At 37.3% G+C, this 67,711-nt stretch overlaps 2 pseudogenes; both read left to right on the top strand.

The window, feature by feature from the left end:
* Positions 1-8,678: 8,678 nt before the first annotated feature.
* LOC141495130 (ubiquitin-associated protein 1-like) lies at positions 8,679-34,386 on the top strand (annotated as a pseudogene).
* Positions 34,387-54,802: 20,416 nt separating this feature from the next.
* Positions 54,803-55,605, top strand: LOC141495129 (peroxiredoxin-6 pseudogene; annotated as a pseudogene).
* Positions 55,606-67,711: the final 12,106 nt, after the last annotated feature.

The following is a 67,711-nucleotide window of genomic DNA, read 5'->3' as shown; positions in this document are numbered from 1 at the left end:
ATTGCTTGCCAAGGTGTTGTTTATGCAGCCCCAGGCATTGCTTTAGCAGAGGTTAATTTCCTTCTTTATGTCCAGGCTCTGCCTTTGCAGTGGTTTGTTCATAACCCAGTCCTATCTGTTGCCTCAGTGATCCCAGGGCTCAGACTTTATCAGTGATGGGAACTTTCTCTGATGACCTGCTATTTAGCTGAGGCAGGACTTGACCTTCTATATAACTTCCAGGACCTGGGCTCCTATTTATCTTCTAGGACCTGGGCTGCATTGTGGCTAGAAGACTCTATTTCTCCTTCTCCCCGCCCCCACCACAAAAGACAAATCGTCACCGAAGATCTTCCACTATGTCAATATATATTAGTGAACTTTTTTGACTCTTTTTTTTTGGTGGAATCTGTAGCTTTAATGTCTGTATAAAAGTTTCATTTAATATTTATACGTTAAAAGCTCTGGGAATATGCTAACTTCACACTGTCATCTTGACTCTTCCCTGGAAGTCCATAAGGCAGTTCTTTCAGACTATAAGGACAAGGATAAAGGTAGGAATTGAACCCCTAATTTCTGAAACTCCCAGAAAAAGAAACATTGTCTACCAAAGAAACTTGGGACCTTCTGTTTAAATTATATACCCTTAAAGAATTGCTTAAAATACTGAATTGAAGGAAAGAATTTATGGAAAGAATAGTTGACAAAAAACATGGCAGAGGAAGTTTCCTTATCTTTATTGTGATGAAACCATAGGTCAGATGAGCAGTATATCAATCTGCACTAGTAGAGGGTGTTATCTCCTCAGAGGTCCCTGTACCTGAACTCATGTTCAGTCCAAGTAAAAGGTGTCACAAATACACATACAGAGGGTAAAGGTATGTCTAGAGGTGTATATGTCTATACTTCTTTAGAGAAACTTGAATTGTGATTTAATCAGCAAGAAGAAATATGCAGAGAGGAAATTCCCTCTACCATATATATGTTTATATGTCTACATGTTTATCATATGTATGAGCATGAAATTGTAGTATTAGAAGCATAGTTCAAGTTCATATCAGGAACTGTTCCACACAAGATATATCTGTGAAGATATATACATTATATATTATATAATATAAATTATAATTATATATATGTAATGTTTCTATGTTGACACAAATCTATACATATACATTTTGGGGTGTGTGGATTAGATAAAAAGAAGCTTTAAAATTATCTATGACTTTCATTCACATCAATGCCCACCTGAATCCCTTTATCGGAAGTTTCTCTGCCTTGCCTATTTAGACACCTGAATAACAAATACCCAAAGATCAGGTGAAGTTTAATAGCTAGTTTGGGGGAAGTTAATTTCCATATCTCCATGGTTCTGACCTTTAAAAGCTAAAGATGGGTTTGGGTGAAGGAGATGTAGACAAGAGGTCATGGAGTGCTCAATGAAGAGAAATTTAAATGTATCATTTTAATGATAAAATCATAAGTCAAATTAATATCTGAACCTATTCTGTTAATACATGTATATGCATATTCATAATCATATACATGCACACACATATATATGTGTGTGTGTGTGTATATATATATACATATATGTATATATATATATATATATATATATATACATAAATGTGCATGTAAATTTGCCCTTTCTTTTTCTTTGCTTTCTAAATATATTGCATACACGAAATGATAGATCAGGTTCAACTCAGGGCCTGCTTTACAATATTTTTTAAAATAAAATAATAATTACAAAGTGCTTAGTACAATACTTGATATAATAAGTAATATATAAATGTTAGTATTATTATAATTATTATTTAAATACACACAAATGCACATATTTATTTGCTGGAAATATGTATACAAAATATGTTATAAAGCAGATGCTGATCTGCCTGATATATGATTTCATCTGAAAAAGAGAGAAAGAGAGGCAGTCAGGCAGTTAGAGATCCAGGGAGGAAGAGAGAAGGAAGAGAGAGAAGGGGAGGGGAGGTAAATTGAAAACTGGATCAATTCTATTGATTATTTTATTTTATTTAGGGCAATGGGACTAAGTGACTTGCCCAAGGTCACACAGCTAGGCAATTAATTATTAAATGTCTGAGACTGGATTTGAATTCAGGTCCTCCTGTCTCCAGGGCCACTGAGATGGGCCAGTTCCTTTGATTTCTTGCCAGTAACTCAGGTAGAAGACTTTTAGAGTGAAGGGATTGGATAAAAGGAAATTTCTAAATCATCTATGACTTTCATTCTTATTAGTGACCAACCCAATCCTTTCATCATAGGTACCTCAAACTTGCCTATTTTGTCTCCGGAATAATAGACACTCAAGGATCAAATAAAGTTCAATAGCTAGTCTTCAGAAAGTCAATTTCCATGTTTCCATGGCTCTGAACCTGTGAAGCCAAAGAGGGATTTGGGTGGCCAATTTAGATGTTATACTTCAAAGAATTGAAGTTAAAGTAGAAATGGACAGGAGGTCATGAAATGCTTATTGTAGAGAAAGTCTTAATTAGGCAATGTGAATTAAAATTGCCTTACTTAAAAAAAAAGTAGTGTATTGACTAAAAATGGAACAAACCCTCATTAAAGACTTGAGCCTACTTCTGGATTCCTAAAAAAGTGAAATACAAAGAAAAAAAATCTTTGAATAAGAAATGATTGGTTTTCCCCCTAAAGCTAAAAAAAAGAAAATGGAGAAATGGTCTTTGATCATTTTAATGTCTTTTTCTCATAAAAGAGTTTCCTATTCTAACTCATCTAATAATAACATGAAAGTAGGAGATAGGGAAAACTTCAAGAAATGAAAAGGAATCATCCCTAACTCAGTAGTCCTCAATTTACCTAAAATCTTCCATCTCTACTGTAGCCACTAAGAAATTTGATTATAATTTTCTAAAAGAATTTCAACTTCCTAACTAAGGTAAATTTGATTCATTATTTCCCTGTCAACATCAAAAGAAGGAAAATCAACTATTGTTATCAATTTAGCTATGTTCTGAATATAATCTAGAAATTGCAGCATTTTCAGCAATCCTATATATCTCAGTTCTTTGCCAAACTATCTCCCCTACACAGGCTACACTATACTCCCTGCCCTCCCTCCTTTTCTTAGTAAAGCAGTTTAACCTCTTACACTGAAATTCCTTGCCTCCCTATTCCTCCTGAATATAATGCCATGCCAAACACCAACCTTAAGTTATTTCTACCATCTACTTCCTTAACTCCTAATTATATGATGCTGAGAAAAACTGGAAATTGTGTTAATTAGAATGATTGTAAAGTTTTGAGGCATAATCTAAATCATAATCTAAATCACTAAAGCAAGGAAATATTTTTAGACCTCTCTATTGCATTTCCTATTTTCCAGCCTTCCATAGCATTCCCACCCTTACTCTTTCAAGGATTCCTCTTTCCCCACCAAAACAACTAGGCTGCTAAGACCTTCCTGTTCTCCACCCTTTCTTATCTCACATCACTCATGCATTTTCTCCCATTATCTTCACTTTCACCCCTAAGGAAGAAGAGTATCTCTTTGCCCCTTGACATGCTTTCTCCAACCCATCTTCTCCAACAGATTTCTTCAACTTTCATATCAATTCTCTTACTAATCTTCAGTCTTTCTATTGATTTTCTGTTGCTTATAAACATGCTCATTTCTCTTCCAAACTTAAAAAAATCCTAACTTGAGCCAACCTCCCCTTCTAACTATCATCATGCAGCTCTCTTTTCTTGTCTAAAGTCTTAAGAAAGTATTTAAAATAGAAGGCCCCATTTCCTCTTTTCTCACTTCCAAAACCTACATAATTTGGCATTATTCAACTGAAGTCTCTCTCTCTCTCTCTCTCTCTCTCTCTCTCTCTCTCTCTCTCTCTCTCTCTCTCTCTCTCTCATTACCAGTGATTGATCTCTTAATCATCAAATCTAATGGCCTTCTTGATCACTTTTCAGCCTTTGACACTGATCACCAGCTCCTGGATACTTTCTCCTCATTTTCATCCTACCTCCTTGATGGCTTATCCACATCTGCCGAAACTTCATTCAGATCATGTCCACTAACTGAATGTCCCCAAGGGGGACAGATTTATAGAATTATAATCTCTTTTGTGTTTGTGTTCTGTATAAGGAATCAGCAAACATAGCCCATGGGATAAATTTTGCCTGTTACCTTTTTGTAAGGCCATGAACTAAAAATAGGGTTGTTATTTTTTTTACATTTTAAAATGTGGGCTTTACACTTTGTATGAGTTTCACATGCATAATTGATGTCATATTGCTTTACTTCTCAATGGGTGGTGAAGGGGCTGGAAAGTGGAAGAGAAATTGGAACTCAAAATATATTTTAAAAGAATGTTGAAAAAACTAATTTAAAATGTAGGCTAGATTTGAGTCAAAGACCATAGTTTGCTGACCCTTACCCCATACTGTCTTACTTGGTCAGCTCTTCAGCCCACTTGGGTTCAATATAGATGTTTCCTAAATCTATATATTCAGCCCTAGTTTCTCTTGAGCTCCAGTACTTTATTTTAATTGCCTTTAGACATCTTTCTTTTTTTTAATTTTTTTATATAATATTTGTTCTCATTTTGTACAATTAATGTTATTTTTACATTAGTAAAATATTCTTGTTTAAGAGTAAACAAGATCCCCCCCCATAAATATAGACTTGCTTCAGCGATAAAGTAAAGGGGAGAGAAAAAAATTAAAATAAAAAAATAATAGTAATAATTGTAGTTATGGCCAGGTGGTGCAATGGACGGAGCACCAGCTCTGGAGCCACGAGCACCTGGGCCCACATCTGGCCCTGTACACCCAACAATCATCCAGCCGTGTGATATGCAAGCCACCCGAACCCCACTGACCTGCAAAAACCAAAAAAAAGACCCAAAATAAAACAAAATAGTAATAATAGTAGGGGTGGCTGGGTGGCAGACAGAGCATTGGCCCTTGAGCCAGGAGCACCTGGGTCCAAATCTGGCCTCAGACAACCAACAATCACCCTGCTATGCGGCCCCAGGCAGGCCACCCAGCCCCATTGCTCTGCACCCTCCCCCAAATAATAATAAAATAATAATAATAAATGTGCTTGAGTCTTTGTTCCAACACCAACAACTCTGTCGCAGGTGGATCACATTCTTTATGATAAGTCCACGGCAAAAGTTACTTCCATGTTTTTCCATCGTTGCCATTGCTGATCGCAACTCCCTCCTTTGGTATTTCTCCACTACCATGTACTATATTTTCTCTCTCCTTAGGCCCAGCATCCACATGGGCATGTGGTCCCAGACAGACCATACAATCCCAGCCACTTGCAATAAGAAAAAAAGAAAATGTGTTATATCTGACCACTCCCCCCACCATGGCCCATCCTCTCCTCCATCACTCACATCCCCCCCTTCCCCCTGTCGACCCCTCTCCTTCTTACTCCAAATGCCTATACCCCATTGAGTATATATGCTGTTTCCTCTCCTAACCACCTCTGATGAGAGCAGTTTCCCTCATTCCCCCTTGCTTTCCCCACTTCCATATCACTGCAATAGCTCATTATAATAAAGAAAAATCTTATTATATGAAATATCTTGGCCTATTCCACCCCCTCTCCTTTTTCTTTCTCCCATTACATTTCCCTTTTTTTCTATTGACTCCATTTTTACACCATATTTTATCTTCGAATTCAGCTTTCTCCTGTGCTTCAACTATAAAAGCTCCCTCTACCTGCTCTATTAACTGAGAAGGTTCATATGAGTATTATCAGTGTCATTTTTCTATACAGAAATACATGCAGTTCATCATCATCATTAAGTCCCTCATATTTTCCCCTTCTCCTCCAATCTCAATGCTTCACCCGAGTCCTGTATCTGAAGATCAAACCTTCTGTTCAGCTCTGGCCATTCCAACAGGAACATTTGAAATTCCCCTGGTTCATTGAAAATCCATCTTTTTCCCTGGAAGAGGACATTCAGCCTTGCTGGGTAGTTCATTCTCCATTGCATTCTAAGCTCTTTGCCTTCCAGTATATTATATTCCAAGTCCTACGAGCTTCCAATGTAGTTGCTGCTAAATCTTGTGTGATCCTGACTGTAGCTCCACAATATTTGAACTGTGTCTTTCTGGCTGCTTGTAATATTTTCTCTTTGACTTGGGAGTTCTGGAACTTGGCTATAATATTCCTAGGGGTTGGTTTTTCGGGATCTCTTTCTCGGGGGGATCGGTGGATTCTCTCCATTTCTATTTTGCCCTCTGTTTCTAGAATATCAGGGCAATTTTCCTGTAGTAATTCTTTGAAAATGATGTCAAGGCTCTTTTTGTGATAATGACTTTCAGGTATTCCAATAATTTTTAAATTATCTTTCCTAAGTCTGTTTTCCATATCAGTTGTTTTTGCAATGAGATATTTCACATTTTCTTCTAATTTTTCATTTTTTTGGTTTTGAAGTATTGATTCCTGATTTCTGGCAAAGTCATCAATCTCCCTGAATTCTATTCTTTATCTGAAGGATTTGTTCTCCTCAGAGAGTTTTCTTATCTCTTTCTCCATCTGGCCCATTCTGCTTTTTAAAGCATTCTTCTCCTCCATAACTTTTTGAACTGTTTTATCCATTTGACCTAAGCTGGTTTTTAGCGTGCTATTTTCTTCAGCATTTTTTTGGATTTCCTTGACTAGTTTGCTGACTTCGTTTTCATATTTTTCCTGCATCTCTCTCATTTCTTTTCCCAGTTTTTCTTCTAACTCCCTCATTTGATTTTCAAAGTCTTTTTTGAGCTCTGTCGCAGCCTGAGCCCAATTTCTGTTTTTTCTTGGAGTCTTTAGATGTAGGAGCTTGTGCTTGCTCAGCTTCAGACTGAGTATTTTGATCCTTCTTGGGCTCATTTGCAAAATATTTCTAAATTGTATTCCTCTTTTTTCTCTGCTTGCTCATTTTTCCCAGCCTGTGCCTGTTTTGGGGGTGCTTCCTGATCTTTTGGGACACTCCCACAAGGGTCTCAGTGTGTGAGGCTCTGTCCTCCCTCCTGGTCTGTGAATGACCATATGTGCCCCTTTCTGTCATGGGGCTGAGGTAGGGGGGCCCCTGCTGTTCTATGGCGGGACCTAGACTGCAATCAGGATATGAATGTGGTCAGAGCCCCAAATTCCTGTTCCAGGGGCAGAGGACAGAGCTCTGCAGTCTCTCTCTCTTCACTCCCCTCCCTAGGTTCAATGGGCTCATGCCCTGGGGGCTCCTGCTTACCTGTTCTGCCTGCTTCTGTTCCTGAATCTGGGCTCCCGAAAGACCAGGTTGCTTGCTGTGTGCCCTGAGGGCTGAGCTCCATGTGCTCACTCTGGCAGAGGTCCCCCTCTGTTCCCCCACTGTTTGCCCGATGCTCCCTGGTGCATAGGTCAGGAAACTGCCCCCACTGCTGTGAGCTGCAGCTCCCAGCTCCCTGCGGCTGCCTCCGGGAGGCTGAAGTTCTTTCGCTTTGGCAGGCCACCCCTCCAACCCCGGGGAGCAGAGCCTTTCTGCTCTTTTCCAGGTTACCTTGAGTAGGAGAACTGTTTCACTGAGTCCCTATGTGGTTTCTGTCTCTGGAAAGTTTAGTTAGAGTCCTTAGCTTATGAGTTTTATCAGAGAGCACCTAAGACTTGGATCCTTTCTTGTCACTATCTTGGCTCCGCCCCCCCAGACATCTTTCAACTAGATGTCCCATAGACATCTCAAATTCAACATGTACAAAACAGAATCATTATCTCTTCCCCTAAAATAACCTTTTTTTTTCAATTTTTTCTTCTTGTTTTTGAAGCCCCCCATAATCCAGTTTTACAACATTAGTGGTATCCTTGATTTCTTTCTCACTCTCACCTCACATACCTAATCTGTTTTCAGGTCTTCCTCATTTCTACCTTTACACCTTTTTCTTCTCTCTACTCACTTCATTAGCACCTCAGTGAAGGGTCTCATCTAAAATATGGATTACAATGATAGTCTTCTGATTGGTCCCATACCTTCAAGTCTCTTCTCACTCCAATCCCTTCTTCACACAGTTACCAACCTTATTTGTCTAAAACACATGTCTGGTCTTGTCATTCCCAAACTCAATTCTCCACTGGCTTCTTATAACTTTAAGAATTAAATATAAAATCCTATTGTTTGGTTTTTTGGATACTTTCATACTCCATGGAGAGCAAAGCAGTGTACTCCATGTCACTTACTTTCCCCAGGGCTTGCTTTTAGTTCTACAGAAACTTGGCTATGTTGGCAGACCAAAAGTGGGCAATGATAGCTTTCAAGACTCTGTGCTCAGGGACTTTTAGTTTTTTTGATGATATCCCATTTAAGATAGGAGGTAAATTTAAAACACTGTCTAATATTTGTCTGTCTTTTGGATGCTCCTTGTCTGATTGCTTAAAAACTATGTGGGGAAATACAATATGACTTTTCCTGGGGCCTGGGAGGTGGGAGTGGGCAGAAGAAATAGAAATCAAAGAGAATTCCAAGAGTGACCCAGAGAGTGATAGCAAAGTGGGTTTCTCAAAGAAAAATGCCTGATAATAACACAGTTGCCCTATCCTTGCAAGCTTATAGTCCAATATTCTCATCCCAACCTATTTCAATAAATAGACCATGCTTAGCCCACCCTAAACAAAGGTAGTCTTCAACCACTCTGACCTTGAATATGAAGAGGACCCATTGACAATATAGAATCAAAAATTATTGATGGGAAAGAAGAACTATACCAATCCTGTTGGTACAACTAAGCCTGCTGTGGCCCAGATCTTAGACAATAACTTGGCCAAGTTTTGGTTACAGGCCTGGTTTTGTGTTACAGGACCAGAAAATCTTGACATCCCTAGTCCCTTCACAAATCCTTTATCATTTCAGTTAAGTAACTGAAAAGAGGTCACTGATTTTCAAAGTATCCCTCCCCCTCACTGATGTGAACATTATCAAGTCTCTTCCCTTCCCCAAATGAGAAGACAGGCACTTTTCACAGCGTCTCCTGCCTCTAAAATAGCACTCTTTCAAGTTCCTTAAAACTTTGCTCTCAAAACAATGATAGGGAACTTAAATCAACACAACTTTAAAATTGTTACAAGTACTATCCCTCTCATCCCAGTCGCTTTTCCTTATCCATTTTCTCAGTCTGAACAGAAGAGTCATTTCCTCCAAACTCAATGTTGACAGACATTTCATACATTAGGATATGATGTCCAACATCCCTATCTGTCCCCAGTATTCAAGTAAAACAGTCTGCAATTATCCCCCAATGAGCAGCAATATGTGTGGACATTCATCAACATGAGTTATTCATATGATTGCATCTTGAAGGATATGAAAAAAGAGAATTTAGAGAAAATTTTTGATTATTTGCACATGGACAACTCTGTGAAAGGAACATTGATGCCATTTTGGTAGAAAATGCTTTGGAAATATACCAATGTTCAAAGGAAAAGACAATAAAATATCTTTGGGTAATGAGCAAATTTAAGGAAATGGTCTTTGAACTGAAAGATATTAAGGAATTTTTATTACTACACATCAATGACCAGGTAATGGATTGGAAGAACTCATGATTCAAGCAGAAACTAGCCAAGAGAGGTTCTCTGTCCACCTTCACTCTGTCAGGGAGAATCTTTCTTTTGGGGAGATCCGAAATATTTACAATAATCCCTTCCCCTCCAATACCTTCACATTGTCCTTAGGAAAAAAAGAGATAATATTTTGGGTTTGTTGTTCTTGTTTGGGAAATGGGAAGAGAAGAGACAGGAAGGGTACTTCTGTACCTTAAGGAGAATTATTGTCACACATTGATTTGTATGCGAAAGAGAATGACAAAGGTAAAGCAAGAGAATGTTGGGATTTCTAAGCCCTGCCCCCATTCTATCCATCCAATTAATTTTATTTATCTTGTTGAAAATTGACTTTTCCACTTGGACCTGGTGTTTCTGGTCTATGTTTGTGAGTGTGTGTGTGTGTGTGTGTGTGTGTGTGTGTGTGTGTGTGTGTTTGAGTGAACAAACTTGTTGTTGTGTTCTCACCCTTTCTATGAGCAGGAATATCAGGGTTGTTTCAGGAAGGAAGAGACTCTGAGGTTGTCATTGTTTCTTTGAATGTCATATGTTCATCCAAGACACCCTTCACTCTTATTCTGGCTAAGAAATGCCTGTTGACTGAATCCCTTCCACTTATTCTCTGTATCCCTTAGGAACAGTTTATCTCCAGCTTCTCTTCTATCATACTGGACCTCTGTCACCAGTTTCTGTTACTTGTCAGTTCTCACCTTCTTCAATGCTGTACAAGAGTCTTCATTCCCAGAGGGCAATGGTCATACCATTTCAGAGCTGTCAGCTCTCATTCTGTCTCTCTGTTCTCTGAAAGCCTGCTCCTCCAAAAGGTGGTGCTCAGCATCCCTATGCTTTTTTTACCCTCCACAATCTCAATAGCTTAGCACATCATTCTCTGTAATTTGATTTATCTCCTGAAAATGGGGCTTTTCTTTTACCAGATGCTCAGCTTGAATCTAACCTCAGAAACATTTATAAGTTGTAAGACCCTAGGAAAATCACTTGACCTTTATCTTAGTTTCCTCATCTGTAAAATGAAGGCTGTAATAACTTCTACTTACTATTGTTATTGTGTGGATAAAATAGTACATGTTCAAAGCACCTTGAAAAATTTGAAGTGCTACATTAATGCTAACTATTGTCATTGTTCTTAATAGTAAGTCCCAGTCTCAAAACTCACAAAGTAGGATTTGGTATCAAATGCAGGCAATTAAAGGAACTTCTACTTTTGCTGGCCCAAGAAATATTTGTTTGTTATACTTATTTATGGTGTCACCAGCTGCTGTCTCCTTTCTTCTTCCAGTATCCCAGGATATTTATCTCCCACTCATGCATGCACCTTTCATTGGAACAAGGGAGCCCCATTGTTCCAATTGTCCCTCTTCACTCATCTTCTTTTGAGTGGGGATGTTTGTAGAAGAGAACAGAAATGACACTGCTTTCTTGCAGCATGAATATCTGGTCATCAAGATAAGGAGATTTATTATGTCTAATATAGTCATTTTTGCTATTTAAAAAGTGAAATAAATTATTGCACAGATTCAGCCACTTATTCAGATTCTGGAAGTTTGAAGATTCTGCAACTACAGGTGTCAGAGAAACTTTGCATTTAAGGTAAAGGAGCTAGTTGTTATCCAAGATGTGGAGGTGGTATAAAGAAAAGAAAAGAATCATTAGCATAGCTTCCCTTGGTCTTAGTACAATCAGATTTCAAAAAACTGATAATGTAAGATTTCACAAAGTTATAGAGAATGCATAATTTCTGTCTAAATCTCATAAATAAGAACACTGAAAGAATCTCAACCTGATCCTGAATAGAGAATAGAGATTCATAGATAGAGAAAATATTCCAATAGTAACAGCTATTGTTTTTAGTGTGGCTCCAAAAACATAACTATTTATTTTTTCCTTTTTTATTTATTTATTTTCATCCATTTGCACATGCTTATTTTCAAGTTACAAAATTTCCTTACACCCTCCCTTCCCACCCCGCTCCCCGAAATGATGAATAGGTTAGTATTGTACATACATGTTTTGCTAAACATGTTTACAGATTAGTATTAGTTATTTTTAGTATGAGTAGTTAGGATTAAGGGAAAGAGATACATAAGAGATAATTTTTATAAAGTGTTCATCAGATTCTGAGGGGTTGGGTTTTTTTTTGTCAGTGTATATTTTATTTTGTTTCTCTTCCTCTGGATGGGGATAATAACCAGTCTAATACAATTGTCTTAACTCTCTGAACTGCTGAGAGGAGCTGCTTCCATCACGTTTGTTTGGCTCACAATATTGTTGCTGGATAACAATTTATTTAAGGCATCTTCTTCACAAAATGATAAAATAGTCAGATGTAGAAATGACAACATCCATAAAAAGATCATCCAGCTTTTTTTGGAAGACATCCATTGATGGAGAACCATATTCCATTTTTGTATAGCTCTAAATGTTTAGGTTTCCATTACAATGAACTATAATTTCTTTATCTGTAACTTTCAGCCTTTACTCCTAATTGTGTCCTCTAGTATCAAGTTAGTTGATTGATTTCCTGGGTTCTTAAAGAGAACCAAAATGGTATCACTATGTTGGATTCAAGGAACAATGTATCTGACTATAGCTGATTAGATCAATATGGTTGGGTACTAATAGCCTATATGAACATTTGAAGTGGAAATGGCTAAATTTGTACATCTCATTTCTTTTCAACTGTTTCACGTCTGCTTTGCTCATAGGGCATTACATATTCTTTGATCTGGGCATGCCATGTGAGAGATCCTTTTCTAGCACTTTCCATGTCACACACACAATTGATTACAAAGTTCTTCAGAAAGAGTGTCTTTTCTCCATAAAATATTTTTTTTTAGGCAGACATGCATTTAACATTCAAGCAATGTGGGCCTCCCCATAAGAGTTGCTCTCTCTGCAGTAGTTTGAATATTTGGCAGTTTGGTTCAAGAAAGGATCTCAATGTTTGATAATTTATTTTTCCAGATTTTCAGTATCTTCCTAAGATAATCACATGGAAGCTATTCAGTTTCCTGGCATTCTATCTGATTGTCATGGGCATACAACAATGAAGTCAATCCATTGGCTCTGTAAACCCTCAGTTTGGTAATCTATCTAATAATAACTAATCTATCTAATAATAACTCTTCTCTCTACACTTTTCTTTGGGGTCTCCCAAACACTGACAGTGTGTGTGTCAACCTCATGATCTATGTGACATCAGTATTTCTGAGGAAATTTCCAAAATTTCTCCATATGTTGTAACTGATGGTTCCATGTATGGATGGTATGGTGGTGGCTGGTGGAGAACCTGTGTTTTCTCCATTTTAATTCTTAGGTCAATATTAGCACAAGCAGCAGAGAATCAATCTATATTTTGTTGCATCTCTGTTTCAGAGATTGCATTGAGTGTACAATCATCTGTGAACAAAAAACCATGCACCAATTCTTCCTTCATTTTAGTCTTGGATTGTAACTTTTTTCAACTTAAATAATTTACCATGGAAGCTGGTGGAAGCTAACCTTGATGTCATGTTTGTCCTCACTGAAGGCTTCTGACAATATTGCTGAAAACTGCATGTTATAAAACATAGGAGCAAATACACAACCTTGTTTCACTCCATTGATGACATCATTAATTATCCAGAATCTGGTAAATCATGCATCATGAAATTGACGTGCAATTCTGATGAACTCTGAGCAACTGAGCTTTGACATTTTCCAGGGTCAAGCAAAACAAGTCAAATCTCTCAAAAACCTGAATATATTCATCATCTCCAGACTAAATTTAATATTTCTTTCAACCAAGACATCTGCAGTATAATTTTGAGTACCTTCGAGGCTTTAAATTCCACACTTTGGACATACCACAGTCTTGTTAATTTTTTTTTTTTGCTAAACTCTGGTGTCCAGAAATAAACACAATATTTTAAATGGCTTCTGATTGAAATAAAGTACTTTGACATTATGAACTTCACTTAATGATTAACTAACCCTAACCCTAACCCTCCTCATAGTTCCAGGGCAGAAGGTGTGCTTGTGGTCATCCACAGACAAGAGCACAAGCCAGGCAAGCAGTCAGAGCCTCTCAGAAGACATTGAAAGAACTGAGGTCCTTGTGGGAATGCCCCAATAACAACTCAAAAGCTCACACACAACCTCCCTTGTGAAGCCTTCCTTGAGTCCCCTTCTCCTAGCTACTAGGTTTTCTGCTCCAGAATTACCTTTTTATTTGTTTTTACCTGTCTTGTTTATAAAGGTGTGTGTTGTCTCCTCCTATAAAATGTAAGTGACTTGATCCAAGAGAATATTTATTTTTGTCTTTGTATTTTGTATTCCCAGTCTCTGTCCCAGTGAATTGTCTTTTGAAAATACTTATTGGTACATTGGTAATTTTATGTCATTTAAGACTGAAATTTAATCCACAATATTAATAGTGCCCATGGAGCCAAAAACAAACCAAATGGATATTTTAATTTTGATTCTAATATTTTAATTTTTAATTTAAATTTTAGCAGTGTCATGATAACAACCAAGAAGCTTTATCAAGATCTATGACAATTTGGTCTATGAGGAGAGTGAGAAGAGAAGAGAAAATAATAAACATTTTTATAGTGTCCTACTATATGTTAGAGACTGTGCTAAGTGCTCAAAACAAACTGGGAGATAGGTTTATAATTTTCCTCATTTTTGAGTTGAGGAAACTGATGGAAACAAAGGCTAAATGAATTGCCATGGAGCTCAATTTGAAGGGGTCACCAACAAGCTAATAAGTCTATAATGTTGAAGCAGTAGTTAGTGTTACTTTTTTAATATAGGGGACACTAAACTATAATTCTATTCAAATATTCTGCTTCATGCCTAAGTCTAGCATTCAGGCTTAGGATTGGAATGCAATAAAACCCTTTTAGCCCATTAAAATACAACACAGATAACTTTATTAGAAAAAAGGATTCATTTTACTGGAAACAGATGCCGATGCCGTCCCTCTCTGACTCTCCATTCTCCAGGACAGCAATACTCGGTCAGAAAAACCCAAAGTAGAGGAGTTGGAAATCTGCCCAGTCCCTAAACCAGAGCCAACTCCACATGGGTTGGGCTATGGACCAACCAAGTCTTAAAGACATTTTCTTGCCTCCTTAAAGGGAAACTCTCTCAATTTAGGTAAAATAAACTTTCTCTCTGTCACACTGAAGAACCAAATTTTTAGCTTTCCCTACTTTAACACATCAAGAGCAATACTGCACTGGGGTGGATGTTATCTCTAGACATTCAGATCATATCTCCCCCACCTTATTAGAAAATCCCCATCATGATTTTCTACATCCAAAATAATTTCTCTCTTGATAGCCAATATTCTAGTGATGAATCTCTTCACCCTTATGTAAGCTGGCCCCCAGAAGATAAAGACAGTGTGGTATAGGAAAAAGCAGGGATTCAGTATGACTTCACATGAGTTCAAATCTCAGATCTGGCACTTACTACGTGACCTTGACAAATCAACACATCTCTCTGAGCCTTATTTCCTCAGCTAAGATAGTTGAATTGTTCCTCAACTGAGAAAGAGGCCAAGAAGTTCAGATGTCTTATCTGAAAGACTATATAATTTAAGAAAATAATTCATACAGTTACCCATGGATTTTTGTGCTTCTCTAATTTCTCTTAAATAAGACAGATTGGGAGCAAAAATATTTCAAAGTATATATTCATTTCTGGCCCTGATGTCTAAGCCCAAAGTCTTCCATCAGGATCCAATATATTATAATTCAATATGTGATACACACACATACACACACACAGTCACTGAGTTTTGAATTTAATATGTCTAGTGGAGGTTTCATCTGAATTTTATTTAAAGTGTTTGATAACCTTACTTTCTGTCAAATCTTGATTAAATCACATGGCAGAAAAACCAGTCTTCTGATCAATGTGGCATAAGAGAATGAAGGGCAACAGGGCAGCATAATGGATAGAACCTTCTGAAGGCTAGTATCTGACCTCAGATACTTACTAGCTGTGTGACCCCAAGTCACTTAACCTTCTTTACCTCAGTTTCTTCATCTATAAAATGATCTGAGTAGGAGATGACAAATTACTCCAATATCTTTGCCAAGAAAACCCTAAATGAGATCACAAGGAGTCAGACATAATTGAAAAAACTCTGAAGAGTATCAAATCTGGTTTTAATCTAATTTGGTTTTTGACATATAAATGCATGTGTATGTGTTTGTTTATTTTCACTGGGTCTGTATTTTCATCAGTGTAGAGTAAAACCCTTAAAAAAAAAGAAAAACAAAATCCTCCCTCTACTAATACAGATAAACAACTCTAGAAAGTATGATCCTAAAGACTTGTCTGAGGCACTAGGAGGTTAAATGATTCACCTGTAATCACACAGACCTGGTTAAATCACACATTTTTTTTGACAATGCCTTTTTGTTGTTGCTTTTGCAAGACAATAGGGTTCAGTAGCTTGCCCAAGGCCACACAGCTAGGTAATTATTAAGTGTCTGAGGCCGGATTTGAACTCAGGGACTTGACTCCAGGGCCGGTGCTCTATCCACTGTGCCACCTAGCCGCCCCTAAATCACACATTTTATGTGTGTCAGAGGTAGGACCTGAACTCAGCTCTTCAAGATTGACTCTTTAATCACTGCACAATGCTTTCTCTTTGATATGTATGCATATCATCTGTATGTGTGTATGAATGTATCATATATACATAATATGTATATGTATTATGTAAGTGTGCAAGCATGCATATATGCATATATGTAAAACTATTCCTAAAAAAACTACATAAGCTTCATGCCATCATGGACATCATGAGTCTTAGATCTCAAGAGATTTATTTTAAAATTACAGAAACTCATATTCCATCTTAACTGTCTTGTTCTCCTTATTTTAATTTTCCAATTATATGAGTGGTTATATTGGGGAAAACAATATTGAGAGTCAAAGTCAATTTAAGGGGATGATCACTTTCCATTTAAAATCTAATATGTTATTTGTCTTTAGTTCTCAGAGAAGACCATGACATCAGGGAGGGGATGCCATAATAAGCATATGAATGGACTCTGGAGAAGAAAATGAGACTGGTGACTTAGCACACTTCCTCTTACTAAAGCCTATTTTAAGAATAGAGTATTGGGGGGGAAACTAGGTGGCACAGTGGATAGAGCACCGGCCCTGGAGTCAGGAGGACCTGAGTTCAAATCCAACCTCAGACACTTAATAATTACCTAGCTGTGTGACCTTGGGCAAGTCACTTAACTCCATTGCCTTGCAAAAACCTAAAAAAAAAAGAATGGAGTATTGGAACATCTCTGTTGCACAGTGGTTAGAACATGAGATTAGGAGTGGGGAAGAATCTGACTTCAAATCCAGTCTCAGACACTCACTAGTTGTTTGATCCTGAGCAAGTCACTTAACTATAATTGTCTCCACATTCACAAACATGCAAAAATGGGGTATCATAATAAATTAAATGCCAGACTTAGAGTCAAGAAAATATGATTTCAGCTTCTATCTCTGATACTTATTGGTCATATTACCCTGGTCAAATCACTTGATTTCTCTGTTTCAGGCAACTCTCTAAGATTAACTACTGAGAACTGTGACCTGCTAGTAGATGTAGGAGTTAAACAATAGGGTCTAAAGAGTTAATAATGGCAGCTCATTGGTTAAAGAAAACAGCAAAATTCCTCTTAGTCTTATAGCACAGAATACTATTTAGTATTTTAAGATTCTGAATAATATATTCTGAATAATATGCTGTACCAGATGTTTTCCCTTAGATTCAGATGCCCAACCCAGAGAAATGGTTCAATGGGAAGCAAATTCCTGAGCCCAAAATTTCTATGGTTGAAGTTTGGCAAAACTACTGATAATCATAATTTTTTTGAATTTTCTAAATTGATCATATCATCTAATAAATATGGAGAAAATACAAATTTCAAAGGATTAAAATTTTTACAGATTCTTAGTGAGTCAAAATGGTATAAGAACTGGAAGAACATGCTAATCAATATACATATATATGTGTCTATATATGTATGTGTATACATACATACATATATATATATATATATATATTTATATATACACAGGCACATATATAATTTGCTCTTCTTAGGAACCTGGATGAGAACTGGAAGAAACAGGTTTTCTTATTACTTACATGAGAGTCAAAAACTGACTCTCTCATGTTTTTGAGATCATTGTGGAAGAACCCATCCTTGCCACAAGCAAAGTGACCAAAAAAACCTAAATGAATCATAGGTCCTGGGAACTGGAAAAGATCTTAGTAGCCCTCTAGACTAACCAAAGGAATCTGAACCAAAAGGTGTTCCAAAAATCTTAGGGCAGCTTTGAGCTTAATAGCTTGTGTTTGTTCTATAAGTTGTCCCAAAATCTTAGAGCAGTAGTAAAAGAGAATTAAGAGAACAATTAGGAAACTATCACAATAGTCTGGGAAGAGGAGATGTGATCCTGAACTGGGATGGTACTCTCTGAATTGAGACAGATAGATATGAAAGGATAGCAAGGTAGGCTATATAATAAGTATGTCATGTGGGTAGTTTAGACTTACTTCATCCACTAAATTAATGGGAAAAGAACTTAATGTAAGGTGGAAAAGTCAGGAAAACTTCCAGAAAATGAAATGATTATTAGAAGGTAAGTAGATCAGGTATAAACAGAGGGAAGTGTTGGGGGGGGGCGGGGATCAATTACCTCCTAATCCTAGAAGCAAGTGATCTGGAGTTAAATTTTTGCTTTTAACTCTCAGAATTTTGCATTCTGCTGTTTGTTTAGACAAAGGGTAGGTTTGGAATTCTGACATTACTTAAGCCCCTTTGTAAATACAGTTATCCCTTCCATATCTCTGGATTTAGGAGTGCAGAGCCCCTGCAATCTGGAAAATCTGCCTAAAATTTTTTTTGGTCCTCCCTTCACACCAGGGAAGAAGCATGAATTATCATGGTATTAAAAGATAAAATATGTTGATTTTATGCAATACTAGGCATATTTTATGCATTTCTGATTTTCTAAATGTTCTATCTTCTGCTACCTTCACATGTCATCTGCAGTTTCTGCAAAACTCTCCCACAATTCTCATTTAATTTCTTATGCTGACCCACACTATATTGAAATCAAGATCGGGAAAATCATAATGTCTTCGGAAGGAATAACTGTAGTACAGAAGGATGTGGTATGTTTGGGGAACAGAATAGAGGTCAATCTAGCTGGAGTAGATGGTTCATGTTGGTAGAGAGGAAGAAATGAGATTTAATAGTTAAATTCAAATGTGGAAAGTAATATCTTAATACAGTTTTGTAACCACTGTGGTTTCTCAATTCAGTTCAACAGCAGTCTTTAGAAATGTGTTATAACCTCAAACCTGAGCTGTTACTAGTTTATTTCCTCTCTGGGTATTGTGAAAATAAATAAGATGATATTTATCAGAGAAATTTTTTAAAACTTTCTGGAGCTACATTAATCCAGGGTGGCAGTTATCTTTGGTGATGCTTCACTTTTTGTTTTTTTCCTGGGACATTGATTTGTTCCTGGTCAGGAGAAAAGCCCTCTCTGAATTTCTCCAGCTGTTTGGGTGAGACCATGACACTGCTTTCTCATTTGCCTTCCAACAAAAGCTGGAAGTGTGAGAGAAAAGCAGTCAGAGCAGTTTTGTGAGTTGTATCACTCAGACAAGAGAGAAAATAGCATAGGAACAGACGTGATTCTCCCTGGTGATGAGGAGAGTCTTCAGAAGTCTTCCCATCCAGTGTATAAATCTAGACATGCTCGTTCATTGTTAGAACACTACATCAGAAAGAGCACCAGATTGGGGTCAGAAAGTTCAAATTCTGCTACCACCACTTATTACTTGGTGACCTGGGGCAGGTTTGTTGATTATTCAGCATTAGGAAGGATAGCTCATGCATTCCACAAGAGAGTCAAAATGCAAAAAGACTTTGACAATCTGAATCAAGCTAAATGAGATGACACTAAATCAGGTTAATTGGTTGGTCTTACACTCTGGTTCATAACATCAACTTCATGAAAGGCAGTGGGGTATACTGGAATGAATGCTGAATTTGGAGTCATGAAATCCTAGATTTAAACTGGAAGAGATCTTGGAGGTCATCTAATCCAATCCTTTTATTTAACAAGTAAGAAAACTGAATCTCTAGGTAAATTAGGTGACCTGCCTAAGTTCACCCAATCAGGATCTGAGATAGGATGTGAATCTAGATCAATCCTCTGCTCCTGAGCCAGTGTTCTTTGAGAAAAGTAGGTGGGATAGTGGATAGAGCCCTCAATCTGGAGTCAGGAAATCCCAAATTCAACTCTAGCCTTATCACTTAACTTTTGTTTGCCTCAACTTTGGCTTCCTCAATTATAAAATGGGGATAACATCTGCCTCACAGAGTTGTAAGGATTAAATGAGATAATATTTGGTTTTGTTAAAAATTGCTTAGCACATAGTGATTGTTCATCCTTCATTTTGAAGTATGACATGATGATGATATAAGTGATATCTTGACTTGAATGTGAATTGGATTTAAGTGAAGCAGAGTTGCATAGTCATCAACCTTACTCTCTCAATCATAAGTCCTGTAGCGAGATGACTGGCTATGGCCCAGGAAACAGTGGATGATGTTGGCATCTTGAATATCTGACCAAGCTCTAATTACTCCACAGAATTTGTTTCAGTCTCCTTCAAAGTCATTAGTACACATTATTCTCATCCTCCCATTCCACCAAGAAACTCTTCACATGCTTAGGGTAGACACCTGGACCTAACTCCCTGATGAGTTTGAGATTTGTTGCTATCCTCAACCTGGTTTAGCCTGTTTCTTTCCTCTTTTCCACTGCAGTTACTTACACCTATATGATATTTGATAAATCAAATGATATTTGATAAATCAATTATCCTCTCTGAGTCTCTATTTCCTCATCTATAAAATTGAGGATTGAATTAGAAAACTTCTATGATAGGCTAAGTCCAGACATAGGCAGAGTATAAGAAGAGTGCAGGTCCTATGTCATTTCAAAGCTATAGTATAGATAAATTTCAAGACTTGTAACTAGGGAACGTTATATAGAAGAATAAGAATAGAAGATCCTGCCACATTGGCAACTTCAAGCATATCAAAGAGTTTTGTCCTGGTTCTATACTCCTTGGCTACCCCATAGACATAAAAGCACTCAATGTAGTCTTAGCAGATAAGTTGTTTGAGAGGAGTTATTTGCCCAGGGTTATGTTACATACATAACCTGAACTCGCATTCCTGACAGAGATCTTTTTGCTGAACTCAAAAGAGTTTTTTCCTTCAAAGAGCCAGTAAATAAAAAGACTTTTGATATATGCCCAAATTCCTTATCTGATTCTCAACCACTCAGTGTAACTGAAAAAGTCAATCAATAACTATTAAACACCTAAGATGGGGACAGCTAGGTGTCACAGTGGATAGAGCACCAGTCCTGGAGTCCAGAGGACCTGAGTTCAAACCCGGAGTCAGACATTTAATAATTACGTGTCTGTGTGGCCTTTGGCCAGCCACTTAATCCCATTGCCTTGCAAAAAATCATCAAAAAGCCCACCTATCATATACCAGGCTCTCCTTTAAGTGTTGGTGATGCAGAAGAATCAAAATGATAGCCCCTGCCCTCAAGGAGCTTACAGTCTAAAGGACTCTCCACAAGCTCTATTATGTGTAAGACTAAATTTGAGTAGAGGAAACAAAGAAAGACAATAACACAAGTCCCTGTTCTCAGGGAGTTATGTTCTAGTTGGGGAAATCACATATAAATAACTATAAGCTGTACATATAAGATAGGGTGACTAGGAGGGAATCTCCAACCTACTTGTAGTGGGGGGTGACAGAGGAGAAGAGGAAGGGAGAGGAAAATGGGAAAGGCTGCTGGTCAAAGGTAATTTGAACTGAGATGAATATTTCAGCCTGGGGACAGTCAGAAGTCATTGAAAAACAGGTTTCATATTCAGAGAATAACAAGAAAAAAAGCATTGCTTGATCATAGAATACATGAAGTTTTAATGCAATTTCCAAATGCGTTTGAACAATTTCTATTTGCCATTTCACAAAATATCTCAGGACCAATTGACTCAGATACTTGACTTCAGAATTGAGAAAGTCTTCCTACTACTAGCATCATTCTCAACCAACAGAGAGGAGCAGGAAAAAAAATTTCCTTTTACAGGGTAACTACAAGTTGTTCTAAATCACTGAGTTGTCTTTTCCAAGGGTATTTACATTTTAAACGATATAAGATCTTCATGTGAACTGAAAGGTTTTTCCCCCTAAGAGAATAATTTCAAGTTCTGGATGGATATAGGGATAGTATCTTCTCAGTACTCTTGAAATCACATCTGTTACCCATTAGGTCTGTACAGAAGTCTGATCATATCTGTCAGGATAGTTATATTACCAATATACTCAGCTGACCTGAACTTGCCCATATTTTACTCTGTCATAATCATTATTGTTAGTATAGTTGATATTGTTGCTTTCACTACTACCACTATTATAGCTAAAATTTATATTAGATGTTTGTGAAGCACTTTACATTTACCATCCCATTTGATCCTCACAGTCAACTTGTGAGAAAGATGCTATTATTAATCTCCATTTTGTAAACAAGGACCTGAGGCTGAAAGAAACTAAATGGATTTCCCAGAGTCCCACAGCAAGTAAATGCAAGTAAATCAAGTCTTCCTGAGTCAAAGTTCAACATTTTCTCTATGACTCCATCTGCCATATTGGACCTAGAACAAAAGTTGGTGATAAGAACATAGCAGGTTGGATTTACAGGAAGAATTAAAACACCATTTCATGACATTACTACTTCTAACTAGAAGACATTCTGATACTTGTTCAGACATAACTCTGAGTATCCGAACATTGTGAAAAGGCCATAAGGATGCCGAAGCCTTATTTGGAATAGAACCTTTTCTTAATTAACTTTCAACTGTCAAAGTTCTTGCTTTACAATTAACTCAAACCATTTCTTTTCTGAATATGAATCAACAGCTTCTCCTTATCAGTCTCTTTCACATTTCCTGTCTGATAGCATATTTTAATCCTACAAAGATTGTGTTATTAAAGTTTTGTGTGAAATTGTGATTGCCATCGTTGGAACTGAAGATGCAATCAGGAGGAGAATTGATGCCTTATAATTCAATGAATAGATGAATATGCTTCTGCGGTAATTCCTTTAGTAATTACTTGTGTAAACTATGTGTTTCTGTAATTGAAACTCTGCCGAGTGGGGTAATTTATCAAAATCCATCATTTATTAAAGCATTTTCATTCTAGTTTTTTTGATTTCTCTACATGCCCTCCATAGTATATTGATTCCCTACCACACCTTAAGTCAATCAAAACCACTCGAATTTTGGGGAAAACACCACTTTAAAAAAAAAGCCAGTACATTTAAGTGGAAGTTTAAAACTCCATTTTCAAAAAGACACAGTTATTACTGCAGTTTACAATATGTATTTTCTGCCAGACAGAAGTATTTTCCAAAATGGTCTTGCAAAGATTGTGCCAATTTTCCAGATAATAACACTATTTTTTGTAGTCACTAAGTAGTCTATGTGTTGACTCCATTCATCTAGCAATAGCACTATAAAAAGAGACAGAGCTCAGGATGTGTACTTTGCAAATGGGAGAAACTGAGTCACAAAATCACTCAGCTACAAAGCTGGAAATGGTAGGATCTGAAACTGGGTCGTCTTCTTGTATAAAGATGATTGCCATTAGCATGGTATATTTAGAGAGAAATCTGAAAGAATCCAAATAGATGTTCCCATTAGTTTGCCACTTGCTGTTTATACTTTATCTATTAAAATTACTCTCTCAGATCAAGGTATTAAAGGGTAATTGTTACCTGGGGAGCAATCCAGATGGGGGATTTATAGTTGATAGATGCTCACATTATAATATTATCAACTTAATTAGGATTCTTTAATTGGAATTAATTGATTGATTAAGGAACAGTGGATTAAAGTTGAAGAGCCATGGGAAATTGGTCTTTGCTTATGTGCCCTTAGTACCCCACAATATCTATGCTCTTGAAAGACTGCTCTGAGGAGCTCTCCCCTCCTCCCTCAATGCTACTAGTTAGACAAAAGAAGCATCGGCCCTGTCCACACATAGGAATGTGTGTGATCAGCACATTATCAGAAAATGGCAACTTATGAAGTCTTAAGTATCCACCAAATCTGAAAGGCCCAAATTTCACATGGCTTAGGCTTTGTAAAACCCCTAGATGACCAGGGAAGCCAAGGCTAAGCAAGTCCCAACTTTTTCTTCTTTTAGGTGAAATTTCCTCTTGCAATGAGGAAGAAGAAAAATGTATCAGAGACACTGGTCCTACCACAATGTATATCATCAGATTATGCTGCTTGTTATTCTCTGAATATATCAAATATTTTTCTTCATCAATGCCTTTACTTAAAATTATTGTGTATATAGAATATATCGCTCCCTGACTCCAACTCTCCATCTACATCTATCTTATTCCTAGCTAGCTCAGTCTTTTGATAGCAGTCCAGATGCTACCTCTCCCATGAAATATTCTCTGATCTCTGAACCAGATGCTATTTCTTCTTTCCAAAATCCATAGAGCCCTTTCTGCTTCTCCTGTTACACTTAATCACACTTGACCATTACAGTGTGATAGGCCATGTGACTGAGACTAGATGCATTTAGTACCAAGAGACCTACTTGGAGATCATCATGTGCTTCTTTGCTTCCTTTCTTTTATGGTTCTATTAGTCAGTAGTCAATAAACATTTCATGAACTCCTATTATATTTCTTAAGAACCTACTCTATGTTTTAGGCCCTGTTAAGGATTATGGGTTCCTTGAAATTATAATCTATAATAAATATAGTCAAATGGCAAAGCATTCCAGTATGTTTGCCAAGAAAACCATAAATGGCGTTCAAGAAATCTAAATAGCACAATAATAGGTGCTTAAAAATACTGGTTGACTGACTGAAGAGGAGGGTCATAATATTATCTGGCCATTTGATGCATGATCAAATAGTCATGAATAACCTACCTTCTGCTTCACTGTTCTCAAGCTTTCTTTTTTCTGAATCTTTATGTAATAGTAGAGTCTATCCTCCTAGTTTAATGTAATTTAGAATATATGGTCTTCTATATACTAAAAATTATTAAAGCATGTAATCTCTCTTCACTTGGCTCAAGTCTTCATTTTCCCATGTACCTCCCATCCCCAGTCATGATTTCCTTCTCTAACAGGATTTGACCATTGCCTATTTTCTTTTTTCATTAAACTTAGAGTTTTCAGAAAATTATTTACTCTAGAATAGCTAATTAATGTTTATAGGAGGTCTCAAAACTGGGTGATTCTTTATAATCTATACACTGATAGTTGGCAAGATAAGTGTATCTTATCTTGAAGGAAATAGTCATATCAGCAGAATCACAGATCATTTTGATTACTGAATCTTCAGAAAAGATGGATCTAAACAGTTTTTTTTATTTTCTGTTCCAAATTCTCTCTCTCCTTCCATCCTCCCCCTTTAAAATCACATTATTAATGTGAAATGATGTCTTTATAATCAGATAGCCTAAAAAAATAAATATACATTAACAATGATAGTCACTGTTATTGAAACAGGAATTGATTTTTGTTTTCTACTCTGTCCTTCATCGTGGTCAATCTTAGAGGAACTATAAGGGAAATAGATTTGAAATCAGAGGGCTTGTATACAAATCATGATTATAGTCAATAATATCTGTTGTGATTTTAGGTAAGTGACCTCATTTCTCTTTGTTTCATTTTCTACCTCTATAAAATAAACAAGTTAGACTAAATGAACTCTGAGGTCATTTTTTTCCCTCTAAAATCTATGATCCTTTTGAACTGAATTGAAAACTAGAATGTGAATCAATTTAGATAGCAGGGTTTGGAAGAAAAGGGGAGAAAGGATCTGAAGGATGGAGAGACAGAGGGGCAAAAAAGAAAAGGGAATTTAAGGGTGCCAAAGACAAACCTTGCTTAGGTCACTATTTTGCCAAGGTCCAGACCAACTTTGTCCTCGATACTATTCACTAACCCTCTGATCCCTTCATAGTCTTAACCTCAACTATCATTCAAGAAAGGAAAGTATCTAATAATGGAATCTGAGAACATCTTGAATCTGTCTGCCATTTCTAAAGGCATTTGCATCGTAAATGGGATTTTTAGAGACTTACAGAACTAAATAAATAATGGTAGCATTTTGGATGCTGTGAGGCAACTTGGCTCAGTGAATAGAGTAATGAATCTAAAGTCAGAAAGACCTAAAATCATATTTTGGCCTCAAATATCCTCAGACATTTAGTAGTGTATAACCCTGGGTAAGTCACTTAACCTCTAAATGGCTGAAGTTCCTCATCTGTCAAATGGGGATAAATATAACACCTACCTCCCAGGGTTATTGTGGGAATAGAATGAAATATTTTTTGTTAAGTGAATTGCAAACCTAAAGGGTTACTCTGGATGGGGCAACTGAGACTTGGAAAAGCTCTTAAAAAGGTCAAGATCTCCTACAACATACTGGACCATCACCATTTGTCCTGGCTATGTCTTCCCACAGAATCTTGATGACTCTGGAGGAGAGAACAGGGCTGATGATTTTGCATAGCCCTGCCTCACTTAAATCCAATTCACTTGAAAGTCATGACATCACCCTCTTGATGTCTTTGGTCCTCTTCAAAAAGAAAGAATGAACAACAATAAAAGCTAGTTTTTGTGATCATTATTCAGAAATTGCAGCTTAAAGGTTATTACTGTTCATTTGAATTATAGATAATATCAATCCCTAACTTCTGTGTGAAGTGATATTTCATACATGTTTACTCAGGGGGCTAAGTAAGAAAGTATTCTAGGCAATTTTTACAACTGTCCTGTGGAGGAAAGAATTCTTAGCTTTGAGGAATCAAGTCCAAGTCTATCTCCTGGCTGTATGAAACCTGTCATTTAACTTCTTCAGAACCTGTTTCCCTTTCCAGAAAATGAAGATAATAATAATAATGCTTGCCCTAGCATCTGACAACCAAACAAGTCTATATAGGTGGTTTTGTTTTTGTAAAAAAGCTAAGTTCCATGTAAATGTAAGAGATTACTAATCAGGCTGTTAAGATTTACATTGCTCTTTCCTCGGGGATGAGGACCAGTCCATCAAAAAGGGATCAATCTCACCCATGGTGTCTGTTTCTATTTAATCCACTTCATCCAATAGCCTTTAGTCAAAAACACATTAGTGGCTTTTACATTGCTCTTATCCCTATGCCTTGGCACTGGATCCACTTCAGTTTAAGAAGGTATTGAAGACTGAGCTGGCTAATAAAATGAAAGCAACAGTCTGTAATGAATTAATTGCAATCAATAATCATATGGTTTCTAGCCAAGCTGTTTCAAGGAGTGTCTATGTACTTTGGCATCTTTGGGAAGCAGAAGCAATGAATGACTCAAACCAATGGTCACAAATCTTATTTTATTTCCCTAAGTGCCATAATTTCCCTTCCAGTATTTACTGCCTCTAAGATCCACTGTCACTTTCAGTTTATGGGAAGGGAAAAATGTCATTGGATGGATGAGTCAAATGCTTTCTGTTGCTATGGTCCTTGTCATTACAGGAGCCTGTGGAATTCTGAGAGGAGTGTGATGCTAGGCAAAGGTAGAGGAAGCAGGCTCTCTCCCAAGAAATGGTTATACCATCATGCCACCATAGTTGGTTAGCTTTGTTAATCTGGTATGGTTCTATTAGCTTAACTTCTTCCTTTGTTTCTTTCCTTTTTCCTTTTTTTCTTCCTTTCTTCCTTCTTTCTTTCTGTTTCTTTCTTTTTAACTTTCCCTTCTTTCTGTTCATATACCCTTACCTACAACTGTATGTTTTGATCACTGAAACCTGGAAAAATATTTTGGGAGTTTACAGACCCCAAATCACTCTGACTCTCATTGATTGATCAACAATATGTTCCAAGTTGAGGTCCATTTGGTGTTTATTTGGGTCCTGATTAGCTCAAAGTGAATGTAAATAGCAATTATATTTCTTTGGGTCAGGAACCCCAAGCTTCCCCTCCTAGATTTTTTTTTGACTAGATAAAAGAGGACATTCTTTGCTTCACATTTTTTTTTTACTTAGGCTAGATCACTGCTTCAGGCAAACTAAGTCCCTTAAAGACCTTTCTTAAAAAGAACATGCCTAATTCACATCTGGCCCCTGGATCCAAATGGCTCCTAAGAAGAAAGGCAGGTAACTTTGCACATCCCCTCTGTCATTCAAATCCAATTCAATTGCTTTTCATGGCATTGTGTCCCTCTTCAAGGACAAAAGGCAAACAATAACAACCTTCATAATCATAGACAAGTATTGCTGCCTGACTCTGCTGAATCACAAATGTGTCTATTATTAAGAAAGGAAATTGAGTAAGAGAGTGGGTGACTGGAGTAATTGATCCTCACTAGTGGAATAATAAAGCAGGTATCTCGTTAAAAGTGACATTAAAAAAGGTATAATCTAATTAAGAACATTGGACCTAGGTCACAGAGAGTGAAAAGAAGACTGAACTTAGATTCAAAAGCCTGAAATGCAGACTCTTACACTTTTACACTTGGGGCAAATAGGAGAGATATTAACCTTAGATACAGTCTGGGTGACAGGAAATATATCCTAGGAGAGCCTGAGGTTTATACACTACTAAAAGTGTGACCATCAAAAGAAAGGGCATATCAGTAATGCTTGAGGTAAAACTGGGCAAGGAAGGAATCTCCTCTTTGTTATTATTCAGTATTTTTTGGTCATGTCCAACTTTTCATGACCCTGTTTGGAGTTTTCTTAGCAAAGATACTGTAGAAATTTTACATTTCCTTCTCCAGATCATTTTGACAGATAAGGAAACTGAAACAAACAGGATTAAATGCTAATAGAACCTAAAGAAAAGCCTACATAGTTATGATTTTTCCCAGGTCTTTCTTCAAAGGAAAACCTAAGAAGTTATAGTAGGTAGGATGCTATACATGGGGACAGAAAGACCTAAGTTCAAATCCAACCTCATTCACTGCCTTAAGGAAATCATTCAATTCCTTTGCCCCTCAATGTCCTCATCTATAAAATCAGTGGCTCCAAGGTCTCTTCCACCTCTAAGTTTATGATCTTCTGATTCTAACATAAAGTTTTACAGGAAAAAGTTAAAAGAACAAGAGATCATTAAGTCTGAAAACGATCTTGAAAGTTTGCTTTTGCTATTGATTTACATTAGGTTGTCTAAAATGTATTCATAGCTGCTGGACATAACTGCTCTATTTATTGATGATTTTAAACCACCACTTATGAAATCATGACTTTTTCCCTAGGAATACATATTTCAAAGAGACTACACTATTTCAAAGAGACTACACTATCCTACTGTTGTGATTAAATTGTCTTACCTTCAATAACAGAGACTGAGGCAGAACTCTAAACCAATGGCACTTTGTTAAAGTCCATGGTCCATGGATCCATCTTATGAAATAGACCACAGATCTTCCTTACAATCCAAGATGTCTTCTCCTTACAGGCATTGGTATCTAGATATTCAAGAAAGGCTATCTCAAATACAGAATAATTCCATTGATTGATATATGATGCAAAGATTAAACTAGGCAAAACTAATATCAGCAGCTTCATGAGTTAGGCAAGGCAGAAAAAAAGATCTTTGATGATTAAGTGGTCATAGGTTAGGCAAGAGGAGATGGTACAAGTTATACATTCTGACTAGGTGGTAACAAGATGATCACTTGTTCATGTAGGATGAGAGAAAATGGTCCAGAGGTAGAAAAATAAATTGGAGGACTGTCCATGTAATTGAGTCTCTTCTGCCACACTGGGCTTGATCACCAAGTTAAGGAAAACTAGACTGAAGGTCCTCTAGCTAGTTTCCTATGATTTCACAAGTGATCTGAAACTCATAGCTCTGAGATCTAATGTACAGAACCTATAATCACTATCCCTATGGAATCATATCAGATTGATTGATACTGATTGGAATAGAGTGAGGGTCCAAATTAATTAGTTCTCTCATAGTTGCATAGGCAACTACACCTCCAATATGCATTTCTATTTAGAGCTTTAGCCATCTTACTTTTGGATCATTAGATAGATGATCTCAACAGAGACTAATTTTTAAAAAAATATTTTGCATCCCCAGTGCTTTTTGCATTGTTGTTTAGTTGTTTTGCAAATATGCCCAACCCCTCATGACCCCATTTGGGATTTTCTTGGCAAAAACACTGGAATGGTTTGCCATTTCCTTCTCCAGTGGATCCAGTGGATTCATTTCTGTCAGTCTATCAGAGGTCAAATGACTTTACTAGGATCACACAGATAGGAAAGGTTGGAGCCTAAATTTGACTTCAGGACTCCCTGACTCCAGGCCCAGCCCCAGGCTCTATCTACTGAGTTGCCAATTGCCTCAGGTCCTGTGCTTAGCACATAACAAACATTTATTAAATACCTTTTGAATTGGATTCAACAAGACATCCATCAGTGGTCCTGCTCTTGACAGCTAGGAGATTAGTTTGTGTTGTTTGTCTGGTAGAGGACCAATGGCATCAGAAAGGTAATATCATGACCTACAAATGAACTGGATTTAAGTGAGGCAGGACTTTGCTAAGTCACCAGTCTCACTCTCTAGGTTCGGTGGTAAGATATAGATTAGGACAACTCAAGATGGCCTTATGTCATACAGGTAGGAAAGAGAAGTTGTATCTAAATTTAGGTTTTTTTAACTCCAAATTCCAAACTCTTTCCATTCTGCTGCACTCTGTTTCAACTGGGACTCAAGTCTCAGAGGAAGCAAAGGGACAGACAAAAACCATAAGACCTAGATCAGTCATCTACATAATCTTATTTGAGGGGCCTCTGAGATCATGTCTGTCCAATATTATCTTTCTCTCTAGAGTCTAGATTCCTATCATAGTGCATCCCAGGGCAGACAGGTGACTCAGTGGATAGAGCACTGGCCTTGGAGTCAGAAGGATGGGAGTTCAAATCTAGCCTCAGATACTTGTCACTCACTAGCTGTGTGACCTTGGGCAAGTCACTTAATCCCTGATTCTTCACATCCAGGGTCATCTCCAGTCATCCCAATTCATATCTTGCCACTGAACCCAGATGGCTTTGGAGGAGACAGTGATGAGCTGGTGACTTAGCACAGTTTCCCCTCACTCAAATCCAATTCTTGTACTTATCATGGCATCATCTCCCTGATGTCATGGTCTTCTTCAAGAATGAAGGACAAACATTGTCATCATCATCATCATATCATCATCATCAGTGCATCCTATTGAAGAAGGCTTCAAGTAGCTAATATACTGAATGACAAAGTCAGGTTCCAAAAGACATCAGCAGGCTAGAGAATCAAATAAGATGAATTTTGTGGAAATAAATGCAAAATTCTCTTCTTGGGTTCAAAAATTCATCTGGACAGATAAGGAAATTATATCTAGACAATAGTTCCTATGAAAAATATCTGGGTTTTGATGCTAAAAATGCTGAAAAGGATGGTTTCTCTGAAACTTGGAAAAATTTGTATTAACTGAAGAAAATGGAACCAGGAGAACAATTTATGCAAACAACTTTGAAAGACTTAGAACCTCTGATTATCTCAATGACTGACCATAAATCTACATGACTCATAATGAATAAAATTACTTATAGAGAGATTATAAACTCATGACAATAGATTGACTTTTTCTTTCTTTTTTTAAAGACATGGTTAATTCAGGAATTTGGGCTTGTTTTTGTTGGGGTTTTTAAAATTTTGTAATAGAGATTTAGGGGCAGCCAGGTGGTGCAGTGGATAGAGCACCTGCCCTGGAATCAGGAGGACCTGAGTTCAAATCCGGTCTCAGACACTTAATAATTACCTAGCTGTGTGGCCTTGGGCAAGCCACTTAACCCCATTGCCTTGCAAAAAAATGAAACAAACCAAAAAACATTTGTAATAGAGATTTTATTTTTCTTGGCTTTTCAAGTGGAAGAGAAAGAATGTAATAAATAAAATTTGCTAAATTTTCAAAGAGGAAAAATATCTGGATGACTTTAGAGGATTGCATGTAGTCAACAACAGAATATGGTAGCCAATAAACTCATAAGATCATGGGATAAATTCAGTATTAAAAACAAAGAAGGCGACAGTCGCAACCAGATCATATCTGAAGTAATGTGTTGATTTCTGGTTAACACATTTTAAAAAGGCATTGAAAATCAGTGTGTAAAGTGAAGCTCAATTAAAATCTTGAAAGAAGATTATACAGGGCAGCTAGATGGCAGCGTGGATAGAGCACTGGCCCTGGAGTCAGGAGGACCTGAGTTCAAATCCAGCCTCAGACACTTAATAATTACCTACTGTGTGGCCTTGGGCAAGCCACTTAACCCCATTGCCTTGCAAAAAAAAAAAAAAAACCAATTAGAAACTATATTATAAAAAGAGCAGTTGAAGGAACTGGGAGTGATTAGCCTGGAGAAAAGATGATTATAAAGGACAAGGTAGCTCTTTTCAAATATTTGGAGGTCTATCATGAAGAAGAGGGATTAGATTTGTTCTGTTCAGCCACAGAGAGTAGATCTAGGAGTAATGGGTGAACGTTGTTGAAAAGCAGATTTAAGTTCCACATAGGGGAAAATTTTTATCAAAATTAGACCTCTCCTCAGAAGGTTCTGAGTTCAAATATGACTTGAGACACCTACTTGCTTTGTGACACTGGGCAAGCAACTTAAATCAAATTACCTCCCACCTCCTCCAAAAATAAAATAGATCTGTCCAAAAATGAGATGGGCTGTGTATGGATGACTCAAAGTCTTCCAGTGAAATCTGACTGATGTCATAGAAATGACTTCTGATATCTCTTCCAGCCCTAATTGTGATTCTGTGAGGAAATATTATTTGTCAGATCTTAAAGGATAGTTAGATAAGAATTCAGCAGATGAGGAGGGAGACGTTTAGAACAGAGGAAAAAGTCTAAATGAAATATAATGGAGTTCTAGGAGGAGAGTAGTAAGGGTTAAAGGGGAAAACATCAGGTACTATAAAATTCCTGAGGACCTTGAATGTCAGATAAAGGATTTTGAACTTTCCTAAAGTCCCAGCAGAGATTTTTGAGCAAAGGAGTGATGGAACCTTTATATATAAGGAAGAGTAGTTTGTTCTGTTTTGTATATAAAGGATAAATTAGAAGATGGAGGCTGGGTATCTGGTAGGAATTGATGTCAGAGTTCAGGTGGTGCAATAAAAATCTAGACTAGTATACTAATATAGTAACAGTAGAGATGGGAATCCTGGAATGGAGGATATTAAAGAGGTTCTGTCATTGGATCATACATTTTGGGCAGGAAGGACCCTTAGAGTTCATTTAGTCTTCTCATTTTATAGATGAGTGATTTAGCTCCAGAGAACAGCATTCTTTTCACTGTATTAGACAGTAAAGTCTAAAGTGCTATATAAATATGATTCCTTTTTCTTTTGGTCTAGAGTTACGATTTCATTCATGCGAGGAAGCTCCCTCTTACCAATACAAATGGCCCACCAAGGTGCAATTATAGTCTTAAAGGATTGCCTGGGTTACTAAGAGGTTTAATGGCCTGTCCAAGGCTACATAACCTACACGTCAGTGGCAAGACCTGACTCCAAGTCTTTCTGACTCCAAAGCCCCTGGTGGCACCAAAACATTCATTCTATCATCAGATGTTGCTTGTGAACAAGATTAATAAGTAATGGAGTAAATTTGGGGGTGCTGTTAGGTCAGTTTTTCTTGGGGCACAATTAAATGACTTAAGTTGGTTTAAAATGAAAAAAAAATAATAGTGGCTTTAAAGAGCTTTCCAAATTCCATCTCATTTGAGCCTCCCAACAGCTCTGAAACGCAGGTTCTCTTATAGATGGACAGATGAGGAAACCGAGGCTAGATGTGAACCTGTCTTTCTGTCTCTAGGCCTATCACTATCATTATCACTGTCACTAGGTCATCAACTGCACCCTAAAGCTGTCTCAATAGATGCTTATTAAACGACTACTACACCCGCTGGTCTGAGAGGTGACTTGGTAGTGAAAAGAATGCTGACCAGGGGTCTGGGGAGCTGGATTCAAATTCTGACCCAGACATTTCTGGTTCAGTCTCCTAATTAATCTCTTTTGGCCCCTGATTTTCATCATTTAATAGGAAGACTTTGGATTAGATGGTCGCTTTCGGCTCTAAATCTCTGACCCTGTGTCTGACACAGTAAGTTTCTGAGTAAGGGGTTAAACAATGTAGCTGGAACCTTGTAAGGCAAAGGAGGAATCTTATTCAATCTTTAAAGATGGGGGCAGCCAGGTGGCGCAGTGGGGAGAGCACCTGCCCTGGAGTCAGGAGGACCTGAGCTCAAATCCAGCCTCAGACACTTAATAATGACCTATCTGTGTGGCCTTGGGCAAGTCCCTTAACCCCATTGCCTTGCAAAAACCTAAAAAAAAAGGCTTTAGAGATGAAGAAACAGAGGCACTGGGTGGTTAAAAAGGGATCTGTGCCGCGTGCCTAACTGGCATTAGAATCCTGTTTTCTAAGGATCAATCTAGTTTTCTACTTAAACATGACAAGATTCTGTGGGTTTGGAAGAAGGGGAAAAAGGAGGCTGCCCCTCCTCGGGAACCATCCGTCTCCAAGGCAACCAAAGCCCCCGCATGCGCACGGCGTCCTCGCTGGACCGCTGCGGTAAATGTTGGCGCACGCGTAGTCCTACCCGTGGCCGGGCTCGGTCCTGCCGCCGCCGCCCCCAGGCTGGCCCTGGTCTAGGGAGCTGAGCGCCGAGGGGCTAGGAACGAGCTGGAACCCCAACCCACCCGGGACTGACGCGCCAGCGCCCCGCGGGCAGAGGCTCGGGCTTTACTCCGCTCGCCCCGGCCATGCCAGGCACTGGCCGGGATCCTGGGAAATACAAACCACAGTGAAACCACGCCTGGCCTCCAAGAGGTCGCTTCGGTCAGGGGAAACAATAGGTATTCTCAGGTGTTAATACAAAAAAATAAAAAGTAATTGGGGGCCAAGGCGCCAACAGGCATGGAGATCAGAGCGGGTCTCCCGCAAGAGGAGGCTCGGGATTCTAAAAGAGATAACAAGGAGGGAAGGCATTTCTGCCAGGTGGGACCCACAGGTAGACTCCTCATTCTAGCCCGAGTGGCTGCATTTGGTGTTCACCTCACATGTAATCATTTCCATATTTTTGAACCATATGTCTTCCGTGGCTGGAATTCATGCTTCAGAGAATCCCTTGTTTCCTTCAAGATTTCTGTCCTACTTCTTAGAAATTATTCTGATATATTTTTTATTTGCTTCTCTGTGCTCAGTTATACAAAGATGTACAATTCATATTTATGAGATTCAAAGCTGTTCATTAATTCCTTTTGGGAACTCCACCCATAACTGTCTTCATTTGAACAATAGATAGAGGGAAACTAGAGGAAGAATAACCCGTATTAGAGAAGAGACTCAAGTCTGAGTTTGTCCCATACACGGATCAGTTGAAGGAACTGGGAGTGTTTAACCTGGAGAATTAAAGGATGCTGTGGGGAGGGAAAGCTTTATTTGAAGAATGGACACCTGGATGAAACTAGATTTGTTCTCTGTCCCAAGGGTTGGACTTACAAAGGATCATATTTGGTTTTGAATTGTAAGGAAAAGCTCGCTAAACATAAAAGTTATCACAGAGGAAAATGTACTCCCTTAGGGTATAGTGGGCTTCTTCTCCATCTCACATGAACAGTCTCCAAAGAAAACCACTGGTACAAGAAGTAGGAAGTGACAGCCAAGATTTGAATCCTGGTCCTGTGATTCCAAATCCAGCTAGAAGTAACACTGCCTCTAAGCTTGCTGATTAGCTGTGTAGATTTCAATAGATTAAATGAAGGGTTCTGAATTTTTTTGTTTGGCAATTTGATACTCACTACTGGAATTGCTTGTTGCTTAAATTTATAACAGAAGGAAATGCTGAATTTCAGTTAGAAATTAGTGAAAATCAAGTTGCAATTTTTTTTTACCATGCAAGTTCCCAAGTCTCTCCTGTCTTACCCCTTAGAAATCCATATCAACCATAAATCTTAGGGGAAGAACCTCCAAGTTAAAGATACAGAGGTGGGAAGGAAGGAAGGAAGGAAGGAAGGAAGGAAGGAAGGAAGGAAGGAAGGAAGGAAGGAAGGACGGAAGGGAGGGAGGGAGGGAGGGAGGGAGGGAGGGAGGGAGGGAGGGAGGGAGGGAGGGAGGAAAGAAACAAAAAAGAAATAAAGAAAAAGTAATGTAGAAATAGAAAATAGAATCTAATAAACAGATTTTACCAGGCTAAGTACCAACAATACAAAGATAAGCAAATATATGCTGTTGCCATTCTAGTAGAGGAAATCAACATATAAAAGGGAACTGAGTAGAAGTGGTTTATATAAGTGAGAATCAGTGGTCTGGATTTGTAGAAAGTATGGTTGACTTAGGTGTTTCCTCTTTATGGGCATGGGGTAGAGGTGTTTGTTGCCAACATGAGAAAAATGTCCCTGGATTAGAGACTCAATCGAAGGAATGTTTAGCTTAAAAAAGAGAGGAGATTTAAAGAAGATATAATAGCTATCTTCAAATATTTGAAGGGTTATTATGTAAAAGAAGATTATTTTAGTTGTTCCCTGATAACAGAACAAAGAACCATAGGAAAAAATTGTTGAGGGACAGGTTTAAGTTTGTTATAATGAAAATGTTCCTTAGAATGAACTGTCTAAATGTTGATTGGAATGCCTTAAGAGAGAATGAGTTCCTTATCACTGGAAGTATTCAGGGAAAGGCTGAATGAAGACTTGCCAGGGATGGTAAAGAGTAGAATCCTATTCCAGTTTGAGTTGGACTAGAACAACAGTTCTCAAGCACAATTCAGAAACCCCTGAGAGTCCTAGAGACGTATTAATAATAATACAAAGATATTTTAAATCTAATATAGTAAATATTTATAGGTATAGCCCTCATAAACAAGCTCTAGGAGGGGACAGGGAGGATATTCAATAATTTATTATAAGAGTTTAAAGCAGTCCTGAGTCCAAAAAGTTTGAGAATAGCTGGACTATATGATCTCTGCAGTGTCTTTTAACTCTGAGATTCCATGGTGCTATGGTCTTTGAATTTTCAATGGCATTGTTATTTGAACTGGGTAAGCTTTCTTCCTGGCATGTACAGTTCCTTTTCAAACTAAAAGCAGGGATATTCAGTCTTACCATCCGCTCTTCTCAGTAGACAGATTGCATCTTGCCACTCAATTACTCTGCTACCTCCACGTTGTTATTTTTTTCCAGAAATATATTTCAAAGCAAAATTCTCATATGTCTCCCTTTCATCTGTTCACCAAGAAATGATCCTTCTCTAGCCCCTGACTAAGCTGGTTCTGTCTATACCACCTTTCATACCAACTGCCCCATCTCTTAGGGTGAAAAAAACTCTAAATAGAGAGGCAATAAAATATTTATGGGAGTTTCACAGTTATGCCAATTGCCCCATCTGGATAGACCTCTCTTTTCTGCATCAAAATTAAACCTTGCCTCTTCTTCAAAAACCTACTCAAGGTTCATTTTCTCCATGAACACTTTCTGGAAATTCACATACCTTTGTCTATCCCCTTATTTATGACTTTTCACCATTTTTACCTCTATGACAATATATACATATATCAATTGTGAAACATAAGTAGCTGTCACTACATGCAATAACCATGTTCAACATATAAGGAAAACTCTCTTCAGAAATCACATGTGCATTGGATTAAAACCAACTTTTTCTGGTTGTCAGGAAGTAATCACAATGCAAATTGGACTCTACCAATGTTAATGCTAATGCTCAAGAAACAATTAAACCAGAAAATGGATAACTCATCAATGTGATATCCAATTTGGGGTAGGGGGGCGGAGAGAGGAAAAGGAGAAATAACAGGACAGTGACCTCAGAGAGGATATTGAAAAGTTCAGTGAATGTATGATTCTTGGAGAAGGGGATTGATGAGAAGATTTATGGGGTTTTGCTTTTATTTTTAGGAAAGAGAGATGTGAAGAAACTGAAAAAAATCAAATAGAACCTCAGAATGAACAATTTAAGTGGTTGGGGATTTGATATTAGAGGAAGCAAGAGAAAATTGAGGAACACTATATAAAGACTCTCTTAAAGAACTAGAATTGCATCCAGGCAGGTTTCAGGTGGAACTAGAAAGAGCAGTTGATTTAAATTTACTCTTAAAGCTAAAATAAGGAAATATAAGAGTAAATTGTAGAATGGAAGATTTAAGCTTAATATAGAAGTCCTAATAATTAAAGCTACCCTAAAGTGGAATGGACTCCCTTAAATAAGTAAGTTCTCAGTCTGTGGAGATTTTCAAGCACAGGCTAGATGAACACTTGTCAGGGAATACTGTTTCATTATATGTTAGACTAGATGGTCTGAATGGAGAAATGGACTTGGAATCCAGGCAGAAAATTACCTTCCTTTTTTTTGGCCAAGGAAGTTGATGGTTAAGAGTCATGGCACTGGACTTGGAAAAGAAGTAAAAGGGAGAAATAGAAGCAGCAATTGTTAAGAGCCTGATGGATGAATAACAAGAATTTGCCTAATTCTTGGATCCTGAAATTTATCTAATTTGCATATATATTAGACTTCCTCTAAGAAAGGCAGAGCATCATAGGAAAGAGAACCCTGAAGTTCTTGGAAGACCTACCACTTCCTAGTCCTATAATCTTGGGAAAGCCGCATCTAGTCTCTGAGTTTCGGGTCCCTCATCTATAAATTAGAATTATTTATCTCTGCCCTACCTGGTTCACAAAGTTTACTTCAATTCCACAAAGATCTCTGAAGTGCTTAGTACATATAATGAACTCAGATATGTGACCCTGGGCAAATAACTTAACTTCTATTTATCTCAGTTTCCTCAACTGTAAAAAAGGGGAATTCTGGAGAAAGAAATGGCAAACCACTCCAGTATCTTGGCCAAAAAAACTTCACTTTTAAAACAAAGAATCAGACACAACAATATACTACACATAGGCACTAGACTAATTGATAAGAATACAAAGACAAAAAAAAAAAAAACCCAATTCTTGCCCTCCTGGAGCTTATGTCCTAAGATGGAGGCAACTACCACAATATACAGGCAGATAAATACAAATTGTACACAAAGCATAATTTCCAAGGGAGAGAACATTAACAACTGCGTACATCAGACATGATCACACATAGAAGATGGAGCTTGAGTTGAAACTAAAAGGGCACTAGGGATCCCAAGAAGTGGAAATAAGAAGAGAAAGCATTCCAGACAAGGACAGACGCCTGTGCCATAAATAGCGAACAACAATTAGACCAGGTTAACTGAACACAGATGGTGATTTGTGATGGGGAGTGATATAAAATCATGCAGAAAGATAAGCTGGAGGGAGTCAAACTGTGAAGGGCTTTAAATACCAAACAAGGGAATTTGAGTTTTATCCAAGAGAGAATAAAGAACCATTGAATCTTCTAGAACAGAAGAATAACAAGATTAGATCTATGCTTTAATAATATCCATTTGGTAGCTGTGTAGAAGGAAGGAAATCAGCATTCTTTTGTTTCTATTTACCAGGTACTCTATAGCTAAAAGAAGCCAATCCCAGTCTTCAAGAAGTTTACATCTAAAGAGCTTCACAAAATAGAGGCTACAGGAAGAACCCCCCTCCCCATGGAAGAAGTTGAGGGAGGGACAGACCATGCTCAAAAATATACCATGGGGAGAAGGCCAAAGGTATAATAGGGTTTCAGGTAAGGAGACCCCAGGATTGAGGAAAGTTCCTGAATGAAATCACTATATAGGTTTGGAAACGGGGTCAAGAGGGGAAGATATGGGAAAGATGGATTGAACAAAGGAGGAACCAGAGGCAAAGAAACCATTCAGGAAGGCATTATATAAATCCAGTCAACAGAAGATAAAAGTTGAAGGAGGGTAGTGTCTGCATAAAGAAAGGAAACAGATTCTGAATATTTTTGAAAAGGGGATCAACAAGCTGATTAGATACAAGGTCAAGAAATGGTGAGGAAAAACAAAGAGTCAAAGACATAGATTGTGAACCTGAGTGACTGGAAGGAGGAAAATATCAAAAAAAAATTACAAACTCACAGGGATAGGACCTGTGGTTACTGGCTCCTTGGTGAAAAAACTATCAATGCAGGTGGGTACTTTCTCTTTGACTATGGTTCTAGAGAATTACTTAGAGCACTGAAGAGATCTGTGACTTGTCCAGGGTCACTTCACCAGTATGACTCAGGTAAGATTTGAAGATTTGAATCCTGCTCTTCATAGTTCCAAGGAAGCTCCTTCCTAACTCTCTCTCTCTCTCTCTCTCTCTCTCTCTCTCTCTCTCTCTCTCTCTCTCTCTCTCTCTCTCTCTCCCTTTTTTTGTTTTTTTGCAAGGCAGTGGGGTTAAGTGACTTGCCCAGGTCACAAAGCTAGGTAATTATTAAGTGTCTGAGGTTGAATATGTTCTCCTGACTCCAGGGCCCTGCTACATCCACTATGCCACCTAGCTTCCTCCTTCCTAACCCTTTATCTACTATGTTATATTACCTCTCAAATTAAATAGTGTACATAAAGTGCTTTGTAGATTGCAAATGGTTTGAGTATTAGAAGTAAAAGAAACATGAACTATAAGGTATTATTAATACATACTTTTTCATAGTAACAGGCAGAAGGAACATAGATTGTTGAGGAGACCCTGTAGGGGTGGTTTACCATAGAATAAGTAAAGGGGAAAGACAATTTGACAATGTCAGTATACATACTGAAAAGAGAGAATGAAGCCAGGAAATAGGTCCCCAGCCTGTGTTATAGCCTACAGAGATTGGACTTGGTGCCAGAGGTTTAGTTTTGGAAGGAGGAACCTTGAAAATTCATTTCTCCAGAAACCCAGAGATAATATTCTCTTGTAAAACCCAATCCTGGCATTTGAGGTGTTAGAAACTGTAAGTAGTAGAGCATATTACCCAGGAGAGAAAGGAGCACAGAAAAAGAAACAGAGTGACTGATAAAAGATTCAGGAAAAACAGTCATTTATTCAGTCCAACAAATATTTGTTAGTCTACTATTACATGAGGCCCATATTGGTTGATGTGGCTATGGAGATTATTAAGTCATAACCCCTGACCTTATAGAGCTTATAGTTAGTAAGGGGAATTATGTAAAATAAGTTAGAGAAGGAAATGACAAAGGAGTCCAGTAATCTTTCCAAGAAAATCCCAAAATGGGGCCACAGAGAGCCAGACACAACTGAAACAAAAGAACAACAAAAAGAAGGAGAAATAAGAGATGTGCAGTAATATCTAGAAAACAACGAAATTTAAGTATATAAGATGTTATGTTTAGAGCTGAAAGGGACCAGGAAGGAAGGAGGGAGGAAATAAAGAAGAAAGCAAGTAGAGAAGGAAGGAGACATTCATTATTTACCAGTCACTTTGCTGATCACTTTACACTTATGCTATCTGATCCTCACCACAACTTGGAGAGACAGGTGTTATTATCCCTATTTTACAGTTGAGAAAATTGAAGTAATCTGAAATTAAGTGACTTGCCCAGAGTTTTACAATAGTAAGTGCCTGAGGTCGGATTTAAATTCAGGTCTTCCTAACTCTAGTCTTAATGTTCTGTTCACTGTGCCACAATAGAGCTGCCCGTTAAAGGTTATCTTGAGACCCAGAGTGGCTTGCTCAGTGTCATTCTGTTGTATAATGGCAAAAGGTGAGAGTCTGTGATTCCAGAGCTAGAAGATTTCCTATTATAACATACTACTTTTCTTAGAAAACTACTATAGAAGCATTAAGGGAAAGAGATTGTTTTTAACTGAAAGAAGTTGCAACAGAGTGGGCCACAAAAGGCAGGTATGATTTGAGCAGGCAGATATGGGGTATGAAGACTCCATTTCAGGTCTAGTGTGAGCAAGCATGTGGAAGTAGAAAAAGGCAGATTCAGTTCAAAGAATAGGGGACAGTACAGTTTCCTAAGAACATAGAGTATATGAAAGGGAGTAAGTCATGTGGCATAAGATGTTGGAGGAACAAAAATGCCAGGCTAAGGAAGAACAGAATTGATGCTTTAGTCAGTGGGAACCCACCCTGGAGTGTTGAATAGTGGCATGTTGTTATTTGAGCTATACCTTTGGAATATTATTCTTGCAGTGATTGGAATGATGGATCAGAAGAGGAATTGATCCAAGTCATGGGTGTAGTAAATAGAGTGCTGGAACTGGAGTCGGGAAGACCTGGGTTCAAATCCTGCCACTGATTTTTTGCCTATGATCAGGGACAAATACTTTCACTTCTTGAAATTTTTTTTTATTTCGAAAATGAATGGAAAGGGGTCTGAGTTTAAATCTCCAGAAGGTCCCTTTCAGCTCTAAAGCAATGAGTTCAGTTAAAAGGCTGGTACTCTATTCCAGATGAGAGATAAAGAGGCTGAATGAGTACAGTAACTCACAGGATAAGAGGTGGCATGTGTAGTGTGAAGGTAGAATTGACAGGAATTAGCAACTTGGAAAATTAAAAAGGACTGAATTGCAAATAGTCATCTTCAATTTCAAGATTTCAACATCTAGAGGACCTAATATGTGTAAGACCTAAAGCTAGAACTGGGGTGCAAAGACATCACAAGCTTCTGCTCCCCCAAAATAGGATCAAGTGTTTCAAGGCACATTGCCACCCCATCACTTCACTTGGAGAGTGCATGTGACAGATAGCTGCAGAGCTGTCGCATTAGGCAAGTCTTCCCCACCTCCCCTCATCAAAAGGGGATTAACAGGCTTCATTTAGTTTGCTCCTTCTGCTCCTGCTCTCAGATGCAGACATGTTTCTGCTTTGCCCAGACGTGTGGCTTGAAGCTTTGGGGGCTACAGCACAGCTGAGAAACCAGATGCTATTTTGGCTGATGAATTAACATCCTAACAGTGATTTCTTTTGCCAGGCACTGAACAAGAGAAAATAAATAAAAGCATGGACTTCAGAGAATGCATCTCATCAGGGCCTGCTGGCCCAGTTACTCTGAGGCTCTTCAACCTCCTAAGAAAGCAGAGTTACATTTAGTTTACTAAAGAAATATAACCTGTACCATTTGGACCATGTCTGACCATTGTAAATCTGACAACACAAAAGTCCTTACTTACTCTCAGGCACAATATTTCTTTAAATTAGTCATAAATATGTACTGTAAAATGTCAACTCTTTAGAAAGTTTTCAGTGGCAAATGATGAGATATGAATTATTAAGAATAGGAATATTTCATATTAGCACTCAACCAGCAGGAAAGGGACAGGGACTTCCTATGAAGTAGCTGTGTTCTGCAATGTTAACTCTAACACATAAGGACCAAAAATAGATTTCTGGCACATTTGAAGCCCCAGGAAAATGCTGTGAAGGATAGCAAGATGGAGGTTGCCTCCTTGCTAAACTTTTTTACCACCATTATCAGAGACCAAGACTCTAGGGAAGATTTCAACCTTGGACCCCATTTTTTGTGGCTGTCACTCCTAAAGGACTATTTCAGGAAATCCCTTATCCTTGAATACACCTTGCATCCCTTGACTGAGCAGCATGGTAGAAACTAGCACAGGACTGCTCAGCATGTTGCCCTCATCAGAGAGGGTGCTGTGCTCTATGAGCAAGGCAGAATTGAAGCAGCTCTCATGAGAGGTGTAGGTTTAGGGTAATCACAACAAGTTTTCACATGGAATATTTCTGCCCAACTTATGGTAGAACATTCCAAGCTCATATTGGTCAGATCTGCCATGGCTGAACATACTATGCAACTTCTCTCTAGTATAGTGATGTCATTTTGGTCTTTTTTGATAATGAAGGACAAGAACCACCAAGCACCACCACCACTAACGCCTTATCTCTGAACACCTCCTTCACAGCCTCCTCTCAAGTTGTGTATAGCTTTCTCTTCCTACCCTTTTCAACTTTGGAACCAGGAATCATGATCAAATTAACTTTTGCGCTTTTCCTGAAGGGGATTACTATAAATCTACTCTGCTATGGTTTCATTTACCATTTTGTAACTTCTCTGACCAAAGTGCCCCTCCCTGGTGCTTGACACATAAGCCTTTAATATTTTATTCATTCATTTCTTCATTCATTACAGTTGATATCTCAAACTATGTAACCAACCTACTAAAAAAATTTTTTTATCATTGTTTTCTTCATCATTCCTCAATTCAAGAAGCATTTTATAAAGTATCTACTAAGTTCTAGCACTGTATTGTGTGCTTGGGATACAGATTTCAAAACAAAATAATATATTTTAGGACCTTACATTCAGCTCAGTAGGAAGAAAATAATGAATACACAGAAATATAAATACAAAATAAACAAAAAGTAATGTCAGGGAACACTAACAAATGAATTCTCAAAGAAGGAGACCTTTGTGGTTAAGTGGGCTTATACAGTGGACTTGGATACAAGGAGAGTGAAATTCAAATCCTACATCACATACAAACTAACTGAATAATGTGTGGTAAGTCCCTTCATGCTGTTCCTCATCTGTAAAATAAGGGGACTGGATTTAATTATTGCTGCTTTAAATTCCCTTTGAGAACAGAGATCATAACAAAGTATTTCTATAATGCATTGATGATGTTGAAAATGACCTCAAAAATTCCACCTATCCTTGAAATCCTAGATCATGTCTCTTCCTCTGAGAAGCCTACCATGATCCCTCTAGCCACCTATCAGTCATATCCTCCTTCCCTGAGTTCCCAAGATTTGTTTTATTCCTTTTGAGTGTCAAATCATAAATTGCCTAGCATTTGGCTGTGTGTACATGAAACTATATGTGTGTATTTATTGAGACAAATGAAAAGTTCAGGAGACAGTTTCTGGATAATTAATAATCAGTTTATTAATTAGGCTAGCAAATAGACAATAAATTGATGGCTAGTGATTTCTCTTAGTCACCAAAGACAATGATCACGAAAATCATCAAATTCTTAAATACTTTTGGAAAAACAGATGCTTCTGAAAAGCAGAGATCAATATTGCATGAGTAATTAATGAGCGGGTGGACACATTAATGTGGAGGTAGTTCTAAAATCTTGAGCCCCTCCAGATGAGAAAGTGACTTGATCATGAGATTCAGTCAAGTCCAGCTAACTGGACAAAGGTGTCATTTCCACCTAAACCACTCAAGTTTCAAGAGCATGAACCTAATGCTTTAGGGCTAGAATTTACCTAGATTAGATATTATTTACACTTTAATTGGAAGTAAACTCTCCTTGTTGACTGGGATCCTACCCAAAATTGTGAAGAATGTTCCCAGAGGGTTAAGCCAATCTCATTTCAGTACTGTCCTTGAGAGATTGATTGACCTCCAAGGACTGGGTTTTGAAAAAGAAAGTAAAAAGATCTGGATCCCAATATTAAAAATCATATGTTAATAATCATTTCTCTTGGTATGTGTTTGCTGCCTTCCTGTTCAAATTGTAAACCCTTGGAGGGTGAAGATCAGGTCCCACATTTCTCTTTTATCCTCCTTAACCATTCTAGAACAATGATATTCCCATTATACATTTGTTGAATGAATACCAGTCTCTGATGGTATTCGAAGAAGACCATGGCATCAAGGAGGTGAAATCATGACAAGCACATGAATTGGATTTGAGTAAGGGGGTGCTGTGCTAAGTCACCAGCCTCACTTTCTCCTCCAGAGCCATCTGGATCCAGTAGCCAGGATGATGGGAGATGATAATCAGGGTTAAGTGACTTGCCCAAGGACACATAGCTAGGATTTCCCTATGTATAAGATTCACTTTAATTTGGGGGCCCAAAATTTGAAAAAAAATATTGCATAAAGTTATTGAAATAAAGTTTTATTCATCATAAAATTCATACAACTCCTTATCACTGTCAAAACTCCCATCCATTAGCTCATCCTCATCTGTGTTTGATAACAAATCACTACCTTTGGAGAGGCTTTGGCTGCTCTCCTGCCTGTGCGCTGATCTGTGGTTGACCACAAGCACTCCCTAGACATGATTAGTCCACTCCATTCCATGAACCTGAAGCACCAGTTGAGTCCTCCATTGAAATCAGTCACTTGTTTTTCATCAGCAATTCTTCTGGTCTCATGCTGAACCATCCATGTGGACAAAGGAATTTCAGTTGCCCTTTGCTCTTCAATCCTTATTTTCAATTCCCTCTCTAAAACAGGCTATTTTGCTGCCTTGCCACTCATGACCTTCTTCTGCCAAGGCATTTTCAGTAGGGTTTCTTCTTCCTGTAGCCAGTCTCAGATTGTTTTCTCAATTGGAGGAGGACCAAGCTTATGTTCAGCAGCACAATTTCCATTCACTTTTGCAAACTAGATCACTTTGAACTTGAATTCAACACTATAGGAAAATCTTTTCTGAGCCATTTCTGGGTGACAAAATGTAACCTAATATACCGGTAACAAATGTGAAACAATGAATGCAAAGACAACTGCAAAAAAAAAAAAAAAAGCAGGAAATGCAAGTAAAAGAAATCTACAACCACTGTTTAAGATGCTCCCAGTTTTTAGACCCCAATTTTTTTCGATAAAGGGTGCTTCTTATATATGGGGAAATATGGTATCCCATCCTTCTGACTCCAAGGCCAGTGCTCTATCCACTGCACCACCTAGGTGCCCCTCAATCTCTAAAGCCCTGGTAACAGAAAGTTGTATTCCTATTTCCTTAAATTAGAGCAAGGGAATAAAGAGGAAAACAAAAACACAGTAATACCTTCCTGGGGTTCAAACCTCACTTATGATACTTATACATAACAATCTGCTACAGAGTTTCAGTGCAGTGTCACAGCAAAGTCAAATCAAATCAAGATTTTTCTGGAAGGTAAGACTCAAGTTGGTTATCAGTCATGAATGATTTCCTTCAAGTCACTGTAACATATACTGAAAATTGAGGTTCTTTAGAAATGATAGCCTTTAAAGATTTTCCTCTGTCAGATGAGGGATTGTTCTGATGCCAAATTAATGATAAGAAATGTGTGTTTGGGGGGGGGATTATCTAGCTGTGTTCAAAGCAAGAAGATGTCAAAGTGGGAAAGCATGGAAAAGCAAGCCAGAATCTTCTCTCATACAGTTAATATGTTTATTATTGAAGCAATCAGTAGGCCATTTTAAGCCCTTCTAAAAATTTATAACCCTCCCCACCAAAAACAATGTTCTAGGTAAACAAATATGATAATTCTGAGGCAAACTGGGGACAATATGAACTGCATAAGGGCCACCAATAGCTAAGGCTAGCATTTATAAATTACTGCAAAGCAACTTGTTTAGATGTATTATTGAATTTTTCCTTTAGTTTAAAAAAACAATAGGGAAGCAGCATAATAATAGTGGTAGTAATAGCTAGAAATTGCACAGTGCTTTAAGGTATGAAAAATGCTTAATAAATATTAGCTCATTTGATTCCCAGAACAACCCAGAACAAGATTCTGTCATTATGCTAATTTTTACAAGTGAGGGAAATGAAGCAGAGAATAAGTGGTTAGCCCTCGTTAATACAGTTAGTAATTGACCATGGCTAGATTTGAATTCAGATCTTCCTGAGACCAGGTCAGCACTCTATCCACTGCACTACCTAGCATACTAACATGGAAAGAACACTAAATTTGGAGTCATAATATCTTTGATTAAAACTATTGTTCAATTCTTAATAAGAAGAAAAGATGAGAGACAGAATAATATAGTGGATTGAGAGCCAGACTGAGTCATAAGGACTTGTGCTTATTCCTACTTCTATCACATACTGCTCTGTGACCTAGGCAACTCTCTAGGACTTTAAGGTACAAACTGGATGCCAAATCTGCTTTGCTTTGGTGAATAGAGTTTCCTCACAGTGAGCTTTCTATGCCAATATAATCTTAGGTCCATTAGTACATTTGTGCATTTAGGTACAAAACAAAAGAATGTTTCTTAATGAGGACCCAAATGAATATTGTTTCCTTTTGAGATAAACACATAAGAGATACAAATACCCTTATTGTGCTTATTTTTGTCCTCTTGCATAATAACCACATCAAGAGAAATTCAATAAGAGGTATTTGGGAGGAATTGTACTTGTACTTTTGTATTCCTGTTCTGCTAAGAAATGAAAAATCAATTATGTTAGAATAAATGAAGGACACCAGACATATACCCCAAGGAGGCCAATAATTAAAAAGGAAGAGACTGTTCATACAAGCCAAAGTATTTAAGGACTTTTTATAGAATGAGAAATAAAGTATCCTCAATTAGCAAATCATCAATTAGTAAAGTTGTGGAACATAAATATGGTAGAATAACACAACGTTGTGAGAAATAATGAAATTGATATATATTAAGAAGCATGAAAAGACATATAAACTGGTCCAAGGTAACTTCACAATTCCTATAGTAATTTAAATAACAGCTAGAATAATGCAATTGCAAATGAAAATTGAAAAATTATCATGACCAAGCTTCATCCCAAATAGTGATGTAAGAGGGCAATTTCCTCCCCCTCTTTGCCAAAATGGGTGACTATGCTTATGAAGATATTCCAAAATTCTTCCAACAAAAATAACTTATTTCTCCTATTAATTTTCATTGTAGTTTTTGTCTCATTGAACTTTCATATTTTACTTGCAATATGATCATTTGTATGCCCCTCTTTTCTCAGCCACCAGGCTACTTAAGCTTCAAAATGACAGATATTATGCCATATTTTCTCTGTAATCACTATGGTACCTAACATGCCTTGAATTTAAAAAGTGATTAATGTTTGTAGAATAAAGTAATGAATGGTCCTGTAGAGTAATAATAATGCTTCTACTTCTATGGCATTAGGAAAGTATCACTGGAAGATCTATCCAGGCCGTCAAGGGATTAAAGCACCTACAAATTTTCAATGTATAGGTAAATTTTGGCAAACTTATATTTTTATTTGTCTGGTTTTTTATTTCTTATAACAGATGATGACTCACTAAGAGAATGAGAGAGATACATTGGGAGATTTGCATATGTGAAACAAAAATTTCAATGAAATTTTTTTCAATGAAAAATTATTTTTAAAAGAATAATTAAAAAGATTAGGGAATTGGTTGAAAATTTCACAAAAGTGTTAAAATTGGTAATTCCTTTCTGAATCATCTCCACACCTCTCCTATGAGAATGAGGATGAGACCTTTAAACACAAAAAGAAATTGGCCTTCTTTGGATATCATTTATTGATCTAGTCACTTTCTTGCTCACAATCTTCAATAGTTCCCCATGACTCAGTAAATAAAATCCAAACTATTTTGCCTGACAAAGTCCTCCAATGATCCCAATCTGCCTTTCCAGGCTTATCAACCACTACTTCCATTATGTCATTTTGCTCTTTAAGCTCATCTTTTATGTACTATTTTGCTAATATGTCTTTTTCATTATATTTTATTTCCCTGCAATGTCTTGTCCTCTCCATTCTGCCCATGTTCAATTGTTTCCTCTCCATCAAGCCCAGTTCAAATACTAGACCTTTTAAGAAACCCTCCCTGATTCCTCTAGCAAGAAGTAAGTTATCCCTCTTCTGGACTCTCATAGAAGTTTTTGTCTTTCATTGAATTTTCACATTTTACCCTGTAAAATGGTCATTTGTGTATACATCTTAAGCCATCTACTAGAATACTTATATACATATTCATAGACATATATATACACATAAGGCAATGAAATACATAAATTTCAAGAGGGCAGAAGCTGTCGTATTCTTTTTTTGTATTCCTTATGATGCTTAGCAAAAGACCCTTCACTTAATAGGTAGGTGATTAATGAAACTATATTGAAGAAATTAGCAAATCAACCCCCATGATCACAATAATGCCTTCCATTTAGATGACACTGAGTAATCATCACTGGAAGACCCACAGGGCCTGAAGACAACTTGGAGATAGCATAAAAGGCCTTCTTTTTTGGTTATTCCTGTCTTTATAAAAACCATTGCAAGAAGCCCCAAAATTATTGTGGAGTCCTGACATCCATTCTCTGCCCTTTACCTTTCTCTTGCCCAAATTCAATTTATTTCAGTTTACCCACATCTAGTCTAATCCATTATGATCTTGTATGATATGACTAATATCTACCAGGATTTCTCCACAATATAGTTCAGACCTCCCTCTTCTTCTCAGCCACATGGGTGACTTAGACCCAAACTTTTTCATTCTCTCCTGTAACAGGGATTCATTTTCCCTTAAAGAAGACAATCAGGGGGCAGCTAGGTGGTGCAGTGGATAGACCACAGGCCCTGGAGTCAGGAGTACCTGAGTTCAAATCTGACCTCAGACACTTAATAATTACCTAGCTGCGTGGCCTTGCGCAAGTCACTTAACCCCATTTGCTTTGCAAAAACCTAAAAAAAAAAAAGACTACTTCCCTGATACAGGTTCACCCAGGTGGAGTCGGAGACTCTTTGATTTGGTGGATTTTAGAAGTAACATGAATCATCATATCCTTTACCAAATTCTGCCTAATGACCTAATTTCCATGTGAAAAAGTAGGAGTAACCCTATATGCATATCCTGTTTTAGGTAAAATTCCTTTTGTTAACTTTCAAATGACTTTTGCATGATTCTTTTTGTCCTAACATCAAATCTGAATTTGGCATTAGGGCCACACTTAAACCTCCATTCTATTGTAAATGAGGTTTTTTTTTTCAATTTTCAACTAACAGTCCTATCTTTTCTTATGAATAGAAGTCTTTTTCTTCCCTAAAAACAGTATCTTCCTCTTTTCCCTGATTCTCAGGTTTAGGAGGAGGGATGTTCCTTTCTTCCCAGTATCCCTTCAAAACCATTCCTCTTCCATCATATATCAACTACTTTTCTTTTTCAATGCATACCATCTATTTGCACCATCTTATCCCAATCTTTGTTGCTCTACTCTCTCAATCTCTTGGTCATTCTTCCAACTTTTTCAATGATGATAGTACTTAACTAGTACTTAACTCATAATTGTCCTCTTTATCCCATCTCCAACCAATCTTCTTGAGAACTTCAATATTCACACTGACGATATCTCAAGCAACCTGATTCAAAAGTCTTCAGAATCCCCACTTCCCTTCTCCACTCTTACTTCAGCCATGTGACTCTAATAATACCTTAGATCTCATTGATGGAAAGCATGTCACCCAGGATCATAGATTTAGAACCAGAAGGTAATTTGAATTCAATCCCTTCATTTTACTGATAAAGAAACTTCAGCATAGAGAAGTTTAATGATAAGCCCTTTGACACAGTATTAGTCAAATGTTTTAGATAGGACTTCAACTCAGGGTTTACTAATAACAAGTAGACTTCTACCATCCAAGTTCTAGAATTTTGAAATTCTACTCTTCATCAACTTCTATCTTTCTCTCTCTTTCACTCAACACTAAATTCTTATCATGACCTTCTTTCCAATGAATCTTCCTTGTTCTCCTAGTCTTTCTCAATCTTATTGGTTTCACTTGCTTTTTTATAAAGTTATGATGCTAGGATTTGAAATTTAATAATAAATAATAGCTTACATTTGTGTAATAATTAAAGGTTTGCAAAGTGTTTATTGTTATCTCATTTTATCCTTACCTGATCCCGGGAAGGTAGATACTATTATTTTCTCCATTTCACAAATTAGGACAAGGATGCACAGAGAGGTTAAGCAGTTTTGAGGTTAGATTTGAACAGATGTTTTTTCTAAATACAGGCTCAGGCCTCTAACCACCTAACTGCCTCTATTTAGCATCTCATTCATTCATTCTTTCTTTCCCAAAGTGGGACCTCAGCATTTACTTTGGTTCATCTCCCTTCCTGACCTTTCATGGTTACCTTTCTATTCTAGTTATTCAACAACACTAACATCTCTTTCTTCCTCCCAGTTTCTCAATTTCACTCCCTTAGTTCAAGGCCTAATTGCCTTCTATCTACATTTACACTTTACAGGTCTTCAAATTTTCAATGCATAGTCAGAATACTCTTTCTTGTGCATGGATCTTGTTCATGATCAGGTCAAACCTCTATCCCAAAATCTCCAGTAACTTCTAATTGATTCCCCCGCCAAAAAAGTTCAAGCACTCATTTATGTCTGGCATTTAAGGCTTTTGGTAACTTGATGCCATGTTATATTCCAAATTTTATATCGTATTTCTCTCACCACACACTTTACATCCAAATCAAACAGGAAAGCTCCTGTGTCCTGAGAATTGAATTCTCAGAACTCCATTTCTTTTCTTATGCTGTTCCCTCTGTCTAGAATGTTATCCCTGATGAAAATGTACTCACTCTTTAAAATTCATTTCAAATGCTATCTTTTCCAGAAAGTCTTCCCTTAACCCTCTACATATAATTGGTCTTCCTTTTCAGACTTCACAAAAAAACTATTTTTTCCATCTTTGCAATGCATGTAACTATGTAATCCCTTACAACAACTCAAACTATGTAATTCCAGCAACTCAAAAGGAAGCATGTCATACATATATATATTGCATGTATTCATATACATAAATATGACTATATGCAATATATAAAAATATATATTAGACATCTGAGGAAGGTTTAAACTCAGGATTTGCCTCTAAAATCCAAAGATCTTTTCCCTCTGTACCACCTTGTCTCCCATAAGGACCAAATGCTGATCCTAATTCTATTACTTGTTAGTTGTATTACCATGATTATTTAGATTCTCAGTTGCCATATCTATAAAATTAGGTCATTAAATTGGATGATCTTTGATATCCCTTCCATTCTGAATTCACTTTAAAATGTTTTAGACAGGACTTCTAAACATCTAAAACAAAATACCCCTGAACTTAGAGTATTGTTCTGCATATAGCAAGTATATCTTAAGTGTTAGCTGACCAATTAGTTGTATATCAATTATATACTTTAAGTACATGCTTTGAAAATAGTTTGCATCTTTCATCTCACTTAGTCTTCTTTGCTTCCCAATGGTATAGGTAAAGCATGCATTATTATTCCCATTAGATAAATTAGGGAATAGAAACAGGTTAAATGCCCAAGATCATGTAATCTCTAAGTAGCAAAGACAGGACTAAAATCCTGACTTTCAACCTTCCTGTACAATTTCATATGCCTGAGATTTCACAACATTTGGCATGTTATTTTTTTAATTAATTTTTATTAAAGATATTATCTGTGTTTTACAATTTTCCCCCAATCTTGTTTCCCTCCCCCCACCCCACCCCCCACAGAAAGCACTCTGTCAGTCTTCACTTTGTTTTCATGTTGTACATTGATCCAAATTGGGTGTAATGAGAGAAAAATCATATCCTTAAAGCAGAGAAGTCTAAGAGGCAACAAGATCAGACAATAAGATATCTGTTTTTTCCTAAATTAAAGGGAATAGTCCTTGCATTTTGTTCAAACTCCACAGCTCCTTATCTGGATACAGATGGTATTCTCCTTTGCAGACAGCCCAAAATTGTTCCCAATTGTTGCACTGATGGAATGAGCAAGTCCTTCAAGGTTGAACATCACTCCCATGTTGCTGTTAGGGTGTACAGTGTTTTTCTGGTTCTGCTCATCTCACTCAATATCAGTTCATGCAAATCCCTCCAGGCTTCCCTGAAATCCCATCCCTCCTGGTTTCTAATAGAACAATAGTGTCCCATGACATACATATACCACAGTTTGCTAAGCCATTCCCCAACTGAAGGACATTTACTTGATTTCCAATTCTTTGCCACCACAAACAGGGATGCTATGAATATTTTTGTACAAGTAATGTTTTTACCCTTTTTCTTCATCTCTTCAGTGTATAGACCAGTAGTGGTATTGCTGGGTCAAAGGGTATGCACATTTTTGCTGCCCTTTGGGCATAGTTCCAAATAGCTCTCCAGAAGGGTTGGATGAGGTCACAGCTCCACCAACAGTGTAATAGTGTCCCAGATTTCCCACAACCCTTCCAACAATGATCATTATCCTTCCTGGTTATATTGGCCAATCTGAGAGGTGTGAGGTGGTACCTCAGAGAAGCTGTAATTTGCATTTCTCTAATAATTAATGATTTAGAGCATTTTTTCATATGGCTATGGATTACTTTGATCTCCTCCTCTGTAAATTGCCTTTGCATATCCTTTGACCATTTGTCAATTGGGGAATGGCATTTTGTTTTAAAAATATGACTCAGTTCTCTGTATATTTTAGAAATGAGTCCTTTGTCAGAATCATTAGTTGTAAAGATTGCTTCCCAATTTACTACATTTCTTTTGATCTTGGTTACATTGGTTTTATCTGTGCAAAAGCTTTTTAATTTAATGTAATTGAAATCATCTAATTGGTTTTTGGTGATGTTCTCCAACTCTTCCTTAGTCATAAACTGCTCTCCTTTCCATAGATCTGACAGGTAGACTAGTCCTTGATCTTCTAATTTGCTTATAGTATTGTTTTTTATGTCTGTGTCCTGTAACCATTTAGATTTTATCTTGGTAAAGGGTGTGAGGTGTTGGTCTAATCTAAGTTTCTTCCATACTAATTTCCAATTATCCCAGCAATTTTTATCAAAGCAGGAGTTTTTATCCCAATGGCCAGACTCTTTGGGTTTATCAAACAACAGATCACTATAATTATCTCCTGCTTTTACACCTAGTCTATTCCACTGGTCCACCACTCTATTTCTTAGCCAATACCAAACAGTTTTGATGACTGATGCTTTATAATATAATTTTAGATCAGGTAGGGCTAAGCCTCCTTCTTTTGCACTTTTTTTCATTAAGCTCCTGGCAATTCTTGACTTTTTATTTCTCCATATGAATTTACTTACAATTTTTTCTAACTTATTAAAGTAATTTTTTGGAATTTTGATTGGTAGGTCACTAAACAGATAGTTTGGTTTTGGTAGAACTGTCATTTTTATTATATTAGCTCTACCTATCCATGAGCAGTTGATATTTGCCCAGTTATTTGAATTTGATTTAATTTGTGTGAGAAGTGTTTTATAATTGTTTTCAAAAAGATTCTGAGTCTGTCTTGGCAAATAGACTCCCAAATATTATATATTGTCTGAGGTTACTTTGAATGGGATTTCTCTTTCTAACTCTTCCTGCTGTTTCTTGCTAGACATATATAGAAAAGTTGAAGATTTATGAGGGTTTATTTTATAACCTGCAACTTTGCTAAAATTGCTAATTGTTGACCCGCGAGCGGGCATGTCGGCCCAGGCTTCTCCCGCCCCGCGCCGCCGCCATGCCTGGAGGGCTGCTGCTCGGAGAGGGGGCCCCCAACTTCGAGGCCGACACCACAGCCGGCCGCATCCTCTTCTACGACTTCCTCGGGGACTCATGGGGCATTCTCTTCTCCCACCCTCGGGACTTCACTCCGGTGTGCACAACAGAGCTGGGCCGAGCTGCCAAACTGGCCCCAGAATTTGCCAAGCGGAATGTTAAGATGATGGCTCATTCTATTGACTCTGTCCAAGACCATCTTGCCTGGAGTAAGGATATCAATGCATACAATGGTGATGAGCCCTTGGAGAAGCTGCCTTTCCCCATCATTGATGATCACAAACGGGACCTTGCCATCAAGTTGGGCATGTTAGACCCAGATGAGCGGGATGCACAGGGCATGCCAGTGACAGCTCGAGTGGTATTTATTTTTGGCCCAGATAAGAAGTTGAAGCTATCTATCCTCTACCCTGCAACTACTGGCAGGAACTTTGATGAGATCCTCAGAGTGGTTGATTCCCTTCAATTGACAGTATACAAAAAGGTTGCTACTCCTGTTGACTGGAAATGTGGAGATAGTGTAATGGTTATTTCAACTATCTCTGAAGAGGAGGCTAAACAACTGTTTCCTAAAGAGGTCTTCACCAAGGAGCTCCCTTCAGGCAAGAAATACCTAAGGTACACCCCTCAGCCATACCTTACTCCAGCAGGACCTGCTGGGGCTCCCTTAAAGATCTCTCCCAGAAGGGATGCTAGCCTGCCAATCAAGTCTTCTACAGTAATTGATTTAAACATCTTGGAGTGATGGAAAGTCAGGAGTCTTTGGGCTGCTCTACTAATGTGTGGCTTGTTAAATGAAAAGGGCACTAAAAGTTACCTGTGATTCCTCTCCTTGTGCCTTTACCAGCACTTCACTTGGGTCATTGAACTCCCTTGTCATTCTGCTGACTTTCTGTGTTTGGGACTTAAACTGTGAGCTCTGTTGCAAGCTCCATCATCAGCCATAGTATCATTGGTATTTGGGGAAGGGGGTTACCTCGGAGCATTGCAGGAGTAGAATTTCTTTATCTGGCCTAGTAGACAAATCATTTCTTTTTCTAATTATCTACTTGAGGGAGGAGGCAGTTTAACATGTCTGGTTGTCTGATTTTGAGTTTCACCTCCCTAAGTTTATGACCATCAATTTGTAATCATTTAACTATTTCAGATAGTGGGGGTTTTTCCCCTCAATTGTTGAGTGTTCTAAACATAGTTAGAAAAAACTTGGAGATTCTTATCTTTCTAACAGATAGGAGGAAAGCAGGACACAGTTAAAATATTTTTACTAGATTGAGCAAAAGAGCTTTCTAATTATGTTACAGCCTGTGGTTGAGACTATGGAGAAAGAAACTGCACTGGTGGACAGTCATAATTAATGGGTGCCTTTTTAAAGAAGTCGTGTATTGGACATGGAAAACTGCTCTTAATTGTCATAATAAGATGAAAGTATGTATACTAGCGGGAAAGAAAGGAATAAAGATACTATTTCTTTATTACAAAATGATGTCTCTGCAGTGGATAATTTTCTTTTCTGATATTTTGCCTTTAAGGGAGCCACCAATAAAAGCTTTTTGAAACTAAAAAAAAAAATTGCTAATTTTTTCCAGTAGTTTTTGGATGATTCCTTGGGATTATCTAGGTAGACAATGTCATCTGCAAAGAGTGAGAGTTTTGTCTCTTCCTTTCCAATTCTAATTCCTTCAATTTCTTTTTCTTCTCTAATTTTTGATGCTAACATTTCTAATACAATATTGAATAGTAATGGGGATAATGGGCACCCTTGTTTCACCCCTGATCTTATTGGGAATGCCTCTAGCCTCTCCCCATTGAATATAATGCTTGTTGATGGTTACAAATAGATACTGCTAATCATTTTAAGGAACAGTCCATTTATTCCTACACTCTCTAGTGTTTTTAATAGGAATGGATGCTGTATTTTGTCAAAAGCTTTTTCAGCATCTATTGATATGATCATATGATTTCTGATAGGTTTGTTGTTGATATAATTGAGTATACTAACAGTTTTCCTAATATTGAACCAACCCTGCATTCCTGGAATAAATCCTACTTGATCATAATGTATTTTCCTAGTGATGACTTGTTGTAATCATTTTGCTAAGATTTTATTTAGGATTTTTGCATCTATATTCATCAGGGAAATAGGTCTATAATTTTCTTTCTCTGTATTAACTCTTCCTGGTTTAGGTAACAGTACCATATTGGTTTCATAGAAAGAGTTAGGCAGAGTTCCATCTTTCCCTATTTTTCCAAAGAGTTAATATAGGATTGGAACCAATTTTTCCTTAAATGTTTGGTAGAATTCACTTGTGAATCCATCAGGTCCTGGAGATTTCTTTTTTTAGGGAGTTCAATAATGGCTTGTTGAATTTCTTTTTCTGAGATAGGATTGCTTAGGTATTTAATCTCTTCTTCATTTAACCTGTGCAACTTATATTTTTGTAAATATTCATCCATTTCACTTAGGTTATCAAATTTATTGGCATAGAGTTGGGCAAAATAATTTCAAATTATTACTTTAATTTCCTCCTCATTGGTGGTGAGTTCACCTTTTTCATTTATGATACTAGCAATTTAGTTTTCTTCTTTCTTTTTTTAAATCAAATTGACCAGAGGTTTATCAATTTTATTCATTTTTTCATAATACCAACTTTTGGTTTTATTTATTAATTCAATAGTTTTTTTGCTTTCAATTTTATTAATTTCTCCTTTTATTTTTAGAATTTCTAATTTGGTATTTAATAGGGGATTTTTGATTTGTTCTTTCTCTAATTTTTTTAGTTGCATGTTTAGTTCATTAATTTCCTCTTTCTCCAATTTATTCATGTAAACATTTAGAGCTATAATATATCCCCTGAGAGTCACTTTGAATGAATCCCATAGGTTTTGGTATGTTGTTTCATTATTATCATTATCTAGGATAAAATGGTTAATTCTTTCTATAATTTTTTTTTGGTCCACTCATTTTTTAAAAAGACGCTATTCAATTTCCAATTTGTTCTGGGTCTATATCTCCTTGGCCTAGTATTGCATATGACTTTTATTGCATTGTGATCTGAGAAAGATGTATTCACTATTTCTGCCTTTCTGCAGTTGATCATTAAGTTTTTATGTCCTAGTACATGGTCAATTTTTGTATAAGTTCCATGTACTGCAGAGAAAAAAAGGTATATTCCTTTCTATACCCACTCAGTTTCCTCCATAAATCTACCATATCGAATTTTTCTAACAATCTATTTGCCTCCCTAATTTCTTTCTTGTTTGTTTTATGATTTGATTTATCTAGATCTGATAGTGGGAGGTTGAGGTCTCCCACTAGTAGAGTTTTGCTGTCTATATCTTCCTGTAATTCTTTCAGCTTCTCCTCTAAGAATTTGGGTGCTGTCCCACTAGGTGCATATATATTCAATATTGAAATGACTTTATTGTCTATGGTACCTTTTAGAAGGGTAAAGTTTCCTTCCTTATCTCTTTTAATGCTATTTATTTTTGCTGCTGCTTTGTCTGAGATAAGGATTGCTACCCCTGCTTTTTTTACTTCAGCTGAAGCAAAATATATTTTGCTCCAACCTTTTACCTTTACTCTATATGTATCTCTCTGCTTCAAATGAGTTTCTTGTAAGCAGCATATTGTAGGATTCTGGTTTTTAATCTACTCTGCTATTCACTTACGTTTTAAGGGAGAGTTCATCCCATTCACATTCAAGGTTATGATTACTAATTCTTTATTGCCCTCCATGCTATCTTCCCTCTGTTTGTATTTTCCCCCTTTCCCCCCACTTTATCCATATTCCCCAGTATTTTGTTTCTGAATACCACCCCCTTCAGTGTGTTTGCCCTCCTATATCACCCCTCCCTTTCTTTTCCCTTTCCCTTTTTTCTCTTTTCCCTTCCCTTCTTTTTGTTATTTCCCCCTTTCCCCCCCACTCCCCTTCCCTTTCTCTGTCCCCCCCTCCCCTTTTCCCCTTTTAATACTTGAAAGGTTAGATGTTTTATAAGTTAACTGAGTATGTGCAGGTTGACTTTAAGCCAAGTTTGATGAGAAGAAGATTCAGGTATTTCTCCTCTGCTCCCTTCTTCCCCACTATTACCATAGGTATTTTGTACCTCTTAGTGTAATGAGATTTACCCCATTCAATCTCCTCCCTCCTCCCGTCTCTTTCCTGTCCCCCTTTTTAAGGAGCTAGTGTTTTTTTTTAGATCATTCTAAGTTATAGAAAATTCTGAGTGTCTGTCCCTTCTAGTTCAGTATATTCTATCAAATAGTGTCAAAATTCCTGAGAGTTATTAGTCTTTCTCCCAAGTGGGGTTAGAGCCAGTTACATTCTATTAGATAACAGTCTCATGGTTAGGTCATGAATGTCCATCATTTCTGGCTAGGTGTATTCTCTCTGTTAGAGTTACAATTCTCAAGAATTATGAGAATCTTTTTTCCCCCCATGCTGGGATATAGCCAGTTTCAACTTAATGGATTGCATTTTTTTCCTTTCCCCCTTTTTTTTACCTTTTCATGTGTCTCTTGAACCTCCTGTCTGATGTCCAAATTTTGTTTAGCTCTGGTCTTTGTATCAGAAATTTTTGGAATTCTTCCATTTCGTTAAATATCCATCTTTTTCCCTGGAAGAGAAGGCTCAGCTTTGCAGGAAAGTAGATTCTTGGCTGCATTCCAAGCTCCCTTGCTCTTCAAGATATCTCATTCCAGGCCTTTCGATCCCTTAATGTTGATGCAGCCAGGTCCTGTGTGATCCTTACTGTGGCTCATTGATATTTAAATTGTTTCTTTCTGGCTGCTTTCAGGATTTTCTCTTTTATCTGATAATTCTGGAGTTTGGCCACAACATTCCTTGGTATTTTCATTTTAGGATCTTTTTCTGGTGGGGATCTATGTACTCTTTCAATAACTACTTTGCCCTCCGATTCCATGATATCAGGGCAATTTTCCATCACAAGATCCTGTAATATTAAGTCCAGGCTTTTTTTTTTCTCTTCAGTGTTTTCAGGAAGTCCTAATAATTTTCAGGTTGCCCCTCCTCAATCTATTCTCGAGGTCAGTGGTTTGTTGATGAGGTATTTTACATTTGCTTCTATTTTTTCTATTTTTTGATTTTGTTTAACTGACTCTTGCTGTCTCATGGAGTTATTAGTTTCTGTAGACTCCATTCTTTTTTGGGGGGAGGAGTTTTCTTCATTAACCTTTTGCAACTCCTTTTCCAATTGGTCAATTCTACTTTTGAAAGAGCCTTCCATTTGACCAATTGAGTTTTTGAGAGAGTTAATTTCTTTTTCCATTTGCTCATTTGAGGATCTGAGAGATTTATTCTCATTTTGTAATTGTCCAATTGATATTTATTCTCTTGTGTTTGTCCAATTGTACTTTCTAAGGTTTTCTTTTCTTGTTGCAAGGTATTAATTGTCTCTCCCAAATTTTTAAGCTCCTTCCTTATTTCTTCAAGGAAGTCTTTCTGCACTGGAGACCAGATTGTATTCTCAGAGGTTCTAGGTCTCTCTGAGTTAGGGTCTTTTCTTTCCAGGAATTTTTCTATGGATCCACCTTTCCACTGACCCTTCTTCATTTTGCTAATACCTGAGTTGGGGAGGGGCTGGTTCACAGGGGCTTGGGATCTCTAAAGGCTTTACTCACTGAGTGCAGTTTCTCTGGCTGGCCAGTAAGAGGTGTTCGTTGCTTTCTCTGGAGTGTCTGTGACCTTGGTTGAAGCCTTTTCTCTTTGCTTGAAGGGAGGGGTTGGAGGTATTGAATTCTTTTGCCTTCACTCAATGGTGGCCTTTACCCTGGCCTGAAGGCATTCCTCAGCTGGGCTGGTTCTGCTCACACACCTGGGCCTGAGGCAGAAGTAGTTTGCATTTGTTTTTTTTTGGAGAAGGTCTGAGCTGCAATGGGACCAGAGTAGCCCAGGATGGTGTCCACAGCTCTCCTGCACCAGAACTCTACCCCCAGCCCTGTCCCCAAGCTCTAGGGGGACAGCACCAACATCAGCGCCTCTGCTTCTCCGTGGACCCAAGCCCCTGTCGTCCAGCTCCACCTCCGATCCAGCAGGTCCGGCTCTCGGGCCCCCAGACTCCGGGTTCCAATTCAGCTGTTAATCTGGCTGATCTGGGGCTGATCCTCCCTCTGAGCCCAGACTTACCGGCCTGAATTTGGCCAAAGCTGCTGCCGCAAACAAATCCTGAGGTAGATGTTCTTTCTCCTGGCTTTTCTTTCTGGGTTTTGTGGGTCGGATTCTTTTAAGAGATTTGTTTCATGTGATAGATAGGGAAAGATCAGGAGACTTTAGAACTGTGCCTGTCTTCTCTCCACCATCTTGGCCAGAAGTCCATTTGGCATGTTATTGACATAATTTGGGAGAAGAAAAAATTAGGAAATTATTATCATGAAATAGATTTTGACTAATCAGTGGCCATGGCTCACAAAAGCATCAGGGGTGTTGGGTGGTAGGTGTTACACTTGTGTGCTAGTAAAAATCAGAACAAATGTTGGCAGAACTCATCTCAAAACATGTTACTACCATGTGAACATCATTATTCACCCAATAGGAATAATTCTTTGGTCAAACTGAAAAATAAGACTCTAAATTTCTTGATGAAGGCTGAGTTAAACTATTTACTTTCAGGATAGGACAAAATAAAGGGATTGGAATTGGAAGAAGGTCAGATTTTTTTTTAGCTTAAAGAATACACAGTGTGATATACTAGAAATCTAGAGAACTAAATGAGAGCCCAGAAGATCATAAAATAGCCTTTAGAAGTCATATAATTCAATCCTCTCATTTTATAAATGGAAATTGAAGCTAAGACAAGCATCCCAAAGGTACAAAAGAGAGTGGATGACAGAGTAAAGGATTAAACTCAGGGTTCGAGCTTAAATTCAGACTTCTTTTTCATTATATTATTTTGCCTCCCATGATGACTAAATGATGGTGCTAACTTTGCTATTACCTAGTTATATCACCATAATCATTTCACTTCTCAGTTGCCTCAACTAAAATGAGGAGGTTAAATTGAATGATCTGTGACTTCCATTCTAAAAGTTCTCTTCTCTGTCAACAATTATTTATTAAGCACCTTATGCCACAGACTAGGCACTAGGCATATAAATAGAATATAAGAAGCAATCCCTACTTGCAAAAGAGAGTATGTATGTGTATGTATGTGTATATATACATACACATATATATGTGTATATGTATTCTATCTGTTCTATTTTTTCTATTCTGGTTTATTCTATGAAATGTCTTGCCCATAGATATGCTACTTAAAATAATGTGCTTCTAGAAATCCCCTTAACCTTCACTGAGAAGTATTTGCATATTATGTTAAATATATTTTCTGACCTGCATAGACAACTTTAAAATAAGATTTCTTTTGAATCTTCATTTTTAAACTGCTTTTTTGTTAAAAGCTGGCACCCATTTTATCTGGGCTGGATTTTTTCTGACTCTCCACTTCACTTTGAAGGACAATTCTATCTGGAATAGAATTTGTAGCAAAGAAAGGGATTTGAGAATTTCATGCTCACCGTCACATATGGAAGACCAGCACAGCAGAAGAGATGTGAGTGAGGTTCACAAAAGAGAATAACTGCCCTTTATGAAATATTATTCCACTCTGGCAAACTGGCAGAACTCTTTGAAGCCTAAGCTATTGAAAAAATAATAGTATATATAACAGGATTTTGTGACACTCTAATTATGCAAACTTATTCAATCAACTATTATTTCTGTTTAAGTGATCATCAAAGAAACTGTAAACTTATGCTTTAGTTACCTCCAATTAACTCATTTACAATGGAACATATATCTTGCTTAATGCACAGTCCTGATAGAGTCAGCCAACTATGACTGGTCCTAAAAAAGGCACAATCTGATCTAATTGTGATTGTCCTCATCTTTTTCTGATGGAGAGAAAATAAGTCAATTTTTGTATAGTATTAAGATCTACCACTGTAGAAAAAATGAAGGGGGGGAAGGGAGGTCCCTTTAAACCTAGCAACAGAAAGAGCCTTTAAAGGGGCAAATAAGACAAAAAATAATAATTTTTCAAACTCTGAAACAATTATTTTGCAATTCCATACCTTAAGAACAAAGGAAAGAAAAAAGTCAGTGAATTATGTCTATGTGCAGAGTTAGCCTTGCATGCAAGCAATATAGATGGCCTTCTATATGTTGATATTTATGAGAGATCTAAGGGAACTAAATAGTACAGAAAATAAATTGGAATCAAGATCATCTGAGTACAAATTCTATTTCAGATACATAGAGTCAAAAGATTAGAGTCAGAGTGGAGGCAGATCACAGTGAAGGACAGTAATAGTCTACTGATGTTATACCCAAACTCAGGTCAAGAACTTTTAAAGCTTAGAACAAGGGAAGAGCAATAAGGGAATACCCTATAAATTTGAATAATACGTTTGGAATATAGTATTTCAGAAAGCAAAGAGCATAAGCTTATAGCCAAGAATAATTTACCCATAAAACTGAATATAATTTTGAAGGGGAAAAATGCATATTTGATGAAATAGTGTTTCCAAATATTCCAGATAAAAGTACCAAAGATCACAGAAACTTTGAATTTAATCATAAGACTTAGAAGAAACCTAAAAAGGCAAACATGAATGAGCAATCATAAGGGACTAAATAAAGACTACTAACATTCAAATATCAGAAATGATATGTTTCTCCTCTGAACTCTATTAGCATCAAAGTTTATAGAGGACATCTGGTTAGACAAGGCCTAAGAAACTTTCTTTCTGATCTTAACAGAAAATGGCGAGAGAGAGAGAGAGAGAGAGAGAGAGAGAGAGAGAGAGAGAATGAATCAGGCATAAAAATGCTTTTCATTCAAAAGGGAAAGAAGAAAAGGAAGAAGGGATGAGTAGAGGGAATGTAGATTATGTGAGGTTTTAGTCCTTAAAAGAAACTCTAAGTATGGACAAAAATATTTATAAAATTTTGAGGTTACAAAGAATGGGAATTTGAAGGGGTGTGCACATAAATGTGATAGAATACTTTTGTGCTTTAAGAAATGGGAAAGGGAATGGTTTCAGAGATACTGGAAACATTTATATGAACTGATGCTGAGGGAAGTTAGAAGGACCAAGAAGAACCAAGAGAAAAAATTATTCAGTGACAACAATTTGGCCAAAAAAAAAAAAGCATCTTTTAAAGATTTAGAACTGTGATCAGTATAATGAATAACCAAATAATGAGGACAAATAATGAAATGTTCTATCCTCCTTCCTGAGAGGTAAACTTAAAGTTCAAAAAAGAGACATAATTTTTTGGACATTGTCAATGTAGAAACATTTTTCTTGATTATCCATGGTTGTAATAGGAGTCTTGTTTTTCTTTCATTCTCAGCTACAGAAAGGGATAAGGATAAGGTAAGAGGAAGTGAAAGAAGATTTTTTTTAATTGAAGATGTTATTTGAATTTTACAATTTTTCCCCCAATCTAACTTCCCTCCCTCACCCCCACAGAAAGCAATCTGTCAGTCTTTAATTTGTTTCCATGTTGTACATTGATCCAAATTGAGTGCTATGAGAGAAAAATCATATCTTTAAGGAAAAAACAAAAAGCCTAAGAGATAACAAGATCAGACAATAAGGTATCTGTTTTTATTTTCTAAATCAAAGGGAATAGTCCTTGAACTTTGTTCAAACTCCATGGCTCTTTATCTGGATACAGATGGCACTCTCCATTGCAGACAGACCAAAATTGTCCCTGATTGCTGCACTGATGGAATGAGCAAGCCCTTCAAGGTCGAACATCACCCCAATGTTGCTGTTAGGGTGTACAATGGTTTTCTGGTTCTACTCATTTCATTCAGCATCAGCTCATGCAAATCCCTCCAGGCTTCCCTGAATTCCCATCCCTCCTGGTTTCTAATAGAACAATAGTGTTCCATGACATGCATATACCACAGTTTGCTAAGCCATTCTCCAATTGAAGGACATTTGCTTGATTTCCAATTCTTTGCCACCACAAACAGGGCTGCTATGAATACTTTTGTACAAGTGATGTTTTTGCCCTTTTTCATCATCTCTTCAGGGTATAGACCAGTAGTGGTATTGCTGGATCAAAGGGTATGCTCATTTTTGTTGCTCTTTGGGCATAGTTTCAAATTTCTCTCCAAAAAGGTTGGATGAGTTCACAGCTCTACCAACAGTGTAATAGTGTCCCAGATTTCCCACAACCCTTCCAACAATGATCATTATCCTTTCTGGTCATATTGGCCAATCTGAGAAGTGTGAGGTGGTACCTCAGAGAAGCTTTAATTTGCATTTCTCTAATAATTAATGATTTGGAGTATTTTTTCATATGGCTATGGATTGCTTTGATCTCCTCATCTGTAAATTGCCTTTGCATATCTTTTGACCATTTGTCAATTGGGGAATGGCATTTTGTTTTAAAAATATGACTCAGTTCTCTGTATATTTTAGAAATGAGTCCTTTGTCAGAATCATTAGTTGTAAAGATTGTTTCCCAGTTAACTACATTTCTTTTGATCTTGGTTACAGTGGTTTTATCTGTGCAAAAGCTTTTCAATTTACTGTAATTAAAATCATCTAGTTGGTTTTTGGTGATGTTCAAGAAGGACGATTTTTTTGCTGATTGAAAAAATATGCAATTTTTTTATAATTAAAAATGTTCCACCATTAGAGATTTATTCATTTTAGTTAAACATTGACAATTCAATACTCCCCCTTTTTGAGGTTTTGAGAGGATATATTTCAAATTATTTGTTGGTTGTCTAATTTCTTTTCCCAAGATGTTATTTATTTTGAGTTTTACAATTTTTTTCCTTAATCTTGCTTCCTTCTCCCCACCCCCCACAGAAAGTAGTCTGTTAGTCTTTACATTATTTCTATGGTATACATTGATCTAAGTTGAATGGGACGAGAGAGAAATCATATCCTTAAGGAAGAAAAATAAAGTATAAGAGATAGCAAAATTACATAATAAGATAACAGGGTTTTTTTCCTAAATTTAAGATTTTTGGTCTTTGGTCTTTGTTCAAACTCCACAATTCTTTCTCTGGTTTCCTCCATAAGTCTATCATATCTAGGTTTTCTAACCTATTTACCTCCTTAACTTCTTTTTTGTTTATTTTATGATTAGATTTATCTAAACCTAAGAGTGGGAAGTTGAGGTCTCCCACTGTAGAGTTCTGCTGTCTATGTCTTCCCATAGTTCTTTCAGCTTCTCTTCTAACAATTTGGATGCTATCCCATTGGGTGCATACATATTCAGTATTGAAATCACTTTATTATTTATAATACCTTTTAGGAGGATATAGTTTCCTTCCTTATCTCTTCTAAAGCTATCTATTTTTGCAGCTGTTTTGTCTGAGATAAGGATTGCTACAGCTGCTTTTTTCACTTCAGCTGAAGCAACCTTTACCTTTACTCTATATGTATCTATCTGCTTCAAATGAGTTTCTTGTAAGCAGCACATTGTAGGATTCTGGTTTTTTTAAGACACTCTGCTATGCACTTACCTGTTATTTGCTTATCTGCTATTCACTTATATTTTAAGGAAGAGTTCATCCTATTCCCATTCAAAATTATAATTACCAACTCTTTTTTTTTTAGGATTTTGCAAGGCAAATGGGACTAAGTGGCTTGCCCAAGGCCACACAGCTAGGCAATTATTAAGTGTCTGAGCCCGGATTTGAACCCAGGTACTCCTGGCTCCAGGGCTGGTGCTTTATCCACTGCACCACCTAGCCATCCCAATTACTATTTATTGCCCTCCATGCTATCTTACCTCTGACTGTATTCCCCGCCTTTTCACATTATACACATTCACCAGTATTTTGTTTCTGAATATCACCACCTTTAGTGTGTTTGCCCTCCTATATCCACACCTCCCCTTTCTTTCCCCTTTCCCTTTTTTCCTTCTTCCTTCCTTTCCTTCTATTAGTTCACCTTTTCTTCTCCCTCCCTATCTCCATCCCCCCTTCCCCTTTCCCCTTTTAATACTTGAATGGTAAAATGTTTCTTAAGTTAACTGAGTGTGTGTGTTAATTAACTTTAAGCCAAGTCTGATGAGAGGAAGATTCAGGTGTTTCTCATCTCGTCCCTTCTTCCCCTCTATAACAACAGGTCTTTTGTATCTCTTTATATAAAGAAATTTACCCCATTCAGTACCCTTCATCCTCCTGTCTCCTACCTGTCCCCTTTTTAAGGAAGTATTGTTTTTAAATCGTTTTATCTGAGTCACAGAAAATCATGAGTATCTATCACTTCTGGCTAAGTATATTCTCTCTAATAGAGTTACAATTCTCAAGAGTTATTAGAGTCTTTCTTCCAAATAGGGATATAGCCAGTTCCTTCCCATTGGATAGCAGTTTCATGGATAAGTCATGAGTGTCCATCACTTCTGATTAAGTATGTTCTCTCTGAAAGTGTTATAATTCTCAAGAGTTATGAGAATCTTTTTCCCATGCTGGGATATAGCCAGTTTCATCTTTTTGGATAGCAGTTTTTTTCTCTTTATCCCCCCCTTTTTTTAAACCTTTTCATGTGTCTTGTGAGCCTCCTATTTTATGTCCAAATTTTCTATTTAGCTCTGGTCTTTTCATCAGGAATTGTTGGAAGTCTCCAATTTTGTTAAATGACCATCTTTTCCCCTGGAAGAGAAGCTCAATTTTGCCTCGTAGTGGATTCCTGACTGCATTCTAAGCTCCTTGTTCTTTGGAATGATGTCTCATTCTGGGTCCTTTGATCCCTTAATGTTGATGTAGCCAGGTCCTGTGTAATATTTACTGTGACTCCTTGGTATTTAAATTGTTTATTTCTGGCTGCTTGCAGGATTTTCTCTTTTATCTGATAGTTC

This window comes from Macrotis lagotis, chromosome 8, assembly GCF_037893015.1.
Source record: "Macrotis lagotis isolate mMagLag1 chromosome 8, bilby.v1.9.chrom.fasta, whole genome shotgun sequence".
Taxonomy (NCBI): Eukaryota; Metazoa; Chordata; class Mammalia; order Peramelemorphia; family Peramelidae; genus Macrotis; species Macrotis lagotis.
The sequence above is the reverse complement of the archived record's forward strand: the minus strand, read 5'-3'. Positions and strand labels throughout refer to the sequence as shown.